The following is a 72,089-nucleotide window of genomic DNA, read 5'->3' on the forward strand; positions in this document are numbered from 1 at the left end:
AGTCGACAGGGTCAACGCAGTGGGACAGCACCCAAGAAATCGGGACAACATCAGGAAGAGGTGGAACGACCTACGGGGGAAGGTGCGTTCCATGGTCTCCAGGCACAACATTGCGGTACAGCGGACTGTCGGCAGACCCCCACCTCCTCACCCACAACTAACAACATGGGAGGAGCAGGTCTTGACTATTATGCATCCTGAGGGCCTCGGAGGAGTTGGTGGAGGAATGGACTCTGGTAAGTCAAACCTTAACTATCATATCCCCCATCCTACCTGCATGCTATCACAGACCCCCACCCTCACCCCCTCCCCTATCACTCCAACGCCTCACATATGTACTACTAACACAAACCACCCTTCCCAACACCAAGCCCTGCATGACACAACAAAGCATGGACACCCATCACTAAAGCATGCCCACTGCACATACCCATAACACCCCCCTCAACCATCACCACACAAGCCCCCACACATGAATGCTAGCACTGGGGTACACGCTCACCCACCCATTGCACACCATGACACACACAGATGCGATAATCATGCATTTATACCCCTGTAGGACCACTACCCAACGTCACCAGACAGGAGGGGCCAGACATCTCTACCCCACCCACAGAAGAGGCCCACAGTGATGACAGCAGCTCTGTCCAACTGGATCCAGATGACCAGCCCGGACCATCATGGGCCTCAGGACAGTTGGTTCCCCACACCCAGTCACAGGCCACCACAGACCTTCCACCCTCTGGTAACACCAGTACAGCACCCACCCAGCGGGCCCATACCTCCGTACCCAGGACACGTCAATCAGCTGTGTGTCCACCACTACAGGGAACCCAGGATAACCCACCACCCCAACAACAACAGGGAGCTGGGGGCAGTGGTAGTGGGCACACGGTCCAGGGGACGGAGGCCCAGGAACACAGGGGAACTGGGAGGGCTGCTGTGCGACAGGGGGCGCACAAGCCTAGGGAACCCACTCTCCAAGATGCCCTCTCCTCCATCATGGGAGCCTACCACCACTCCCAGGAGACGATGGCAATGGTACTGGCCAAGTTTCGGGAGACCCAACGCATGCAGGAGGAACAGTATTTGGGCTTCAGGGAGGAACTCAGAGCCATCAGCACCGCCCTGGGCACCATCGTAGGGGTGCTGAAGGAGATACCTAACACCAGGAGGGACACCGTGGCACTCCAAGAGGCCCCTGACACTAGCATTGACGAAGAACTGTCCACCACCTCTGCCGGTGCTAGTGGACAGGAGGCACCGCCACAGGACCACCACACCAGCACCCCACCCCCTGCAGATGGAGAACCACCCCGCAAGTGGTCCCTGAGATCCAGGAACAGGACAGAGCACGATGCCAAGACCCCCGCCAAGAAATGAGACCACCCTGATTGTCATCCCACTGTCCCACTTTGTAACCCTGTCCATATTGGAACTGCCCCAGCTCCACTTCCTATGCCCATATGGACAGTGCACCTGTGTGACTAATAGACTGGACTCTGCCATGGATATTCCTCCACCATCACCCATCACTATTTTACCACCCCCTCCAATATTTAGCACTTCAATAAACAGCGGTAATCCATGCACTCAACCTGTCTTTCTTCTGTCTCCCCCCCCTTTTTTGTGTTCTCCCTGTTCTTGTGTGCATCAGCATCATCAGGCGGAGGTACAGTGGCACCGGAGCACGAGGGAACTGCATCCCACATGGCCATGGAGGGCCACACCACGGACTCTGAATACACAAGTGGGACGGAGGGCGACACGGACTCGTCCTCCGATGGGAGCTCCCTTGTGGTGGGCGCAAAATGTGTGCCCCCCACTTCTACAGGTACAGCCACCACCCCCCCTACCAGCACCGCCCTCCCAGCAGCCCCTCAGCCTTCGCCCCATGCCCGCTCACCCAGGAGGGTGGGCATCACCTTCGCCCCAGGCACCTCAGCCCCTGCCCCTGTCAACTCTGCTGCCCTCAGTGAGGAGGCCATTGACCTCCTCAGGTCACTCACTGTTGGGCAGTCTACCATTTTGAATGCCATCCAGGGTGTAGAAAGGGAATTGCAACACACAAATGCATTCCTGGAGGGCATTCATTCTGGTCAGGCTGCCCTTCATCGAACCCTGCAAACTCTGGCCTCAGCACTGATGGCAACCATTGTCCCTGTCTCTAGCCTCCCCGTCCAACTTCCTCCACCCAGACCCAATCCCCTGTACCCCAGCCTATCCCAAGCACACCATCAGACCAGCATGCACACACGTCAACACACAAGAGAAGCTTAGGCAAACAAAAGCACCACACATCCCACAGGCACTCACGCAAGCATCACACACATACAGACACAGCAACATCCACTGCCTCCACTGTGTCCCCCTCCTCGTCATCTCCCTCCTCCCTCCCAGTCTCGTCTACACTCTCACCTGCATGCACTACCACTACAGCCACTAGGTCCCGCACCAGCACACCCACCACCACACCCCGCTCACCTGCACTCACCACCCCACTACCATTTACACGTCCCCTGTGTCCTCTCCCAGTGTGACTGTGACGCCCCCTCCCAAAGTACACAAACGCAGGCACACACCCACCCAACATACATCCACCTCACAACAGCCTCCAGCGCATGCACCTGCACCCAAAGCCACAAAAGTTACACCTCCTACAACCACCTCCTCTTCCTCCACTCCCAGACCCCCTCCAGCTACCCCTCCCAGTGTTCTTAAGAAACTTTTCCTGACCAAGCTTGACCTCTTTCCCACCCCCCCCTCCAATTTATAGGTCCCGTACTAGAACCTCAGCCAAAAAATCTCCGGGACCAGTGGTGCCTGTTATTAGAGGTATGTGGAGTGCACCGGGCACCAGGGCAGCCGGTGTGACACGGTGGCACAGCACAGCCAGTCCCCCCCCTGTGAAGCACCAGAAGTTGGACAGTGCCCGGCGGGAGTGGGGGAAGACTCCAGCCAGCAAAGCCGCTCACAAGGGTCCTGGGGGGAGTGTCCACTCAGCTGTGACTCCTCCCAAGGTGGGGAAGGGGCAGAAGAAATTGCCAAAGTCTGGGAGGAGCAGCACGGCGGAGAAGATCGCCATCATCCCCACTGCCCAGGAGGCCACCACCAGCCCGATCGTCAGTGGCCAGGAGGCCACCGCCAGAGTCAGTGCTCAGGAGGGCAGCCCGATCGTCAGTGGCCAGGAGGCAACCGCCAGAGTCAGTGCCCAGGAGGGCAGCCCGATCATCAGTGGCCAGGAGGCCACCGCCAGAGTCAGTACCCAGGAGGGCAGCCCGATTGTCACTGGCCAGTAGGCCACCGCCAGAGTCAGTGCCCAGGAGGGCAGCCCCATCGTCAGTGGCCAGGAGGCCACCGCCAGAGTCAGTGCCCAGGAGGGCAGCCCCATCGTCATTGGCCAGGAGGCCACCGCCAGCCACAACCCAGCTGCACAGGAGGGCCCCAGCAGCCACAGCCCTGCTGCCCAATGAAGGACCGCCAGCCCCAGCCCAGCTGGGCATTGAAGGACTGCCATGTCATGCACCGCTGAACAGGTCAGAAACTGCAAACTCAAGCACCGATGAACAGGGCAAAGACCGCCATGGCAAGCACCGCTGAACAGGGCAAGCACCGCTGAACAGGGCAAAGACCGCCATGGCAAGCACCGCTGAACAGGGCAAGCACCGCTGAACAGGGCAAAGACCGCCATGGTAAGCACCGCTGAACAGGGCAAGGACCGCCAACTCAAGCACCGCTAGCCCATGAGGGGCAGTGACGCAACTGGGAACGTCACGGGGAGAGTGATGCACTCTGGGCACAAGTCCCCCTCCAGACCCAGTGGAGACATGCATCCACTCCGTCTGTCCTTAACAGGATGAAGCACTCTGGGCACCAGTCCCCCTCCAGAACCAGTGGAGACATGCATCCACTCCGTCTGTCCTTAACAGGACCTGCACTACTAATTGTGATGTATATTTTGTTGAATGTGTATATATATCTGTATATATTAGGTTACTGTATTTTGATATATTACAATGGTTGAACTCATTTCCTTTTGTCTTTGCATTCTTCAGGGGGGGTTGGGGGTTGTTACTGTAATGTTTGGATATGCATTGGTGTATGTGTTGTAGTGGGTGAGGGTCGGGTGGGGGTGGGGGTGTTGCATGTGTGTGTCCCTGACTTTTGCCTCCCCCTCCCCTATGTCGTAGGTGCAGTACTCACCGTTGTCTTCGCCGCCGGCGTTGATGATGGACGAATAGGAGCAGGAAGACTATCGCAGGGAGAATTTGGAGTTCCGGTTCCATGGTGTCGTCTTTCCTCGTGGGGTGTGTAGAGGTGAGCGTTTTCCCTTTAAAATGGCTGTTTCCGCCGTGTTTTTATCCGTGGTGAATCCGCGCCAGAAAAGGTGGTGGATTGGTAGGTTGTGATACTGTGGACGGTACATTGTCTCCCGCCTGTCTGTTGGCGGTGACCGCCAAGCCGTTTGTCTGTACCGCCGTGGCGGTCAGAGTGTTAAAGTGGCTGTCTTTGTTGGCGGTTTCCGCCACGGTCATAATTCCCTTTTTTTTTTACCGCCGGCCTGTTGGCGGTTTTTCCGCCGCTTTAACACCATCCGCAAGGGTTGTAATGACCCCCTTGGTAATTACCATGGTAATAAAGTCCATAGCCTTCATTCAATTCCTGCAGCTCTCAAATGCTCCAATTTTAGAGGAGTAAAGTACAATTATTTACGATTACTTTAATTTAGTGTGGTAAGCGAGAAAAACCTGCGTAGTATGGCCCCAAAACGTGAAACAGGTACAATTTATTGCACTTGGTAATTATCCAACACCAGTGGATCGGATTTTATTGGGTAAAATAAATAGTATTTTTTCGCCAGGGGTAACTGTAACTAGGCCCATAGATGTATGTTGAATTTTAAGCATTAGTTTTCATTCATTTACAGTAATGAACACTGGCAGCAACTGATTTCATGTATGTTTTTAATCAGAACAGGGAGAATTGCACTGCTGAATGTATTTATTTTACAGAGCTGAAGGGTTATGCTGTGGGGACCACCAAGAGACTGTCAGAGGTCACAATGGGAAAGTCAGGGGTCATTGCTGTGGACCCTAATGACATCTATGCATGATGGAATGATGTTTTACTAAGATGACCCCGAAATGGCACCAATGCATGTTGGTTTGATCTCTTGCTTAAGAGATTCTGGGAACTCTGGGCCTGATTACGACCTTGGCGGACGTGATTACTCCGTCCCAAACATGACGAATATCTTGTCCGCCGTTTTACAAGTTCCATACAATAGAATGGAACTTGTAATACGGTGAGCGGGATATCCGTCACGTTTGGGAGGGAGCAACCCCCTCCACCAAACCCGTAATAAAGCCCTCTGTTTTCAGAAGTCGGTTCCTTAGAGCACCACATGCACATTATAGAAAATATAGGAGCATAGGGAAGCATACATTCTGTACAATCTGTCTACATTTCAGTGATATATACCATTTGGGTCTTAGTAGTTCTGCCAGCCCAGAACTAGCTTGCCACTAGATACAAAATTGTTCCAATGGATGCACCTTGCTGCAGATTTCACACCTTATGAATATCCTTAAAAATGACAGACTGATCAGTAAACTTTCCCTCAGCACAGCTCCCCAGCACCCCCAGTTAGGGTCATGCAGCTTCAGGTGAAATTTCATCCTCCAGCTGTGACAATGTCCAATACAGTAATCCAAACAGCACCCCTGCATTAATTAGTTCTTGTTTTAACACATCTCCTCGGCTCTGGCCTGGAGCTCTCTTGTTTTTTTTTCACATGGAATTCATCAGTACATTTACAGCTATCAGGTTAAATGCCTATTTGATTTTAGGGTTTAAGCCCTGTTGTTGAAACACAGGGGGGCATATTTATACTCCGTTTGCGCCGAATTTGCGTCGTTTTTTTCGACGCAAATTCGACGCAAAACTAACTCCATATTTATACTTTGGCGTTAGACGTGTCTAGCGCCAAAGTTCATGGAGTTAGCGTCATTTTTTTGCGTGAACACCTTCCTTGCGTTAATGATATGCAAGGTAGGCGTTCCCGTCTTAAAAAATGACTCCGATGCATATGCGTCGTATTTATACTCCCGGGCAAAAATGACGCCCGGGAGTGGGCGGGTCTAAAAAACCCGCATTAGCACCGGATTATAACGCCTGGGTCAGGGCAGGCGTTAAGGGACCTGTGGGCTCAGAATGAGCCCAGAGGTGCCCTCCCCTGCCCCCAGGGACACCCCCTGCCACCCTTGCCCACCCCAGGAGGACACCCAAGGATGGAGGGACCCACCCCAGGGACATTAAGGCAAGTTCAGGTAAGCATATATTTTTTTTTTTTTGTGGCATAGGGGGGCCTGATTTGTGCCCCCCTACATGCCACTATGCCCAATGACCATGCCCAGGGGACAGATGTCCCCTGGGCATGGCCATTGGGCAAGGGGGCATGACTCCTGTCTTTGCTAAGACAGGAGTCATTTAAATGGGGGTTGGGAGTGAAAAAAGAATGGCGCAAATCGGGTTGAGGCGATTTTTTTGCCTCATCCTGACTTGCACCATTTTTGGACGACCATACTCCATTTTCCCCCTACGCCGGCGCTGCCTGGTGTACGTCGTTTTTTTTAACGCACACCAGACGGCGCCGGCGGCTAACGCCGGCTAACGTCATTGAATAAATACGGCGCCCGCATGGCGCTTCAGAATGGCGTTAGCCGGCGCTAATTTCTTTGACGCAAAACTGCGTTAGCGCAGTTTTGCGTCAAAAAGTATAAATATGGGCCAGGGCCTTTTTTAACAATCCCCTTGCGCTGCTGGTGCATTACTTTTTCTATGGGGAAAAGTGACGCATCATCAGCGCAAGGGGCTTGTTAACAAGCCCTATAATATTACAGCTTGCGACTCCAGTCTCAAAGACACAAAAGTTCAAGTTGTTTTTGGCCCAGGCTGCGAGGGGTTCACCAAAGCATTCCCAATTCCGTTAGGAACTTTTCCTGAAAGGCATCAATGCCCAAAAAATGTTCCCACAAAAAGCACCTGAACAAGAACAAAGTCCACTTCTTTCTTAAGTAAACGACCCCAATCCGAGGACTCTTCAGAGAGTTCACACCCTTCTCCGACACCAACCTCTTCCTTGTCACCAGACAACATCTCGGCAATAAAAAAGATGAAACTCGCTCCATCTGCAAACCCTCCACTGACAAGGCCTTTTAGCTATTAATGGTGGACTTGCTCAGGACTGCTTCAGCACCTTCAGGGCCACTCCCCAAGAAAAAGCCCGATCCTCCGTACCTTTTGATTCCAATTGATAAGGCCTCCTTACCTAAGAAAAAGTGAAAGCCTACCAAGGCGCTGTCACCCAAGTGATTAGTACCTCGTTCGATGCAGAAACAAACAACATTGCCTTCAAAGTATGCTAAAAGCATTCAAGTGGTCAAGAAAAAGCTCACATCCTGTGTTCATGATGTCCTTCTGACAGAGCACCTTTCTAGGGCCAAAAAACATGCCAAGAATAAATTAGTCATCACCTGTGCAGGCCTTATCATTTAGTTTGGCATCCAAATGAACGTTGGTATGATATACTTCAACGGTGTGGTGCTTTATTGTAGTAATAATGAAGCTGAAAGCAGTAATGAAAAAATAACTTCATACTGGCAAAACAGAGGAACACTTAAAGTAATTTTCCCCGAGGATAAAAAAGGACCTAATTGCAAATATAATAATTTGGCAATATGCACACGCCTTCGTATTCTTTGTCTTTGCTATATTTTCCTTACTCCGCACTAAATGAGATTCAGACTTTGAACTGCTCTGAAGGGCTCAGTTAATGTATTGGCTGGTCAGAAGTTAAAACAAAGCCTTGATCAGAATTAAGCATTCTCCTGACTTAGATACAGAATATGAAGAGAAATCTGCATTGGCTGTTTAACTATCACCTCACTGACCAGCATGAACATACCTTTCTCACATGGACAGTGAGACACGGAGAGACCTTTTGCATCAGTCACACCATGGATTCTTTTTTATAGTCTTGAAGTGAAGACTACAGAGATATAGAAATAACTCAGAGATGTAGAAAAAGCTCACGTTATGTGAGCTTTTTGTCCACCACTTGAATGATTTCAGCTTAATTTGAATGCAACGTTGTCTGTGTCTGCGATAAGTCAGGAACACGACTCAGGCGAGAGCTTAAGCAAACCACAACTAATTTGCTATCTTGAAGTATCCCATTATGCTGTGCGAGTGAGAGGACCAATCAATGAGTTGCTTCTAAAAATTGTCAGTTGGGGTACAGGAGTGATGTGGCATCTTTGGACTGTGCAAACACCTAGATAATAGAACTCTGCACCTCAAACCCTGCACACGTGATAAACTCTGAGAGAAAAGGGAATTGCAGAGAAAGAAGTTATAATGACCTTATGTTGACAAACTCATGTCTGGAGTGGAGGGACACATTGGACTTGTAATTTCCTGGACTCAATTGGACTCTTGTATCCAGGGCTTCCAGTAGTGATATTCCCATACCTTCTGGTATAAGACAGAAAATGAACTTGGTGGGGACCTTGGAAGAGAGAGTCCTCTGAACATCTGAGGGCCAATTTCAGTTGGAGGTGCTTTAGTTAGGGAAATGTCTGACTGCTGCAAAACACACAGGTACCATGCAAGTTGCAGAGCGAGTGGGACCTGGAGAGTGCAGGCACGTAGTGTGGTCTGCTTGAGAGCTGTGAGGTGCTGTTACTTGTAGACCCCAGGCCACAAAAGACTGCTGAGGGACAGGGGGCAGAGGAAGAGGGGCAGGGCCCTGACTCCTATATCAGAGGTTTGAGAAATGTAAAAGAAGTTGAAAAGCTGAAAGTTTTCCAGAGTGTTAACTCCATCACCCAGACTCTAAATTTGACTCTTATATTTTTCTCCTTGTGTCATGAGATTGGAAGTATGCCTCTCAATGATACTGCATTTTTTACTTCATAAGGGGCTGTATGCATTTATTTCTATTTAAATAAGATGACCCTAAATATCATATAGCACATATCTCTGGGATCCAGCATTTCCAGTTTTGACCTTAGCTTTTACAAATCATTGTTTTCAGGTGTTTTAGTCAGGATCACTAGCTGATCGTGGTGGAAGTGCGAAGTTTTCAAGACCTTTGTGGCCAGGAGTCACATCTGCAAAAATCTGACGTGTCCCAGTGTTCTGCATGAGTAGCTCATCAACTACTGTTTTTAGGCATGCTGGTGTCACATAGCCTCTCATTATTCTAATGAGACCACTGGATTTTGAGCAGCAAGATTGTCCACGGTGTGGGAGACTGAGTCTGACCCATTGTCGCTCCAAATCCGGGTTTTGCTCTGGCTAACTAGCAGTGCCTCGTCTCCACCACAAGATAGAGATGATTGGGCAGCCGAGCGCATGACATATCATACTTCTCAGGGAAGTCGTGGTCACTCAGGACGCATCAGGTTCTCTCATTCACAATTCGGTCTCATATATAAATGACAATAAAAAGCAGTATGAGTTTTAAAGACTGGTTTAATAAAAACGACTGCATTTTAGATAGCAAAGCGTGAGCTGCAATAACCAGGATGACACATCAGCCCATCAACTGCTGGAAATGTGCCCGAAGAGTAAAAAAGTTCTGTTTTATAAGCTGTATGGGCGTCCACTACAAATGTGACTGGACCTCCCTGGGCCGTTAGGCCATTTGCTAGTAAATGTGCTGTTAGAGGTTGTCTCATATTAACAGCTATTTGAACCTGTTGGGGATTCGCCATTATAGTAACACTATGAGTTCAGAGAAGGCACACCAAAATGGGGTATCCTTTTAAAGTTCAAGCTTGAAAAACCGCCAGTTGTAGTAGGATTACCTACACAGCTGTGGTGGAAATCCTCAGTACCACGGACGTCTCCGCATACGGCATTGAGGTGTCATTATATATAATGAGACAGAGATACTCTGAAGGACCCGAAAATTAGAGCCTGACCAAACGTTGGCGGCGTCATGTCGCCTAGGCTCTCATTATTCTAATGAGACCACTGGATTTTGAACAGCAAGATCGTCCACTGTGTGGGAGACTGAGTCTGACCCACTGTGGGTGACACCTGTCAGTCAATCAATCAATCAATCAATCAGGGATTTGTAAAGCACACTACTCACCCGGAAGGTCTCAAGGCGCTGGGGGGAGGGAGGGAGCTACTGGTCGAAAAGCCAGGTCTTAAGGTGCTTCCTGAAAGATAGAGGGTCATCGGTCAGGCGGAGGTGGAGTGGGAGGGAGTTCCAGGTCATTGCGGCAAGGTAAGAGAATGATCTTCCTCCGGTGGTCGTGCGGCGGATGCGAGGAACGTAGGCGAGGGCGTGGTTGGCGGAGCGAAGGTTGTGGGTTGGGGCGTGAAAGGTGAGTCTGTCGTTGAGGTAGGTCAGACCCGTGTTGTGGAGGGCCCTGTGTGCGTGGATGAGGATTTTGAAAGTGATCCTCTTCGATACTGGTAGCCAATGTAGGTCCCTGAGATGAGGTGAGATGTGGTCTCAGCGTGGAATGTCCAGAATGAGGTGTGTGGATGCGTTCTGGATTCTTTGCAGTTTTGTCTGAAGTTTGTTTGTTATTCCTGCATATAGGGTGTTTCCCTAACCCAATCGGCTACTGACCAAGGCATGGGTGATGGTCTTCCTGGTTTCGATGGGAATCCACTTGAAGATTCTGCGAGCAGGTGGAGGGTGTAGTAACAGGAAGAGGAGATGGCATTGACCTGCTGAGTCATGCTGAGTGTGTAATCCAAGATAACGCCCAGGTTGCGAGCGTGGGTGGTGGGTGAGGGTGCGGATCCTAGGGTGGTGGGCCACCAGGAGTCATTCCAGGCTGAGGGGTTGGTGCCGGAGATGAGTATTTCTGTCTTGTCTGTGTTTAGCCTTAGGTGGCTAGCCTCCATCCAGCTGGCTATGGCGTGGAGTCCATTGTGGAGGTTGTCCTTTGCAGTGGTGGGATCTTTCGTGAGGGAGATGATGAGCTGAGTGTCATCGGCGTAGGAGACTATGTTGATGTGGTGTGTTCGTGTGATGTTGCCGAGGGGGGGCATGTATACGTTGAAAAGTGTGGGCTGAGTGAAGATCCTTGTGGGACGCCACAGGTGATATTGGAGGCTTCTGACAGGAACAGCGGGAGGTGAACTCTTTGGGTCCTGTCCTTGAGAAATGACGAGATCCAGTCCAGGGCTTTGTCGCGGATTCCAGCGTTATGGAGGTGTGTGCGGAGACTGTGATGGCATACCGTGTCAAAAGCTGCAGATAGGTCCAGGAGAATGAGTGCTGCTCTTTCTCCTTTGTCTAGCATGGTCCTGATGTCGTCTGTTGCAGCAATGAGTGCGGTCTCGGTGCTGTGGTTTTTGCGGATTCCGGATTGGGAGGTGTCAAGTGCCTTGTTGTCTTCTAGGAACCAGGATAGTTGATTATTCATGATTTTTTCGATTACCTTGGCTGGGTAGGGGAGGAGGGAGATAGGTCAGTAGTTCTTGGGGTCATCAGGGTCTGCCTTAGGTTTCTTTAGCAGGGCGTTGATTTCTGCGTGCTTCCATCTCTCTGGGAAGGTGGCTGATATGAAGGAGCTGTTGATGGTGTGGCAGAGATGGGGGGGATGATGGTGTTGGCTTTGTTGAAGATGTGGTGTGGACAGGGGTCTGATGGGGATCCAGAGTGTATGGTGGACATGGTGTTCTCTGTGTCTTCTGTGTTGACCGGGGTCCAGGTGTGGAGGAGGTGGGTGTTTCTTGGAGCGTGGGTTTCGAGGGTGTTCGTATTTAGCTGATAGGATTTGGAGTTGAGGCTGTTGTGGATTTCTTCTATCTTTCGACGGAAGTAGGATGCGAGTGAGTTGCAGAGCTCCTGTGATGGTGGGGATTCGTTGGAACATGCCTTCGGGGTGGTTAGATCTTGGAGGATGCTGAAGAGTTCTTTGGTGTTGTGAGCGTTGGTGTTGATGCGGTTTTTGAAGTGGGTTCTTTTGGTGGTGCGTATCAATTGGTGATGTCTGTGAAGGGCCTCCTTGAAGGTGCAGCGTTTCGAGGCGGTGGGGTCACGGCGCCAGTTCTTTTCCGTTCTGCGGCAATGTCCTGTAAATCTGGGTGAACCAGCTGCTGCCCTTGATTCTGTGCGGGGTGTTAGGGTGTTTTTTGAGCGGTGCGAGGGTGTTGCCGCAGTCTTCTATCCAGTGGTGCAGGTTGGTGGCGGCTGTGTTGGGGTCTGAGGTCCCGGGGGGGGGGTCTGGGCGAGGGTGGAGATCTGTTGGTCCGAGGATATTCTGCTCCAGTTGCGTCGGGGCTGCCGTGTGCGGTGGTGGTGAGTGACTGGTTTTTGGTAGGAAAAGTGGATACATCGGTGGTCTGTCCAGTAGAGTTCGGTGGTGTGGCTGAAGGCCACGTGTTTGCTGGTTGTGAAGATGGGATCGAGAGTGTGGCCTGCGGAGTGGGTCGGTGAGGTGACCAGTTGCTTAAGGCCGAGGTTGTTCATTAGGTTGGTGGTGTTAGTATTGTTGTTATTTTCCAGGTGGAAGTTCAGGTCGCCTAGGAGGCTGTAGTCTGTTGAGGAGAGGGCTTAGGAACTGATGGTGTCAGTGATATTGTCACAGAACTGTGGTCTCGGGCCGGGGGGGTTTGTAGACCAGTGTTCCTCTGAGTGTGTTGTTGGCGTTTAAGTAGATTGTGAAGTGGAGGTGCTCGGCAGACTTGATGATGTCGTCGGAGTTGGTGGAGACACTTATGGTGTTTTTATGGACAATGGAGATTCCTCCTCCTGGTTTGTTGTCGCGGTCTCTTTTAGTGATTTTGTAGTTATCCGGTATAGCTATTGCTATGTCTGGTTCCACGTTTCGGTGAGCAATGCGATGTCTCGCGAGTGAGTGGTCAGTAGGTCTCATAGTGCAATTGCGTGTTTGTGGATGGAGCGGGTGTTCAGTAGGATGCATTTTAGGTGGTAGTCTGGTTCGGTGTGGTGTTTGGGGTTTGCCTTGCAGGAGAAGTTGCAGGCACTGCAAGAGAATGGTCCTTTGGTGCACGTTGGTGTGACCTGGCAGCAGGTGGAGGAACGACCTGGGTTTAGGGCGTGGAGTTCATCAGCGGTGTAATGTTGTGAGGTAGTGCTGGCGTGTTGGCCAGGGGGTCTGGCGCTAGGCGCGGTCTTGGCGTGGACGGGTGCAGAGGGGCTTGCCTTTGGCGCGACTTCGGCGCACCAGAGCGTGGCTGCGCTGCGGCCAGCATAAGAGGGGTGGAGGGAGGGTGTGTCAGCTGGGAGGAGGGTAGCGGCAACCAATGGCAGGGTGGGGGGGCGTACTAGTGGAGGAGCAAGGGCGGGAAAGGCAGAAAAACGGGGAGGGAGGGGGGCGGGGCCACGGGGACGAAGCGGCTATGGTGAAAAAAGCAGAGAGCCCAACAGGAAATGAAATGCAGGAGGCTAGCGGCTGGCAGCAGCGAGGGCAAGGGGAGCGACCTCCCTGCTTGAAGCAGGGTCGAAGGTCACTGTCCTTGCCGCGCTACGGCTGGCATAAGAGGGGTGGAGGGAGGATGTGTCAGCTGGGAGGACGGTGGCGGCAACCAATGGCAGGGTGGGGGGTGGGCTACTGGAGGAGCAAGGGTGGGAAAGGCAGAATCACATGGAGGGAGGGGGGCAGGGCCGCAGGGACAAAGCGGCTACGGTGAAAAAAGCAGAGAGCCCAACAGGAAATGAAATGCAGGAGGCTAGCAGCTGGCAGCAGCGAGATTGAGGGGAGTTAACTACCTGCTTGAAGCAGGGTCGAAGGTCACTGTCCTTGCCACGCTGCAGCCGGCACAAGAGTGGTGGAGGGAGGGTGTGTTAGCTGGGAGGAGGATGGCGGCAACCAATGGCAGGGCGGGGGGATGGGCTAGTGGAGGAGCAAGGGTGGGAAAGGCAGAAAAATGGGGATGGAGGGGGGTGGGGCCACGGGGACGAAGCGGCTACGGTGAAAAAAGCAGAAAGACCAACAGGAAATGAAATACAGGAGGCTAGAGGCTGGCAGCAGCGAGAGCGAGGGGAGCGACCTACCTGCTTGAAGCAGGGTTGAAGGTCACTGTCCTTGCTGCGCTGCGGCTGTCATAAGAGGGGTGGAGGGAGGGTGTGTCAGCTGGGAGGAGGGTGGCGGCAACCAATGGCAGGGTGGGGGGGCGGGCTAGTGGAGGAGCAAAGGCGGGAAAGGCAGAAAAACAGGGAGAGAGGGGGGCGGGGCCACGGGGATGAAGCGGCTATGGTGAATAAAGCAGAGATCCCAACAGGAAATGAAATGCAGGAGGCTAGCGGCTGGCAGCAGCGAGGGCAAGGGGAGTGACCTCCCTGCTTGAAGCAGGGTCGAAGGTCACTGTCCTTGCCGCGCTGCGGCTGGCATAAGAGGGGTGGAGGGAGGATGTGTCAGCTGGGAGGATGGTGGCGGCAACCAATGGCAGGGTGGGGGGTGGGCTACTGGAGGAGCAAGGGTGGGAAAGGCAGAATCACATGGAGGGAGGGGGGCAGGGCCGCAGGGACAAAGCGGCTACAGTGAAAAAAGCAGAGAGCCCAACAGGAAATGAAATGCAGGAGGCTAGCAGCTGGCAGCAGCGAGATTGAGGGGAGTTACCTACCTGCTTGAAGCAGGGTCGAAGGTCACTGTCCTTGCCACGCTGCAGCCGGCACAAGAGGGGTGGAGGGAGGGTGTGTTAGCTGGGAGGAGGATGGCTGCAACCAATGGCAGGGCAGGGGATGGGCTAGTGGAGGAGCAAGGGTGGGAAAGGCAGAAAAATGGGGATGGTGGGGGGTGGGGCCACGGGGACGAAGCGGCTACGGTGAAAAAAGCAGAAAAACCAACAGGAAATGAAATACAGGAGGCTAGAGGCTGGCAGCAGCGAGGGCGAGGGGAGCGACCTACCTGCTTGAAGCAGGGTTGAAGGTCACTGTCCTTGCTGCGCTGCGGCTGTCATAAGAGGGGTGGAGGGAGGGTGTGTCAGCTGGGAGGAGGGTGGCGGCAACCAATGGCAGGGCGGGGGCAATCTAGTGGAGGAGCAAGGGTGGGAAAGGCAGAAAAACGGGGAGGGAGGGGGGTGAGGCCACGGGGATGAAGCGGCTACGGTGAAAAAAGCAGAGACCCCAACAGGAAATGAAATGCAGGAGGCTAGCGGCTGGCAGCAGCAAGGGCGAGGGGAGCGAACTACCTGCTTGAAGCAGGGTCGAAGGTCACTGTCCTTGCCACGCTGCTGCCGGCATAAGAGGGGAGGAAGGAGGGTGTGTCAGCTGGGAGGAGGGTGGCGGCAATCAATGGCACGGTGTGGGGGCAGGCTAGTGGAGGAGCAAGGGCGGGAAAGGCAGAAAAACGGGGAATGAAGGCGCGGGCCACGGGGACGAAGCAGCTACGGTGAAAAAAGCAGAAACCCCAACAGGAAATGAAATGCAGGAGGCTAGCGGCTGGCAGAACCAAGGGCGAGGGGAGCGACCTACCTGTTTGAAGCAGGGTCGAAGGTCACTGTCCTTGCCGCGCTGCGACCTGCATAAAAGGGGTGGAGGGAGGGTGTGTCAGCTGGAAGGAGGGTGGTGGCAACCAATGTCAGGGCGGGGGGCGGGCTAGTGGAGGAGCAAGGGCGGGAAATGCAGAAAAACGGGACGGGAGAGGGGTGGGGCCGCGGGGACGAAGCGGCTACGGTGAAAAAAGCAGGGAGACCAACAGGTAATGAAATGCAGGAGCCTAGCGGCTGGTAGCAGCGGGCGCGAGGGGAGCGACCTACCTGCTTGAAGCAGGGTCGAAGGTTACTGTTCCTGCCGCGCTGCGGCTGGCATAAGAGGGGTGGAGGGAGGGTGTGTTAGCTGGGAGGAGCGTGGCGGCAACCAATGGCAGGGCGGGGGCGGGCTAATGGAGGAGCAAGGGCGGGAAAGGCAGAAAAACGGGGAGGGAGGGGGGCGGGCCGCGGAGATGAAGTAGCTACGGTGAAAAAAGCAGAGCGCCCAACAGGAAATGAAAGGCAGGAGGCTACCCGCTGGCAGCAGCGAGGGCGAGGGGAGCGACCTCCCTGCTTGAAGCAGGGTCGAAGGTCACTGTCCTTGCCGCGCTACGGCTGGCATAAGAGGGGTGGAGGGAGGATGTGTCAGCTGGGAGGACGGTGGCGGCAACCAATGGCAGGGTGGGGGGTGGGCTACTGGAGGAGCAAGGGTGGGAAAGGCAGAATCACATGGAGGGAGGGGGGCAGGGCCGCAGGGACAAAGCGGCTACGGTGAAAAAAGCAGAGAGCCCAACAGGAAATGAAATGCAGGAGGCTAGCGGCTGGCAGCAGCGAGGGCGAGGGGAGCGACCTACCTGCTTGAAGAAGGGTCGAAGGTCACTGTCCTTGCCGCGCTGTGGCCGGCATAAGAGGGGTGGAGGGAGGGTGTGTCAGCTGGGAGGACGGTGGCGGCAACCAATGGCAGGGTGGGGGGCGGGCTAGTGGAGGAGCAAGGGCGGGAAAGGCAGAAAAACGGGGAGGGAGGGGTGCGACCTACCTGCTTGAAGAAGGGTCGAAGGTCACTGTCCTTGCCGCGCTGTGGCCGGCATAAGAGGGGTGGAGGGAGGGTGTGTCAGCTGGGAGGACAGTGGTGGCAACCAATGGCAGGGTGGGGGGTGTTCTAGTGGAGGAGCAAGGGTGGGAAAGGCAGAAAAACGGGGATGGGGGGTCGCAGGTATGAAGCGGCTACGGTGAAAAAAGCAGAGAGCCCAACAGGAAATGAAATGCAGGAGGCTAGCAGCTGGCAGCAGCGAGGTTGAGGGGAGTTACCTACCTGCTTGAAGCAGGGTCAAAGGTCACTGTCCTTGCTGCGCTGCGGCCGGCACAAGAGGGGTGGAGGGAGGGTGTGTCAGCTGGGAGGAGGCTGGCGGCAACCAATGGCAGGTCCGGGGGGATGGGCTAGTGGAGGAGCAAGGGCAGGAAAGGTAGAAAAATGGGGAGGGAGGGGGATGGGGCTGCGGGGACGAAGCGGCTACGGTGAAAAAAGCAGAAAGCCCAACAGGAAATTAAATACAGGAGGCTAGAGGCTGGCAGCAGCATGGGCGAGGGGAGCGACCTACCTGCTTGAAGCAGGGTCGAAGGTCACTGTCCTTGCCGCGCTGCGGCCTGCATAAGAGGGGTGGAGGGAGGGTGTGTCAGCTGGGAGGAGGGTGGCGGCAACCAATGGCAGGACGGGGGCGGGCTAGTGGAGGAGCAACGGTGGGAAAGGCAGAAAAATGGGGAGGGAGGGGGGTGGGACCGCAGGGATGAAGCGGCTACGGTGGAAAAAGCACAGAGCCCAACAGGAAATGAAATGCAGGAGGCTAGCGGCTGGCAGCAGCGAGGGCGAGGGGAGTGACCTACCCGCTTGAAGCAGGGTCGAAGGTCACTGTCCTTGCCGCTCTGCGGCTGCCATAAGAGGGGTGGAAGGAGGGTGTGTCATCTGGGAGGAGGGAGGCGGCAACCAATGGCAGGGCGTGGGGGCGGGCTAGTGGAGGAGCAAGGGCGGGAAAGGCAGAAAAACGGGGAGGGAGGCGGCGGGGCCACGGGGACAAAGCAGCTACGGTGAAAAAAGCAGAGCGCCAAACAGGAAATGAAAGGCAGGAGGCTACCGGCTGGCAGCAGCGAGGGCGAGGAGAGCGACCTACCTGCTTGAAGCAGGGTCGAAGGTCACTGTCCTAGCTGCATTGCGGCCGGCATAAGAGGAGTGGAGGGAGGGTGTGTCAGCTGGGAGGAGGGTGGCGGCAACCAATGGCAGGGTGGGCTAGTGGAGGAGCAAGGGCGGGAAAGGCAGAAAAACGGGGAGGGAGGGGGCGGGCCATGGGGACGAAGCTGCTGCAGTGAAAAAAGCAGACAGCCCAACATGAAATGAAATGCAGGAGGCTAGCAGCTGGCACCTGGCAGCAGCGAGGGCGAGAGGAGCGACCTACCTGCTTAAAGCAGGGTCGAAGGTCACTGTCCTTGCCACGCTGTGGCCGGCATAAGATGGGTGGAGGGAGGGTCTGTCAGCTGGGAGGAGGGTGGCGGAAACCAATGGCAGGGTGGGGGGGCGGGCTAGTGGAGGAGCAAGGGCGGGAAAGGCAGAAAAACTGGGAGGGAGAGGGGTGGGGTTGCGGGGACGAAGCGGCTACAGTGAAAAAATCAGAGAGACCAACAGGTAACGAAATGCAGGAGGCTAGCGGCTGGCAGCAGCGATGGCGAGTGGAGCGACCTCCCTGCTTGAAGCAGGGTCAAAGGTCACTGTCCTTGCCGCGCTGCGGCCGGCAGAAGAGGGGTGGAGGGAGGGTGTTTCAGCTGGAAGGAGGGTGGCGGCAACCAATGGCAGGGTGGGGGGGCGGGCTAGTGGAGGAGCAAGGGCGGGAAAGGCAGAAAAACAGGGAGGGAGGGGGGCGGGCCGCGGGGATGAAGTAGCTACGGTGAAAAAAGCTGATAGCCCAACAGGAAATGAAATACACGAGGCTAGCAGCTGGCAGCAGGGGGTGCAAGGGGAGCGACCTACCTGCTTGAAGCAGGGTCGAAGGTCACTGTCCTTGCCACGCTGCGGCTGTCATAAGAGGGGTGGAAGGAGGGTGTGTCATCTGGGAGGAGGGAGGTGGCAACCAATGGCAGGGCTTGGGGGCGGGATAGTGGAGGAGCAAGCGCGGGAAAGGCAGAAAAACGGGGAGTGAGGGGGGCGGGCCGCAGGGACGAAGCGGCTACGGTGAAAAAAGCAGAGAGCCCAACAGGAAATGAAATGCAGGAGGCTAACAGCTGGCAGCAGCGAGGTTGAGGGGAGTTACCTACCTGCTTGAAGCAGGGTCGAAGGTCACTGTCCTTGCCACGCTGCAGCCGGCACAAGAGGGGTGGAGGGAGGGTGTGTCAGCTGGGAGGAGGATGGCGGCAACCAATGGCAGGGTGGGGGGATGGGCTAGTGGAGGAGCAAGGGGGGGAAAGTCAGAAAAATGGGGAGGGAGGGGGCAGGGCCACGGGGACGAAGCGGCTACGGTGAAAAAAGCAGAGAGCCCAACAGGAAATGAAATGCAGGAGGCTAGAGGCTGGCAGCAGCAAGGGCGAGGGGAGCGACCTACCTGCTTGAAGAAGGGTCGAAGGTCACTTTCCTTGCCGCGCTGTGGCCTGCATAAGAGGGGTGGAGGGAGGGTGTGTCATCTGTGAGGACGGTGGCAGCAACCAATGGCAGGGCGGGGGTGGGCTGGTGGAGGAGCAAAGGTGGGAAAGGCAGAAAAACGGGGAGGGAGGGGGGTGGGGCCGCAGGGACGAAGCGGCTACGGTGAAAAAAGCAGAGAGCCCAACAGGAAATGAAATGCAGGAGGCTTGCAGCTGGCAGCAGCGAGGTTGAGGGGAGTTACCTACCTGCTTGAAGCAGGGCCAAAGGTCACTGTCCTTGCCAGGCTGTGGCCGGCACAAGAGTGGTGGAGGGAGGGTGTGTCAGCTGGGAGGAGGGTGGCAGCAACCAATGGCAGGGCGGGGGATGGGCTAGTGGAGGAGCAAGTGCGGGAAAGGTAGAAAAATGGCAAGGGAGGGGGGTGGGGCCGCGGGGACGTAGCAGCTACGGTGAAAAAAGCAGAAAGCCCAAACGGAAATGAAAACAGGAGGCTAGAGGCTGGCAGCAGCGAGGGCGAGGGGAGCGACCTACCTGCTTGAAGCAGGGTTGAAGGTCACTGTCCTTGCCGCGCTGCGGCCTGCATAAGATTGTTGGAGGGAGGGTGTGTCAGCTGGGAGGAGAGTGGCGGCAACCAATGGCAGGGCGGGGGCGGGTTAGTGGAGGAGCAAGGGTGGGAAAGGCAGAAAAACGGGGAGGGAGGGGGGGCCGGGCCGCGGGGATGAAGCAGCTAATGTGAAAAAAGCAGAGAGCCCAACAGGAAATTAAATGCAGGAGGCTAGCGGCTGGCAGCAGCGAGTGCGAGGGGAGCGACCTACCTGCTTGAAGCAGGGTCGAAGGTCATTGTTCTTGCCGCGCTGCGGCTGGCATAACAGGGGTGGAGGGAGGGTGTGTCATCTGGGAGGAGGGTGGTGGCAACCAATGGCAGGGTGGTGGGGTTAGTGGAGGAGCAAGGGTGGCAAAGGCAGAAAAACAGGGAGGGAGGGGTGCGGGCCTGCTGGGACAAAGAGGCTACAGTGAAAAAAGCAGAGATCCCAACAGGAAATGAAATGCAGGAGGCTAGCGCCTTGCAGCAGCGAGGGTGAGGGGAGCGACATACCTGCTTGAAGCAAGGTTGAAGGTCACTGTCCTTGCCGCGCTGCGGCCGGCATAAGAGGGGTGGAGGGAGGGTGTGTCAGCTGGGAGGGGGCTGGAGGCAACCAATGGCAGGGCGGGGGGCGTCCTAGTGGAGGAGCAAGGATGAGAAAGGCAGAAAAACGGGGAGGGAGGGGGGCGAGGCCACAGGGACGAAGCGGCTACAGTGAAAAAAGTAGAGAGCCCAACAGGAAATGAAATGCAGGAGGCTATCGGCTGGCAGCAGCGAGGGCAAGGGGAGTGACCTACCTGCTTGAAGCAGGCTCGAAGGTCACTGTCCTTGCCGCGCTGCGGCTGGCATAAGAGGGGTGGAGGAAGGGTGTGTCAGCTGGGAGGAGGGTGGTGGCAACCAATGCAGGGCGGGGGGCGGGCTAGTAGAGGAGCAAGGGTGGGAAAGGTGGAAAAACGGGGAGGGAGGGGGCGGGGCCACGGGGACGAAGCTGCTGCAGTGAAAAAAGCAGACAGCCCAACATGAAATGAAATGCAGGAGGCTAGCAGCTGGCACCTGGCAGCAGCGAGGGCGAGAGGAGCGACCTACCTGCTTAAAGCAGGGTCGAAGGTCACTGTCCTTGCCGCGCTGTGGCCGGCATAAGAGGGGTGGAGGGAGGGTGTGTCAGCTGGGAGGAGGGTGGCGGAAACCAATGGCAGGGTGGGGGGGCGGGCTAGTGGAGGAGCAAGGGCGGAAAAGGCAGAAAAACTGGGAGGGAGAGGGGTGGGGCTGCGGGGACGAAGCGGCTACAGTGAAAAAAGCAGAGAGACCAACAGGTAACGAAATGCAGGAGGCTAGCGGCTGGCAGCAGCGATGGCGAGTGGAGCGACCTACCTGCTTGAAGCAGGGTCAAAGGTCACTGTCCTTGCCGCGCTGCGCTGCGGCCGGCAGAAGAGGGGTGGAGGGAGGGTGTTTCAGCTGGAAGGAGGGTGGCGGCAACCAATGGCAGGGTGGGGGGGCGGGCTATTGGAGGACCAAGGGCGGGAAAGGCAGAAAAACAGGGAGGGAGGGGGCAGGGCAGCAGGGACGAAGCGGCTACGGTGAAAAAAGCAGAGAGCCCAACAGGAAATGAAATGCAGGAGGCTAACAGCTGGCAGCAGCGAGGTTGAGGGGAGTTAACTACCTGCTTGAAGCAGGGTCGAAGGTCACTGTCCTTGCCACTCTGCGGCTGTCATAAGAGGGGTGGAAGGAGGGTGTGTCATCTGGGAGGAGGGAGGTGGCAACCAATGGCAGGGCTTGGGGGCGGGATAGTGGAGGAGCAAGGGCGGGAAAGGCAGAAAAACGGGGAGTGAGGGGGCAGGGCCGCAGGGACGAAGCGGCTACGGTGAAAAAAGCAGAGAGCCCAACAGGAAATGAAATGCAGGAGGCTAACAGCTGGCAGCAGCGAGGTTGAGGGGAGTTACCTACCTGCTTGAAGCAGGGTCGAAGGTCACTGTCCTTGCCACGCTGCAGCCGGCACAAGAGGGGTGGAGGGAGGGTGTGTCAGCTGGGAGGAGGATGGCGGCAACCAATGGCAGGGCGGGGGATGGGCTAGTGGAGGAGCAAGGGGGGGAAAGTCAGAAAAACGGGGAGGGAGGGGGCAGGGCCACGGGGACGAAGCGGCTATGGTGAAAAAAGCAGAGAGCCCAACAGGAAATGAAATGCAGGAGGCTAGAGGCTGGCAGCAGCGAGGGGAGCGACCTACCTGCTTGAAGAAGGGTCGAAGGTCACTTTCCTTGCCGCGCTGTGGCCGGCATAAGAGGGGTGGAGGGAGGGTGTGTCATCTGTGAGGACGGTGGCAGCAACCAATGGCAGGGCGGGGGTGGGCTAGTGGAGGAGCAAGGGTGGGAAAGGCAGAAAAACGGGGAGGGAGAGGGGCGGGGCCGCAGGGACGAAGCGGCTACGGTGAAAAAAGCAGAGAGCCCAACAGGAAATGAAATGCAGGAGGCTTGCAGCTGGCAGCAGCGAGGTTAAGGGGAGTTACCTACCTGCTTGAAGCAGGGCCAAAGGTCACTGTCCTTGCCGGGCTGCGGCCGGCACAAGAGGGGTGGAGGGAGGGTGTGTCAGATGGGAGGAGGGTGGCAGCAACCAATGGCAGGGCGGGGATGGGCTAGTGGAGGAGCAAGGGCGGGAAAGGTAGAAAAATGGCAAGGGAGGGGGGTGGGGCCGCGGGGACGAAGCAGCTATGGTGAAAAAAGCAGAAAGCCCAACAGGAAATGAAAACAGGAGGCTAGAGGCTGGCAGCAGCGAGGGCGAGGGGAGCGACCTACCTGCTTGAAGCAGGGTTGAAGGTCACTGTCCTTGCCGCGCTGCGGCCTGCATAAGATTGGTGGAGGGAGGGTGTGTCAGCTGGGAGGAGAGTGGCGGCAACCAATGGCAGGGCGGGGGCAGGTTAGTGGAGGAGCAAGGGTGGGAAAGGCAGAAAAACGGGGAGGGAGGGGGGGTTGGGCCGCGGGGATGAAGCCGCTAACGTGAAAAAAGCAGAGAGCCCAACAGGAAATTAAATGCAGGAGGCTAGCGGCTGGCAGCAGCGAGTGCGAGGGGAGCGACCTACCTGCTTGAAGCAGGGTCGAAGGTCATTGTTCTTGCCGCGCTGCGGCTGGCATAACAGGGGTGGAGGGAGGGTGTGTCATCTGGGAGGAGGGTGGTGGCAACCAATGGCAGGGTGGTGGGGGCTAGTGGAGGAGCAAGGGTGGGAAAGGCAGAAAAACAGGGAGGGAGGGGTGCGGGCCTGCTGGGACAAAGAGGTTACAGTGAAAAAAGCAGAGATCCCAACAGGAAATGAAATGCAGGAGGCTAGCGCCTTGCAGTAGCGAGGGTGAGGGGAGCGACATACCTGCTTGAAGCAGGGTTGAAGGTCACTGTCCTTGCCGCGCTGCGGCCGGCATAAGAGGGGTGGAGGGAGGGTGTGTCAGCTGGGAGGGGGCTGGAGGCAACCAATGGCAGGGCGGGGGCGTCCTAGTGGAGGAGCAAGGATGAGAAAGGCAGAAAAACGGGAAAGGAGGGGGGCGGGCCGCGGGGACGAAGGGGCTCCGGTGAAAAAAGCAGAGAGCCCAACAGGAAATGAAATGCAGGAGGCTAGCGGCTGGCAGCAGCGAGGGCGGGGGGAGTGCCCTACCTGCTTGAAGCATGGTCGAAGGTCACTGTCCTTGCCGTGCTGCGGCCGTCATAAGAGGGGTGGAGGGAGGGTGTGTCAGCTGGGAGGAGGCTGGAGGCAACCAATGGCAGGGCGGGGGGCGTCCTAGTGGAGGAGCAAGGGTGGGAAAGGCAGAAAAATGGGGAGGGAGCGGGACGAGGCCACGGGGACGAAGCGGCGACGGTGAAAAATGTATAGAGCCCAACAGGAAATGAAATGCAGGAGGCTAGCGGCTGGCAGCAGCGAGGGCGAGGGGAGCGACCTACCTGCTTGAAGCAGGGTCGAAGGTCACTGTCCTTGCCGCGCTGTTGCCGGCATAAGAGGGGTGGAGGGAGGGTGCGTCAGCTGGGAGGAGGGTGGCGGCAACCAATGGCAGGGCGGGGGGCGGCTAGTGGAGGAGCACGGTCGGGAAAGGCAGAAGAACAGGGAGGGAGGGGTGCGGGCAGCGGGGACGAAGTGGCTCCGGTGAAAAAAGCAGAGAGCCCAACAGGAAATGAAATGTAGGAGGCCAGCAGCTGGCAGCAGCGAGGGCGAGGGGAGCGACCCACCTGCTTGAAGCAGGGCCGAAGGTCACTGTCCTTGCCGCGCTGCGGTTGGCATAAGAGGGGTGGATGGAGGGTGTGTCAGCTGGAAGAAGGGCAGCGGCAACCAATGGCAGGGCGGGGGGCGGGCTAGTGGAGGATCTAGGACGGAAAAGCAGAAAAATGGGGAGGGAGGTGGGCGGGGCGCAGGGACGAAGCGGCTCCGGTGAAAAAAGCAGAGAGCCCAACAGGAAATGAAATGCAGGAGGCTAGTGGCTGGCAGCAGCGAGGGCAAGGGGAGCGACCTATCTGCTTGAAGCAGGTGCTGCGGCCGGCATAAGAGGGGTGGAGGGAGGGTGTGTCAGCTTGGAGGTGGGTGGCGGCAACCAATGGCAGGGCGGGGGTGCGGGCTAGTGGAGGAGCAAGGGCGGGAAAGGCAGAAGAACAGGGAGGGAGGGGTGCGGGCAGCGGGGACGAAGCGGCTCCGGTGAAAAAAGCAGAGAGCCCAACAAGAAATGAAATGCAGGAGGCTAGCAGCTGGCAGCAGCGAGGGCGAGGGGAGCGACCTACCTGCTTGAAGCAGGGTCGAAGGCCACTGTCCTTGCCGCGCTGTAGCCAGCATAAGAGGGGTGGAGGGAGGGTGTGTCAGCTGGGAGGTGGGTGGCGCAACCAATGGCAGGGCTGGGGGCGGCTAGTGGAGGAGCAAGGGCGGGAAAGGCAGAAAAACAGGGAGGGAGGGGGCGGGGCTGCGGGGACGAAGCGGCTCCGGTGAAAAAAGCAGAGAGCCCAATAGAAAATGAAATGCTGGAGGCTAGCGGTTGGCAGCAGCGAGGGCGAGGGGAGCGATCTACCTGCTTGAAGCAGGGTCGAAGGTCACTGTCCTTGCCGCGCTGCGGTTGGCATAAGAGGGGTGGATGGAGGGTGTGTCAGCTGGAAGAAGGGCAGCGGCAACCAATGGCAGGGCGGGGGGCGGGCTAGTGGAGGATCTAGGACGGAAAAGCAGAAAAATGGGGAGGGAGGTGGGCGGGGCGCGGGGACGAAGCGGCTCCGGTGAAAAAAGCAGAGAGCCCAACAGGAAATGAAATGCAGGAGGCTAGTGGCTGGCAGCAGCGAGGGCAAGGGGAGCGACCTATCTGCTTGAAGCAGGTGCTGCGGCCGGCATAAGAGGGGTGGAGGGAGGGTGTGTCAGCTTGGAGGTGGGTGGCGGCAACCAATGGCAGGGCGGGGGTGCGGGCTAGTGGAGGAGCAAGGGCGGGAAAGGCAGAAGAACAGGGAGGGAGGGGTGCGGGCAGCGGGGACGAAGCGGCTCCGGTGAAAAAAGCAGAGAGCCCAACAAGAAATGAAATGCAGGAGGCTAGCAGCTGGCAGCAGCGAGGGCGAGGGGAGCGACCTACCTGCTTGAAGCAGGGTCGAAGGCCACTGTCCTTGCCGCGCTGTAGCCAGCATAAGAGGGGTGGAGGGAGGGTGTGTCAGCTGGGAGGTGGGTGGCGCAACCAATGGCAGGGCTGGGGGCGGCTAGTGGAGGAGCAAGGGCGGGAAAGGCAGAAAAACAGGGAGGGAGGGGGCGGGGCTGCGGGTACGAAGCGGCTCCGGTGAAAAAAGCAGAGAGCCCAATAGAAAATGAAATGCTGGAGGCTAGCGGTTGGCAGCAGCGAGGGCGAGGGGAGCGATCTACCTGCTTGAAGCAGGGTCGAAGGTCACTGTCCTTGCCGCGCTGCAGCCGGCATAAGAGTGGTGGAGGGAGGGTGTGTCAGCTGGGAGGAGGGTGGCGGCAACCAATGGCAGGGTTGGGGGCAGACTATTGGAGGAGCAAGGGTGGGAAAGGCAGAAAAACGGGGAGGGAGGGGGGCGGGCCGCGGGGACGAATCGGCTACGGTGAAAAAAGCAGCGAGCCCAACAGTAAATGAAATGCAGGAGGCTAGCGGCTGGCAGCACCGAGGGCGAGGGGAGCTATCTACCTGCTTGAAGAAGGGTCGAAGGTCACTGTCCTTGCCACGCTGCAGCCGGCATAAGAGTGGTGGAGGGAGGGTGTGTCATCTGGGAGGAGGGTGGCGACAACCAATGGCAGGGTGGGGGGCGGACTATTGGAGGAGCAAGGGTGGCAAAGGCAGAAAAACGGTTAGGGAGGGGGGGTTGGGCCGCGGGGATGAAGCAGCTACCGTGAAAAAAGCAGAGAGCCCAACAGGAAATTAAATGCAGGAGGCTAGCGGCTGGCAGCAGCGAGGGCGAGGGGAGCGACCTACCTGCTTGAAGCAGGGTCGAAGGTCATTGTCCTTGCCGCGCTGCGGCTGGCATAAGAGTGGTGGAGGGAGGGTGTGTCAGCTGGGAGGTGGGTGGCGGCAACCAATGGCAGGGCGGGGGCGGCTAGTGGAGGAGCAAGGGTGGGAAAGGCAGAAAAATGGGAAGGGAGTGGGCGGGCCGTGGGGACGAAGCGGCTCCGGTGAAAAAAGCAGAGAGCCCAACAGGAAATGAAATGCAGGAGGCTAGCGGCTGGCAGCAGCGAGGGGATCGTCCTACCTGCTTGAAGCATGGTCGAAAGTCACTGTCCTTGCCGTGCTGCGGGCGTCATAAGAGGGGTGGAGGTAGGGTGTATCAGCTGGGAGGAGGCTGGATGCAACCAATGGCAGGGCGGGGGGCGTCCTAGTGGAGGAGCAAGGATGAGAAAGGCAGAAAAACAGGGAGGGAGGGGGGCGAGGCCACGGGGACGAAGCGGTTACGGTGAAAAAAGTGGAGAGCCCAACAGGAAATGAAATGCAGGAGGCTATCAGCTGGCAGCAGTGAGGGCAAGGGGAGTGACCTACCTGCTTCAGGCAGGGTCGAAGGTCACTACCTTGCCGCGCTGTTGCCGTCATAAGAGGGGTGGAGGCTGTGTGTGTCGGCTGGGAGGAGGGTTGCGGCAACCAATGGCAGGGCGGGCGGGCTAGTGGAGGAGCAAGGGCGGGAAAGGCAGAAAAACAGGGGGAGAGGGGTGCGGGCCCGCTGGGACGAAGCGGCTACAGTGAAAAAAGCAGAGAGCCCAACAGAAAATGAAATGCAGGAGGCTAGCGGTTGGCAGCAGCGAGGGCGAGGGGAGCGACCTACCTGCTTGAAGCAGGGTCGAAGGTCACTGTCCTTGCCGTGCTGCGGCCGTCATAAGAGGGGTGGAGGTAGGGTGTATCAGCTGGGAGGAGGCTGGATGCAACCAATGGCAGGGCGGGGGGCGTCCTAGTGGAGGAGCATGGATGAGAAAGGCAGAAATACGGGGAGGGAGGGGGGCGAGGCCACGGGGACGAAGCGGCTACAGTGAAAAAAGTAGAGAGCCCAACAGGAAATGAAATGCAGGAGGCTATCGGCTGGCAGCAGTGAGGGCAAGGGGAGTGACCTACCTGCTTCAGGCAGGGTCGAAGGTCACTGTCCTTGCCGCGCTGTTGCCGGCATAAGAGGGGTGGAGGGAGTGTGTGTCGGCTGGGAGGAGGGTGGCGGCAACCAATGGCAGGGCGGGGGCGGGCTAGTGGAGGAGCAAGGGCGGGAAAGGCAGAAAAACAGGGAGGGAGGGGCGAGGCTGCCGGGACGAAGCGGCTCCAGTGAAAAAAGCAGAGAGCCCAACAGAAAATGAAATGCAGGGGGCTAGCGGTTGGCAGCAGCGAGGGCGAGGGGAGCGACCTACCTGCTTGAAGCAGGGTCGAAGGTCACTGTCCTTGCCGTGCTGCGGCCGTCATAAGAGGTGTGGAGGTAGGGTGTATCAGCTGGGAGGAGGCTGGATGCAACCAATGGCAGGGCGGGGGCGTCCTAGTGGAGGAGCAAGGGTGGGAAAGGCATAAAAATGGGGAGGGAGCGGGACGAGGCCACGGGGACGAAGCGGCAACGGTGAAAAATGTAGAGAGCCCAACAGGAAATGAAATGCAGGAGGCTAGCGGCTGGCAGCAGTGAGGACGAGGGGAGCGACCTACCTGCTTGAAGCAGGGTTGAAGGTCACTGTCCTTGCCGCGCTGTTGCCGGCATAAGAGGGGTGGAGGGAGTGTGTGTCGGCTGGGAGGAGGGTGGCGGCAACCAATGGCAGGGCGGGGGCGGGCTAGTGGAGGAGCAAGGGCGTGAAAGGCAGAAAAACAGGGAGGGAGGGGTGCGGGCCCGCTGGGACGAAGCGGCTACGGTGAAAAAAGCAGAGAGCCCAACAGGAAATGAAATGCAGGAGGCTAGCGGCTGGCAGCAGCGAGGGCGAGGGGAGCGACCTACCTGCTTGAAGCAGGGTCGAAGGTCATTGTCCTTGCCGCGCTGCGGCCGGCATAAGAGGGGTGGAGGGAGGGTGCGTGAGTTGGGAGGTGGGTGTTGGCAACCAATGGCAGGGCGGGGGGTGGCTAGTGGAGGAGCAAGGTCGGGAAAGGCAGAAGAACAGGGAGGGAGTGGTGCGGGGCAGCGGGGACGAAGCGGCTCCGGTGAAAAAAGCAGAGAGCCCAACAGGAAATGAAATGTAGGAGGCTAGCAGCTGGCAGCAGCGAGGGCGAGGGCGAGGGAGCGACCTACCTGCTTGAAGCAGGGCCGAAGGTCACTGTCCTTGCCGCGCTGCGGCCGGCATAAGAGGGGTGGATGGATGGTGTGTCAGCTGGAAGAAGGGCAGCGGCAACCAATGGCAGGGTGTGGGGCGGGCTGGTGGAGGATCTAGGATGGAAAAGCAGAAAAATGGGGAGGGAGGTGGGCGGGGGCGCGGGGACGAAGCAGCTCCGGTGAAAAAAGCAGAGAGCCCAACAGGAAATGAAATGCAGGAGGCTAGTGGCTGGCAGCAGCGAGGGCAAGGGGAGCGACCTATTTGCTTGAAGCAGGCGCTGCGGCCGGCATAAGAGGGGTGGAGGGAGGGTGTGTCAGCTTGGAGGTGGGTGGCGGCAACCAATGGCAGGGCGGGGGGTGCGGGCTAGTGGAGGAGCAAGGGTGGGAAAGGCAGAAAAACAGGGAGGGAGGGGGGTGGGGCTGCGGGGATGAAGCAGCTACAGTGAAAAAAGCAAAGAGCCCAACAGGAAATGAAATGCAGGAGGCTAGCGGCTGGCAGCAGCGACGGCGAGGGGAGCGACCTACCTGCTTGAAGCAGGGTCGAAGTTCACTGTCCTTGCCGCGCTGCGGCCGGCATAAGAGGGTGGAGGGAGGGTGTGTCAGCTGGGAGGAGGGTGGCGGCAACCAATGGCAGGCCGGGGGGGCGGCTAGTGGAGGAGCAAGGGCGGGAAAGGCAAAAAAATGGGGAAGGAGGGGGGCGGGCCCGTGGGGATGAAGCGGCTCTGGTTGAAAAAGCAGAGAGCCCAACAGGAAATGACATGCAGGAGGCTAGCGGCTGGCAGCAGCGAGGGCGAAGGGAGCGACCTACCTGCTTAAAGCAGGGTCAAATGTCACTGTCCTTGCCGCGCTGCGGCCTGCATAAGAGGGTGGAGGGAGGGTGTGTTTGCTGGGAGGAGGGTGGCGGCAACCAATAGCAGGGCGGGGGCGGCTAGTGGAGGGGCAAGGGTGGGAAAGGCAAAAAAACAGGGAGTGAGGGGAGCGGGCCGCGGGGATGAAGCGGCTCCGGTGAAAAAAGCAGAGAGCCCAACATGAACTGAAATGCAGGAGGCTAGCGGCTGGCAGCAGTGACGGCGAGGGGAGTGACCTACCTGCTTGAAGCAGGGTCGAAGGTCACTGTCCTTGCCGCCCTGCGGCCGGCATAAGAGGGGTTGAGGGGGGGGTTTGTCAGCTGGGAGGAGGGTGGCGGCAACCAGTGGCAGGGTGGGGGGCAGGCTAGTAAGGAGTACAGGCGCAAAAGGCAGAAAAACAAGGAGAGAAGGGACTGGGCCGCGGGGACGAAGAGGCTACGGTGAAAAAAGCAGAGAGCCCAACAGGAAATAAAATGCAGGAGGCTGGCAGCAGCGAGGGCGAGGGGAGCGACCTACCTGCTTGAAATAGGGTCGAAGGTCACTGTCCTTGCCACGCTGCCGCCGGCATAAGAGGGGTGGAGGGACGGTGTGTCAGCTGGGAGGAGGGTGGCGGCAACCAATGGTAGTGCAGGGGGGCGGGCTAGTGGAGGAGAAAGGGTGGGAGACCTGTTGCTCCATATCCGGGTTTTGCTCCGGCTAACTAGCAGTGCCTCCTCTCCACCATGAGATAGATATGATTAGGCAGCCGAGCGCATGACATATCATACTTCTCAGGGAAGTTGTGGTCACTCAGGTTGCATCCGGTTCTCTCATTCACAATTCGGTCTCATATATAAATGACAATAAACAACAATATTAGTTTTAAAGACTGGTTTAATAAAACAACTGCAGTTTAGATAGCAAAGCGTGAGCCAGGACGACACAACATAACAAAATTAAAATGGTGACGAGGAGAGTTAAGCATAAGCATAATTCTATCATATTGTCACTAGGATTTATAGACTACTTCCTATCTAAGTCATAATCTGAGCACAGCATGTCAAGCTCTAATTCTGCCTTTCAGGTTCCCCCGGGAGGACATCAACCCTCATACCTGAGCAAAGGCCTGTAGTCTGCGTTAGCATCTGCAGCGAAGCATTCAGCAATCAGCATACAGTCGTGGTTCCCTGGCAGGAATCTCCCTCTTAACGTGCAGTGGGACTTTTATGTGTTTTCATAATAACACAGCTGATGTTCTAAGAAAATGTCCCTAAGTAAGGCTGCGTATTTTCTACGAATGTTGGAGACTAAAGTTCTACCACGTTCACTGGCATTGTACCAAATTGTAGCCTTGACTGAAGCACAAAGTGATCAAGAACGTCTTGTTTGAGAACACAGTGCTGGGTTGAGCAAAACAGTTAGATAGATGAAAATGAAATAAGACCGTAAAACTAGTTATTGTAAAAATAACAATGCGAAGCCGAATAAAATATATACAGGTCAAAGTGCACAACGGCATAGTGTGTTAAACTAACTTGCATGGAGCTATAACTAAAATGGCTACACAACACTCTGATTTGTATTTAATGCATTATAAAACTAGGACTGCTATTCCCAGAATTCAAAACAATTTGGGCCTTGTAGTCTTGTTAATTCTATTACAAAACAGGACTACAGTCACAGAATTCAAAGTGGAAAAACCTCTACTGGGACAGCACATCATGAATGGACCTGAGAAACGTGGAATTTATGCAGATTCAGTGGCAGGGGTATGGAAGTGAGATGCAGCCAGGGGTAGAAGTCGCTGGTCCTGCCAATGCTCATATAATGCCCTTCAATCTGCTTCATCATGGTCACTGTTGTATATTGTAGGAAGTTGGCTCTGTATGCACTATTTCAAAGTAAGAAATAGCATGCACAGAGTCCAAGGGTTCCACTTAGAGGTAAGATAGTGGCAAAAAGAGATAATTTTAATGCTCTATTTTGTGGTAGTGTGGTCGAGCAGTAGGCTTATCAGAGGGTAGTGTTAAGCATTTGTTGTACACACACAGGCAATAAATGAGGAACACACACACTCAAAGACAATTCTAGGCCAATAGGTTTTATATAGAAAAATATATTTTCTTAGTTTATTTTAAGAACCACAGGTTCAAGATTTACAAACAGTAACATTGGGGGTTCAGAGCAACCCCAAAGTTACCACACCAGCAGCTCAGGGCCGGTCAGGTGCAGAGGTCAAAGTGGTGCCCAAAACACATAAGCTTCAATGGAGAAGGGGGTGCCCCGGTTCCAGTCTGCCAGCAGGTAAGTACCCGCGTCTTCGGAGGGCAGACCAGGGGGGTTTTGTAGGGCAAAGGGGGGGGACACAAGTCAGCACTAAAAGTACACCCTCAGTGGCACGGGCGGCCGGGTGGAGAGTGCAAACAGGCGTCGGGTTTGCAATGGAGTTCAATGGGAGACCCATGGGTCTCTTCAGCGAAGCAGGCAGGCAAGGGGGGGCTCCTTGGGGTAGCCACCACCTGGGCAAGGGAGATGGCCACCTGGGGGTCGCTTCTGCACTGGAGGTCGGATCCTTCAGGTCCTGGGGGCTGCAGGTGCAGTGTCTTTACCAGGCGTCGGGTTCTTTGAAGCAGGCAGTGGCGGTCAGGGGGAGCCTCTGGATTCCCTCTGCATGTGTCGCTGGGGGGGATCAGGGGGGTCAACTCTGGCTACTCACAGGGTCGTAGTCACCGGGGAGTCCTCCCTGTAGTGTTGTTTCTCCACAAGTCGAGCCGGGGGCATCGGGTGCAGAGTGCAAAGTCTCATGCTTCCGGCAGGAAACGTGTGTTTTTTAAAAGTTGCTTCTTTGTTGCAAAGATGTTTCTTCTTTGGAGCAGAGCCACTGTCCTCAGGAGTTCTTGGTTTAGATGCAGGGTAGTCCTCTGAGGCTTCAGAGGTCGCTGGACCCTGTGGAACACGTCGCTGTTGCAGTTTTTCTTGAAGTGGGGAGACAGGCCGGTAGAGCTGGGGCCAAAGCAGTTGGTGTCTCCGTCTTTTCTGCAGGGCTTTCAGGTCAGCAGTCCTTCTTCGTCTTAGGTTGCAGGAATCTAGTTTCCTAGGTTCTGGGGAGCCCCTAAATACTGAATTTAGGGGTGTGTTTAGGTCTGGGGGTTAGTAGCCAATGTCTACTAGCCCTGAGGGTGGCTACACCCTCTTTGTGCCTCCTCCCTGAGGGGAGGGGGGCACATCCCTATTCCTATTGGGGGAATCCTCCATCTGCAAGATGGAGGATTTCTAAAAGTCACAGTCACCTCAGCTCAGGACACCTTAGGGGCTGTCCTGACTGGCCAGTGACTCCTCCTTGTTTTTCTCATTATCTCCTCCGGCCTTGCTGCCAAAAGTGGGGCCGTAGCCGAAGGGGGCGGGCAACTCCACTAGCTGGAGTGCCCTGGGGTGCTGTAACAAAGGGGGTGAACCTTTAAGGCTCACCGCCAGGTGTTACAGTTCCTGCAGGGAGAGGTGAGAAGCACCTCCACCCAGTACAGGCTGTGTTACTAGCCACGGAGTGGCAAAGGCACTCTCCCCATGTGGCCAGCAACATGTCTGGTGTGTGGCAGGCTGCTAAAACTAGTCAGCCCACACTGGAAGATGGGTATGGTTTCAGGGGACATCTCTAAGATGCCCTTTGGGGTGTATTTTACAATAAAATGTACACTGGCATCAGTGTGTATTTATTGTGCTGAGAAGTTTGATGCCAAACTTCACAGTTTTCAGTGTAGCCATTATGGTGCTGTGGCGTTCGTGTATGGCAGACTCCCAGACCATATACTCTTATGGCTACCCTGCACTTACAATGTCTAAGGTTTTCCTTAGACACTGTAGGGGCATAGTGCTCATGCACCTATGCCCTCACCTATGGTATTGTACACCCTGCATTAGGGCTGTAAGGCCTGCTAGAGGGGTGACTTATCTATGCCTATAGGAAGTGTGAGGTTGACATGGCACCCTGAGGGGAGTGTCATGTCGACTTAGTCATTTTCTCCCCACCAGCACACACAAGCTGGCAAGCAGTGTGTCTGTGCTGATTGAGGGGTCTCCAGGGCGGCATAAGACATGCTACAGCCCTTAGAGACCTTCCCTGGCATCAGGGCCCTTTGGTACCAGGAGTACCAGTTACAAGGGACTTATCTGGATGCCAAATGTGGAAACAAAGGTACAGGTTAGGGAAAGAACACTGGTGCTGGGGCCTGGTTAGCAGGCCTCAGCACACTTTCAAATCATAACTTGGCATCAGCAAAGGCAAAAAGTCAGGGGGTAACCATGCCAAGGAGGCATTTCCTTACATATATGGTATATGAAGGTAAGGGAAGGGAAGGAAGTTTTGTTTACAGCTTTTGTTTCAAACGTAGTTCCATGAAGGCAGGTCCACGTTAGGTTTACTGCAAAAGTATTGACCATTTAAATGAGTTCCAACAGTGTTCTGCCACCCCCAGATACCTATATGTAAAAATAAGGTAGTTTAAGACTTTGGAACTACTTTTAATTCCAAAGTCGAATTTGCATGTAACTTTAAAAGCAGCCAGCAAGACAGGCATGCCTTTAAAATGACACTGGGCACCTCAGCAGTGCATCTATGGGGTCACTACCTAAGCTGAGGTCCCTAAGCCTACATGTCCTACCATATACTAGGGACTTATAGGTAGGTGTATTTTGCCACTTATAATTAGCCTAATTTGCTAATCCACTTTACACAGAGCACTGGCCCTGGGACTGGTAAGCAGTGCGTAGGGCACAGCCAAGAGTCAGTAACCACCATTACCTGTCCAAAAGGTTTGGGGGTGACCAGGGCAAAAAGGAGAATTTTCCTACAGGGTTGAAATCCAGCAGTAGTTGTGCTGGCGGACGGAGGCCCTGTCCCACCAGAAGGACACCGCCTAGCATATTATGTGCAATAATATAATGTGGTGGTGGCCTGATGGCGGGGGATTGCCAGAGGTGGAAGTGTCCGTTTCCTGGCAGGCAACCTTCTCTCTGGACCAGGTAAGTTGATCGTCTGACAGGAGAGGGGGGTGATAGGGTGGTTGGTGTTGTGTGTGCATGTATGTTTGCATGTTTGTATGGGTGTGTGTATGTGTGTTTGGATGGGTGTATTTATGTGTGTATGTATGGTTGTGTGTATGCATGCTTGGATGGGTGTGTGTATGTGTGTTTGGATTGGTGTGTGTATGTGTGTTTGGATGGGTGTGTGCATGCTTGGTTGAATGCGTGTATGAGAGCTGAGGTGAATGAGAGTGTGGATGCATGTGAGTGAATGCATGTATGTGAGTGTGGGTGAATGAGTGTATGTGTGGTGAATGTGGGTGTATATATGCATGTGCATGTATGCATGGAGTAGGATGCTGTACCTGTCGGGGGCTTGGGGTGTGGGGAGGGTGGGTGCTATACCTGGAGGGGCTGGGGGTGAGTCGTGTACCAGTGACAGGGAACAAATTCCCTGTCACCGATAGCCTTTCCGCCAGGGTTTTTGTGGTCATGCTATCACCACCTTTGCCCTAGCAGTCAGAAGACCGCCAGGGTCATAATGACCCCCATAGTCAGCAACATACTGACCAACTGCAGAAGAATCTGCACTCAGCCATACTTTTAAAACCCAGAAGCCTGGAAGCACTTGCAGATTATTCAGCGTTCCAATAGAGTACCAGTTAAAGCCCTCAAAAAGGAGGTGCCAACATGTTGCAATGTATGTTTGAGCAGTACAGACATATTAATGACTATGGGGGTCATTACAACCCTGGCGGACGGTGTTAAAGCGGCGGTAATACCGCAAACAGGCCGGCGGAAAAAAAAGAGAATTAGGACCGTGGCGGAAACTGCCAACAAAGACAGCCACTTTAACACTCCGACCGCCACGGCGGTACAGACAAGGAGCGCAGCGGTCACCGCCAACAGACAGGCGGAAGACAAAGTGCCGCCCACAGTATTACAACAGGCCAATCCGCCACCTTTTCCGGGGCGGATTCACCGTGGATAAAAACACGGCGGAAACATCCATTTCAATGGGAAAACGCTCACCTGAACAAACTCTACGAGGAAGGAGGGCACCATGGAGCCGGAACTCCAAATACTCCCTGCGCTTGTCTTCCTGCTCCTCTACGAACATCAGCAACGGCGGTGCCGAAGACAACGGTGAGTACTGCACCTACGACATAGGGGAGGGGGGAGGCAAAAGTCACGGACACACACATGCAACACCCCCACCCCAACCCAACCCTCACCCACTACAACACACACACCAATGCATTTCCGAACATCAAAGTAACAACCCCCAACCCCCTTGGAAGAATGCTAAGACAAAAGGAAATGAGTTCAACCATTGTAATGTATCAAAAATCAGTAAGCACATATATACATCAATATATACACATTCCAAATATATACATCACGATTAGTACTACAGGTATGCACATTTCAATGTCCGTGGACCACTGGGCCCAAAATGCATGGGCGAGACCCACACTAGATACCTGTCCTGGAACGGAGAGAACACTGCAGGGGCATCAGATAGAAATACAACAGGCACCTCAGGGGGAATGGAAGGTGGGGCACCTCAGCCGGATGACAGCACCACGCCATATCCACGACGGGGCTCCATGCCCATTGATGTATCCTGGGGAGTGCAAAGCCACAGTCTCTCAAGTCTCTGCAGTGGGTTGGTCGCCCACTGTACCATCCTGGGGAGTGCAAAGCCACAGTCTCTCAAGTCTCTGCAGTGGGTAGGTTGCCCACTGTACCATCCTGGAGAGTGCAAAGCCACAGTCTCACAAGTCTCTGCAGTGGGTGGGTTGCCCACTGTACCATCCTGGGGAGTGCAAGGCCACAGTCTCTCAAGTCTCTACAGTGGGTGGGTTGCCCACTGTACCATCCTGGGGAGTGCAAAGCCACAGTCTCTCAAGTCTCTGCAGTGGGTGGGTTGCCCACTGTACCATCCTGGGGAGTGCAAAGCCACAGTCTCTCAAGTCTCTCCAGTGGGTGATCTGCCCACTGTTCAATCCTGGGGAGTGCAAAGCCACAGTCTCTCAAGTCTCTACAGTGGGTGGGTTGCCCACTGTACCATCCTGGGGAGTGCAAAGCCACAGTCTCTCAAGTGGATAACAGTCTCCACTGGTTCTGGAGGGGGACTGGTGCCCAGAGTGCTTCATCCTGTTAAGGACTGAGGTAGTGGATGCTGTTCTCCACTGGTTCTGGAGGGGGACTGGTGCCCAGAGTGCTTCATCCTGTGAAGGATAGATGGAGTGGATGCTGTTCTCCACTGGTTCTGGAGGGGGACTGGTGCCCAGAGTGCTTCATCCTGTGAAGGATAGATGGAGTGGATGCTGTTCTCCACTGGTTCTGGAGGGGGGCTGGTGCCCAGAGTGCTTCAACCTGTGCAGGATAGATGGAGTGGATGCATGTCTCTACTGGTTCTGGAGGGGGACTGGTGCCCAGAGTGCTTCATCCTGTGAAGGATAGATGGAGTGGATGCTGTTCTCCACTGGTTCTGGAGGGGGACTGGTGCCAGAGTGCTTCAACCTGTGCAGGATAGATGGAGTGGATGCATGTCTCCACTGGTTCTGGAGGGGGACTGGTGCCCAGAGTGCTTCATCCTGTGAAGGATAGACGGAGTGGATGCATGTCTCCACTGGTTCTGGAGGGTGACTGGTGCCCAGAGTGCTTCATCCTGTGCAGGATAGATGGAGTGGATGCATGTCTCCACTGGTTCTGGAGGGGGACTGGTGCCCAGAGTGCTTCAACCTGTGCAGGATAGATGAAGTGGATGCATGTCTCCACTGGTTCTGGAGGGTGAGAGTGCATCACTCACCCGTGACGGTCCCTGTTGCGCCACTGCCCCTGCCGCTCATGGGCTAGCGGTGCTTGAGTTGGCGGTGCTTGCCCTGTTCAGCGGTGCTTGCCATGGCAGTCTTTGCCCTGTTCAGCGGTCTTTGCCCTGTTCAGCGGTGCTTGCCATGGCAGTCTTTGCCCTGTTCAGCGGTGCTTGCCCTGTTCAGCGGTGCTTGATTTTGCTCTCTCTGACCTGTTCAGCGGTGCTTGCCATGGCGGTCTTTGCCCTGTTCAGCAGTGCTTGCCCTGTTCAGCGGTGCTTGATTTTGCTCTCTCTGACCTGTTCAGCGGTGCTTGCCATGGCGGTCTTTGCCCTGTTCAGCAGTGCTTGCCCTGTTCAGCGGTGCTTGACTTTGCTGTCTCTGACCTGTTCAGCGGTGCTTGCCATGGCTGTGTTTGCCCTGTTCAGTGGTCTTTGCCCTGTTCAGCGGTGCTTGCCCTGTTCAGCGGTGCTTGCCATGGCGGTCTTTGCCCTGTTCAGCGGTCTTTGCCCTGTTCAGCGGTGCTTGCCCTCTTCAGCGGTGCTTGCCATGGCGGTCTTTGCCCTGTTCAGCAGTCTTTGCCCTATTCAGCGGTGCTTGCCCTGTTCAGCGGTGCTTGCCATGGCGGTCTTTGCCCTGTTCAGCGGTGCTTGATTTTGCTGTCTCTGACCTGTGCAGCGGTGTGTGCCATGACAGTCCCTCATTGCCCAGCGGGGCTGTGGCTGCCGGGGCCCTCCTGGGCACTGACTCCGGTGGTGGTCTCCTGACCAGTGACGATAGTGCTGCCCTCCTGGGCACTAACTCCGGCGCTGATCTCCTGACCAGTGACGATAGTGCTGCCCTCCTGGGCACTGACTCCAGCGGTGGTCTCCTGACCAGTGACGATATTGCTGCCTTCCTGGGCACTGACTCCGGCGGTGGTCTCCTGACCAGTGACGATGGGGCTGGCGGTGGCATCTTGGGCAGCGGGGAGGATGGTGGCCTTCTCCGCCGTGCTGCTCTTCCCAGACTTTGGAGACTTCTTCTGCCCCTTCACCACCTTGGGAGAAGTCACAGCTGACTCAACACCCCCCCGGGACCCTTGTGGGCGGCTTTGCCGGCAGTTGTCTTCCCCCTCCCCCGTCGGGCACTGTCCAACTTCTGGTGCTTCACAGGGGGTGGACTGGCAGTGCTTTGGCTCCGTGTCACACTAGCTGCCCTGGTGCTCCACATATCTCGAACAGGCACCACTGGTACCGGAATCTTTTTGGCTGAAGTGCTACTACGGGACCTATGAATTGGAGGAGGGGGTGATGGGACAGAGGTCAAGGTTGCTCAGGAAAAGTTTCTGATGAACACTGGGACGGGTAGCTGGAGGGGGTCTGGGAGTGGAGGAAGAGGAGGTGGTTGTAGGAGGTTTAACTTTTGGTGATTTGGGTGCAGGTGCATGTTCTGGAGGCTGTCGTGAGGTGGATGGATGTTGGGTGTGTATGTGCCCGCGTTTGTGTACTTTGGGAGGGGGCGTCACTGACACACTGGGAGAGGACACAGGGGACGTGTAAATGGTAGTGGGGGTGGTGAGTGCAGGTAAGCGGGTATGTTGCTGGGTGTTCTGGTGCAAGTCCTAGTGGCTGTTGTGGTAGTGCATGCAGGTGAGTGTGTAGACGACACTGGGAGGTAGGAGGGAGACGACGAGGAGGGGGACACAGTGGAGGCAGTGGATGTTGCTGTGTCTGTATGTGGGTGATGCTTTTGTGAGTGCCTGTGGGATGGGTGGTGCCTATGTTTGCCTGAGCTGCCCTTTTGTGTTGACATGTGTGCAGGCTGGTCTGATGGTGTGCTTGGGATAGGTTGAGGTACAGGGGATTGGGTCTGGGTGGAGGAAGTTGGAGGGAGGAGGGTAGACACAGGGACAATGGCTGCCATCAGTGCTGAGGCCAGAGATTGCAGGGTTCGATGACGGGCAGCCTGACCAGAATGAATGCCCTCCAGGAATGCATTGGTGTGTTGCAACTCCCTCTCTACACCCTGGATGGCATTCACAATGGTAGACTGCCCAACAGTGAGTGACCTGAGGAGGTCAATGGCCTCCGCACTGAGGGCAGCAGGGGTGACAGGGGCAGGGGCTGAGGTGCCTGGGGCGAAGGTGATGCCCACCCTCCTGGATGAGCGGGCATGGGGCGAAGGCTGAGGGGCTGCTGGGAGGGCGGTGCTGGTAGGGGGGGTGGCGGCTGTACCCGTGGAAGTGGGGGGCACAGATGGTGCCGCCACCACAAGGGAGGTCCCATCGGAGGACAGGTCCGTGTCGCTGTTTGCTGATCCCCTGACCGCCATGAAGCTCCCCTCGCCCTCTGTCCCACTGGTGTATTCGGAGTCCGTGTTGTGGCCCTCCATGGCCATGTGGGACGCAGCCCCCTCGTGCTCCGGTGCCCCTGTACCTCCGCCTGATGATGCTGATGCACAAAAGAACAGGGAGAGCACAAAAAGGGTTGGGGAAACAGAAGAAAGACAGGTTGAGTGCATGGCTTACCGCTACTGTTGGCGGACAATACAGACACAGCTGCCCCCTGCACTACGCCGTGCTCTTGGCCTCTACAGATGCAGTTCCTGGGATATGGCCTACTTGCCTATGAGTGTCATGTGCCCACATAAATAACACAGGGGCATGTATAGCTGTGTTTGGCACTCTACAGAGGTGGGGTGGAGTGGCACATTGCGTGCATTATGGAGGGGCCTAGCCTACGGAACTCGCCCTGGCCTAGGGAAACCCACAGCCCTCCTCCCCCACCCAGACCCCTCCACTGCGCGCAAAGTCATGAGAATGGGAGTGTACTCACCCCCTTGTGTCTGCTGTGATGCCCTCATGCGCCCATCCAACTCAGGGTAGGCCACCACCAGGATCCGGAACATCTGGGGGGTCGTGGTGCGACGGGCACCCCTCCCACGTTGGGAGTTCATCTCCAGCTGGGTCTCCGCCGTCTTCTTGCTCCAGCGGCGAATGTCCTCCCATCTTTTGCAGCAGTGGGTGCTCCGTCTCTGGTGGACCCCCAGGGTCCGGACGTCCTTGGTGATGGCACGCCAAATATCCTTCTTCTGGTGGGCGCTCACCTACATGACATGTACAGGGGAAGAAGAGAAGTCATTACCAACTGCACCATCAAAGTGAGTGGCCCACATCCCTACCCTTGCCATGTGGCACATGCATTCACAGTCCTTCATACTCGCATAACTCTGCCCCCTTCCTACTTACATCCATCCCTCTCCACCCAGGCATAGCCCATACAACTTGCACCCTATGTACTCACCTGTTGGTCTGGAGCACCGTAGAGTAGCGTGTACTGGGGGAGGACCCCGTTCATGAGCTTCTCCAACTCCTGTGCAGTGAAGGCAGGGGCCCTTTCCCCAGACGCACGTGCCATTGTCTCTTCCAGACCGAGGTCACAGCAGCACTTGCAGTGTAGGTCCTCTCCTGTCGAAGATCAGGTATTGAGTGATTGAACAGATAGAAAATGGCGGTCACGTCCACGGTGGTGACGTCCGCGGCGGTTCGTATCATCACCGCCGGCGCACTTCGTCATTGGCTCCTGGGACCCATAGGGTCCAATGTTAACCAATGCAGCATTGCGCCGCGGTCTTCGACCGCCTACCGCAACGGTGTACAACGCCAGCGCAGTTACCTCACATCCCATTGTCCCACTTTAAAAGTCAGGCATCCGCCATTTCAGGGGCCCACATGGCTTCATTTACAAATGCGTCACACATACCTAGGCCTGGACTCAACACACATACAGGAAGATTTTTGTATTTTGTGTCATGTTCTGTGTAGCTGTGGGTACATACCTCAGAATTGGTTGACTCTGTTGTCGCTGTTGTCCTTCCTAGGCACCGTCAGCTGGGACATGTGAGGAGATGGCGGAATCCTCCGGTGTACCAACCGCTGGTGGACCTGTTGACAATGTAGGAGCGACATTTAATCATCACCTATAGGTTTGACCGTGCCACAATCCAGGAACTGTGTACCCAGTTGGAGCCAGATCTGATGTCACCAATCCGCCATCCCCCCCCTCAAGTGCAGGTGCTGTCAGTACTCCATTTCCTAGCAAGTGGGTCATTTCAGACAACAGTGGCCATGGCATCAGGGATGTCCCAGCCTATGTTTTCTAACGTATTGTCTGCCCTGCTGAAATACGTGAGGAGCTACATCATTTTCCCTCAGGTGGAGGATTTGGCTACAGTGAAAGGTGACTTCTATGCCCTGTCCATATCCCTAACATCATAGGTGCCATTGATGGTACCCATGCGGCTTTGGTCCCCCCCCACAGGAGTGAACAGGTGTACAGGAACCGGAAGAGTCATCATTCGATGAATGTACAGATGGTATGTTTGGCAGACCAGTACATCTCCCAGGTAAATGCTATGTTCCCTGGCTCAGTGCATGATGCCTACATCCTGCGGAATAGCAGCATCCCTTATCAATCAATCAATCATTAAATTTATAAAGCGTGCTATGTACCCGTTAGGGTTTCGAGGCGCTTGGGGGGAAGGGGGGGGGGAAGCTGATATCGTTCGAAGAGCCATGTCTTGAGGAGTCTCCTGAAGGTGAGGAGGTCCTGGGTCTGGCGTAGTGAGGTCGGGAGTGAGTTCCAGGTCTTGGCGGCGAGGTAGGAGAAGGATCTGCCGCCAGAGGTCTTGCGCTGGATTCGGGGGACGATGGCGAGGGCAAGGTTGGCAGAGCGTAGTTGGCGGGAGGGAACGTAGAAGTTGAGTCTGGTGTTCAGATAAGTGGGTCCGGTGTTGTGTAGCGCCTTGTGTGCTTGGGTGAGGAGTTTAAAGGTGATCCTCTTGTCCACAGGGAGCCAGTGGAGGTCCTTCAGGTGGTGGGAGATGTGACATCGGCGGGGTATGTCGAGGATCAGGCGGGCGGATGCAGTCTGGATGCGTTGAAGTCGTTTCATGTCTTTTGTTGGGATGCCTGTGTAGAGTGCGTTGCCGTAGTCGAGTCTGCTACTGACGAGGGCTTGGGTCACCATTTTTCTGGTTCCTGTTGGAATCCACTCTATCCTGTCTGTCAATTTGAAGCAGTATTTGCTAACTGAGTGGTACATTTCCATTACGGTTTCTCAGATGTGGTTACCAACGTGTGTCATCTGCTTGCATCCTTCATGGGCTTGTGATGTGTTACATAGGTATGTTGACATTACATTTTCGAACGTATTTTGTCATTGTCATAGATAATACACATTTACAAAATCACAGACTGACTCCAGATTGTTTTGTGGTTCAAGGGTGTTTATTGAAGTGCTAATTATTGGAGGGGGTGGCAAAATGGTGATGGATGATGGTGGAGGAATGTCCATGGCAGAGTCCAGTTTATTAGTCTCACAGGTGCACTGCCCATATGGGCATAGGAAGTGGAGCTGGGGCAGTTCCAATCTGGACAGGGTAACAAAGTGGGACAATGGGATGACAATCAGGGTGGTCTCATTTCCTGGTGGGGGTCTTGCCATCTTGCTCTGCCCTGTTCCTGGATCTCAGGGACCACTTGCGGGGTGGTTCTCTGTCTGCAGGGGGTGGAGTGCTGGTGTGGTGGTCCTGTGGCGGGGCGTCCTGTCCACTAGCGCCGGCGGAGGTGGTGGGCAGTTCATCGTCCAGGCTAGTGTCAGGGGCCCCTTGGAGTGCCACGGTGTCCCTCATGGTGTTCTGTATGTCCTTCAGCACCCCTACGATGGTGCCCAGGGCGGAGCTGATGGTTCTGAGCTCCTCCATGAACCCCAAATACTGTTCGTCCTGCAGGCGCTGGGTCTCCTGAAACTTGACCAGGACCATAGCCATCGTCTCCTGGGAGTGGTGGTAGGCTCCCATGATGGAGGAGAGTGTCTCATGGAGAGTGGGTTCCCTAGGCCTGTCCACCCCCTGTCGCACAGCAGCCCTCCTAGTTCCCCTATGTTCCTGTGCCTCCGTCCCCTGGACCATGTGCCCACTGCCACTGCCCCCAGGTCCCTGTTGTTGTTGGGGTGGTGGGTTATCCTGGGTTCCCTGTAGTGGTGGACATACAGCTGATTGACGTGTCCTGGGTACGGAGGTATGGGCCCACTGGGTGGGTGCTGTGCTGGTGTTACAGAGGGTGGAGGGTCTGTGGTGGGCTGTGCCTGTGCGAGGGGAACCGACTGTCCCGAGGCCCAGGATGGTCCGGGCTGGTCATCTGGATCCAGTTGGCCAGAGCTGCTGTCATCACTGTGTGCCTCTTCTGTGGGTCGGGTGGAGATGTCTGGACCCTCCTGTCTGGTGACGTTAGGTAGTGGTCCTGCAGGGGTGTAAAAGCATGATTATTGCATCTGTGTGTGTCATGGTGTGCAATAAGTGGGTGAGCGTGTACCCCAGTGCTAGCATTCCTGTGTGGGGGCTTGTGTGATGATGGTTGGGGGGGTGTTATGGGTATGTGCAGTGGGAATGCTTTATTGAGGGATGTCCATGCTTTGTTGTGTCATCCAGGGCTTGGTGTTGGGATGGGTGGTTTGTGTTATTAGTACATTAGTGAGGAGTTGGAGTGATAGGGGAGGGGGTGAGGGTGGGGGTGTGTGATAGCATGCAGGTAGGGTGGGGATATGATAGTTAAGATTAGACTTACCAGTGTCCATTCCTCCACCGACTCCTCCGAGGCCCTCTGGATGCATAATGGTCAAGACCTGTTCCTCCCATGTTGTTAGTTGTGGGGGAGGAGGTGGGGGTCCGCCGCCAGGCCGCTGAATGCACCTTCCCCCGTAGGTCATTCCACCTCTTCCTGATGTCCTCCCGATTTCTTGGGTGCTGTCCCACTGCGTTGACCCTGTCGACGATTCTCCGCCATAGCTCCATCTTCCTAGCTATAGAGGTGTGCTGCACCTGTGATCCAAACAGCTGTGGCTCTACCCGTACGATTTCCTCCACCATAACCCTGAGCTCCTCCTCCGAAAACCTGGGGTGTCTTTGGCGTGCCATGGGGTGGTGTAGGTGATGTGTGTGGGGTGTATGTGGTGATGAGTGTGGTGATGTGTAGTGGTGTGTGGTATTTTGTGTGTGGATGTTGTGTGGGTGATGGTGTTGTGTGCCTCTGTGTGGTGGGGTTGCCTATTGCTGTGCTATCTCTCTGTCGCCTTCGTCTCTAATTTTTTGTCGTTGGGGTTTGTGGGTGATGTGGGTGTGTGGGAGTGGTGTTTGTATGTGTATCAGGTGTGTGTATTTGGAATTGTCCAATGTGGCGGTGTTTTGTAGATGTGTGTGTATTTTGAGCGCGGCGGTGTGTACCGCCAATGGAATACCGCGGTTGAAAGACCGCCGCGTGGATTCGTGTGTCGTGATAGCATGGGCGTGTTTCTGTTGGCGTGACGGTGGAGGATTTGTTTTTGCCAGTTTATCACTGACCTTTGGTGTGGCAGACTTGTGTGGGTGTCTGAGTTTCGTCGGATGCCGAGATGTGGGTCTTAATAGCTGTGGCGGAATTCCGCGGCCGCGGCGGTGTATTGGTGATCTTCTGCACGGCGGTAAGCGGCTTTTACTGCCAATGTTGTAATGACCCCCTATGTCAGGCTACTCCCTTTTGATGTTTTATATGGACAGTGAACAAGGAGGACAGTATGATGGGCCAAGCTCTCCCGGTGTTGCATCTGCTACATGACCAGCTAAAGAAGGTATCTGAAAGGTTCACAGTCATAGGTGTGAATGAAAACCCAGAAGTGCACGTCTTGATTGAGAGCTTAATCCTTCACTTGGTTTGCAATGCAAGGCTTCAAAATGACATAATCTCATCCACAGAGTACATCTGTACCCCCCGACTTGACCCACAGTATGAAAAAATTCTGCCTACTTTCATTCTTTTTTCTGAAGGTGTGTTTCAAAATAAAAGAAGTGGATTGCTGAACAAGTTGAAGACCTGGAAGAAGAATGGCTGCAAATCAGAGTCCAACTTCTTCTGAATTGCCACCTTCAACTTCTAGAGCGGGCAGTCCTGTCTCACTGCAGCGAACCCCAGCAACAAGAACACTGGCAACAACCGGAACAGAAAGATTGCCCCCAACCTCTGCATTGACTTGGTTTCAAGTGGCAGGTCTTAATTCTAGTGCAGAGGTGAAGGCAAAAGAGGTTGAGTAATTGGCAGCACCAATTACCATTCAGAGGATGTTCTAAGAGTATCTGGATGACTCAAAAGTGGTATGTGTGGATTGACAGTAAAGTATCTGGCCTGCTCTGTAGCCAGGGTGTCTGCTTAGCGTATGTTCAGTGCAGCTGGTGCAGTTGTCACAGTGAGAAGGATCGGCCTCTCACCTCAAAACATAGGGAGATTGAAAATGATCAAACTGAACCAACATTTCGTACCACACTTTTGCACCATTCCTGAAGCAGCACACAAGGAGGATGATAGGTCAGAATCAGGTGTGTTAGCTCATCAACTTCTGGGTGAACCACCTGAGTTTGAGGATGAACTCTGCTTCCCTGACTCAGTATGCCAGTGCCACCATAGACCTTTTTAATTATTTACCATTCTTTGCACAAAAAGTAGCTTGTGGAATATTGTTTGGGTCTTATTTATGCTGCCCCACCATTTTCTACCCACAGGTATGGCTAGATTGGAGTTGGAAAAGTGTGCAGTGAAGATGCCTCCACAAATCCTTCAGAACTTTTGAGGCAATGCCTGCCTCTCTCGCATGCATATCCTTTTTTTGCACCTCTTTGCAGGGCTGCTTCAGAAGATCATTGATTTTCAAGACTGCAAATACCACATTCCAATGTGTTCCTTGCATCACCTTCTTAGATTGAAAGAGGTAACTAAGACTATGCACCAATGAGTGATGATATATTATTGAGTGATTGTGAGTGATCAGTGATAATATATATGGTGGCAGACAGTGAGAGAGGGTGCTCAACTAATTAGTAAACTTGATTTTAATGAACTGCAATGTTTTGTGCCTGATGAATGCCAATTTTTCCTGAAGCTGAATGGCTCTTTCAAACTTAGTGAAAATGTACCTGCATGGTCCACTCATTTTTTCTGTTTCTTCAGAGACCAGACCAGTCACTTTCATTAACAAACACAAATCTTTACAAAATACTGCAATTCTGTTTCTCTACTTCTTCTTCAACAGCAGTGCACTACAGGTCTATCTCGATCGGGCTGGGACTGGGATGGACTTACTTGGAGTCACAAGGAGGATTGAAGAATTCAGGGTGGGACCACCTCAACAGCTAGAAGAAGGAAGTTATTGACTACAAAGTACTCAGCTATGTGGAATTGAGAGTTTCATTAATTTGGGAATTGCTGCTGTGTGTGTGTGCTGCACTGCTGGCAAGCCTGAGACTCCTTTTGTTTTTGCTCTGCCTCTGCGTCCTCTTGGTACACTCCTCATGAAGCTTACCTTCTTTCTGCATTTCTCCCTGACTCTACAATACAGTTTCTGTTTTGATATTTGAAAGCCTTCTCCTCTCCTGCATGAACAAAAGGTAAATGCTGAGCTCAAAACTCTTGCTTACCTACTAGACCGGTTCAGACAGGCACTAAGGAATGATGGACATTCCTGAGGTGAACGCAGATCCATTGCCCAATTTGGCAATACAGTATCATTTTTCCTTTAACAATCATATTTTTTGGAACTGGGTGGGTACAATTCCCTCCTCCATAATTTGATTTTACCAAACATAGAAGATAGTATATTTAGATATCTAAATACCTGGGTCTCTGGGGCAGAAGGACTGTATGCAATCCATTTAACTGAACTATGTCATGTCCATTCCTTTGTTTCCTTCCACAACAGATTGATGATGTTGTGCTTCTCATCACCCTGTTGAATATTGTTCTTGTGTTGTGTTTGTCTTTGTCACACCTTTCCACAAATTCCCTGTCCCATCCATTCTTCAAACCCCTAACCCTGGTTGTGCAATTTATTGAGGTGTGATTTAATTTACAGTAAATTGATAACACACTTTGTGGTGCAGATGTGGGTAAATGTGATGCCAACTCACTGCGGGATCTTCTATTACCTGAGTAAAGGCTCACACAGACCCACTTACCCAAGCACACATAAGAACATCATTCCTCAATGTCAACATCATCATTCAGTGTTTTGTTATACATAAACACTTAACCTTGTTGATTCCAGAATACAGACTCTGCGAACACTTGAGGATGACATTTCTTTGGCTTTAAATAAATTCCATGCTCACCATTGCTCAGAATAATTTACTATTGCTAGTCTTTTTTATAATATGTGGTATTCCTTGGTGTGCCATTGTGGTAGTAGGTTGTCTTCTGGCTTTCTAAGGCCATGATATATATGCATGTGTATAAGCCACTAAATCTGTGTTTTTCTTTCAATTTCGTTGCTTGTGATAGATAATCCTTTTAATTAATCCTACGATTGGAGGTCTCAAAAGGTGGGAGTTGGCCCTCACTTGTTGTGATGCCTTCCATGTTCACACACTACCACCATCATAAAGAAGAGACCTTTGGAAACGCTCCAGTGAGGTGTTGGAAGATTGACAGAGGAAGCAGCAGCCAGGCCTTACTTCATCTATTCAGGTAAGAGAACTATGGTGTGAAGAGTACTAGTTTAGTAAGTACGTAAGAAACATCTACTGAAGACAAAATAATTGTTTATCTAGGGGTCTGTAGGCAATACAGAGAATGGCACCATACCCTCCTAATGGGGAATATCATTACAAAGGGTAGTAGGACAAGGATATATCGAAATATAACTAACTGGCATACACTTTAAGAAGTAGATTTAAAAGACAGGCATCAGTGCAGAGTAAAAGTAAAACACAACAAATCCTTCAGACATAAAGTAGAATAGAACTTTTTGCCTTTACTAAAATAACAGCAAAAACTAAGCCAACTTTCTCCACCCACAACAGGCCCACCCCTCTCCCACAACTGTATCTCTCCCTAACCCCATACAATGTCCAAAATATTTATCAATGTCCAAGTCCAAAAATTGAATTCCCGCCCAAATCCCCAACTTCACCCACATCAAAACTCTCTCCCACCAAAACAAACAATTAGAAAAAGGGCTTTTAAAGAGGGCATTCACAATCAGGGTCTACAGGTGTTGTATCTAGGTTTTGAGGCGTTCAGTCCTTTGGCCAAAGTACCCCAGATCATGCAGCACTCTGCTGGGGTTCGGAGCAGGGGCATGTGTCTTGCCCTCCTAGTGGCCTCCAACCTCAGCCGCCAGAGCCAGGCTGCTATCTCCTGCTTGGTCAGTGGTAGTGTTGACCAGCAGGAGTAGCTACATCAAGGAAGGGAAAAAAAGGCAAGTTTTAAAGAATGCTGTGTACAAACACTTGTTCAAAATTTAAAATTATATAGTGGCACAGTATAACTACATTGCTGGTCCCCTAGGGCCATTGGAATTTTTTATGTTTTTAGGAAAATCAGTGACATGATTTTGCCAACACTTGCCTCACATAAAAACACTGACTGGCTAAAAGAAGACAGTATAACCCCACAATTAAAAATAAAAAATAAAAAAAAGAGTGATTTTTTTCTTGTAAATGATTTCCTTAAAAAAAAAAATATACACAATCACTTTCTGTGAAAAAAAGAAAAATAACTATAGTTAATGAATAAGGCATCATCAGCTATGGAGTACAAGTATTCTATACTTGGTTTGCTAAATGACTGGAGGCATGCTGGCTAGCACACCAGGTTCAAATTTGTACCTGGGGCAGCAGCATTGGACTTAACATTATATTTGATTTCACTGGCCCTGCTCTTCTCCAAATGCCTTTCAATTCTACCCTGACTCGAAAGAGACAGATGACTAATATGTCCCACACGTCGTGTATAACATACTGATAATAGATATCCTGCCTGATATAAGTAGATGGTGGAAAAAATGTTGCACTGCAGTACAGAGAAAGGAACAGCATATATAGGTTTTATTGAACATGTTTGTCACAGAGTATCCCGTCCACAAAACACAAAATCACAGATACTTAATCCCACTTTACTTCCTGGCCTCACCCTCAAACACAAGTGATTTCAATCAAATACATTTGCTTGACAGTAAGTGAAGGAAACTTGACTTAGGGCCTGATTTAGATGTTTGGCAGAGAGGTTATTCCATCACAAATGTAACAAATATTCCGTCCATCATATTACATGATCCACAGGCTATAATAGAAGTGCAATATGGCACACAGGATACCCATCATGGTTGTGACAGAGTAACATCTTCTGCCAAACTCTAAATCAGACCCTTAGTCTGCTGCAGCAGGGTAAGGTGTGGGTGAAAGCCCAGGTAGGTACGGTAGAGGTTTTGCTATAGAATAGTGGGGAGGGATTTACTGATGATGTGGCTAAGCTTAGGCTTAGTCAATCACTGTAGCTGAAACTGAAAGATGATAAATGTCAAAATTGAAAGATATGAACAGGCGTACATCCATTATAGAAGCCACATCATACACATGTCCTGTAACATATGGCACATGCCAAATAAAATTAAAAAAAATGGTAGGCTGGGACAAAACTTTGGGACAAATAAAGGAGTGCAGTACAAGGAGATGACTGAGTGTGCACTGGGAGGTAAGGGAAATACACCTTGTTTTCATTGCAGTTTGTAATCTATTGAAAAGTTTGTAATATTGCAAATGCTACCAAATTAACACAAGCAGATGCACATTGCTTAGCCAACACTGCAGTACTGATTTGAAGTAGTGAGCTGTGCAACAATTTTCCTTTTCAAAGGGTGAACAATTAATTAAATGCAAAATAAATAATCCATAATAACTAGTCACATACTTAAACTCCAGCCCATCCAACACTTGAAATCAAATATCATATAAAAGTAAAATGAAATACTGGTGCATGCCCAAACAAGCAAACACAACACCATTATACAATTGCTTTTTAACTTACTTGTGTGATTTCACAAAAATAAAGTCCTTATCCAAAGGTATATCCAGGAGACAAAGAGAGCAATCCTTCCACCTTGAAATCCAAGGTGAAAGTGACCAGGAAATGGACAAAGCACTAGGAAGAGCCTGCTGGACAGGAACAGGAAGTTGGAGTCTCTGACACACTTCCTTCCTGTTTGAAAACAAAGGCTTCCCAATCTGAATGGGTCCTCTGGAGAAGACAATCTAGTCAAAATAACTTTTTGATTAGATTTAGTCACTTCGGAAGTAGAAAATTCACTTCAGAAGTGAGTTCCCACCTGCAAGCGGCTGTGTTTTGACCTCCAGCATGCCTGGAAGCAACGCAAGCGAACGCAAAGTCTCATCCGTGGTCGTTAGTGGCCCAGGAGTATCGTTGGGCTTGCAGGAGAGCACCAAAACCCAATCTTGCAAGCCCATACAAACTCCGCTCCTTGCCGGAGTGTTGAATTCAGGAACTCCATGCTACTCCATGTAGCGCAAAGTGCCAGAAATCTGCAAGCTCTGCCAGTGGAGTGGAGTTCTACACCTAGGCATACTTATACAGAGCCAATGCAATGCTATTAAGTTTAGGGTTAACTGAGTCAACTTATTTTAGTTTGTACATCTTCCTAGCCTACCCACTTTAACTGTTTTATCTCTTTTGCTGGTATATCAATAAATATCTGGTTACAATAGGCTAATCCATACACCGCATAGGCATTTACAAACTGCACTTTTTGAGAGAGGAAGAATAGATGAAAGATTCTCCAGAACAAGCTTCCCTGAAAAAAAACACGAGCCAAATACTACTTTGGTTTGTTCATGCATATTTAACTGGGCATCAAATTTGACACCCCTGTTCTTATCACAGTGCACCATAGTAGGCTTGTTTCCCAAACAAGGTGGCAAAAAAGATCTGAGAGGGAAGGAGGCTTAAAGAGAGTTGTATTTTGGTTTGATTTCCATTCAAATTATTTTCTTCTCTTTCAGGGTTAAATCTCGAACAGAGCAGAGTGGTGTAGAGTGGAATGGAGTGGAGTGGAATAGAGTGGAGTAGCATGGTGTAGAGTAGTACATTTGTGGATGTAATAACTAATGTGTAAAAAAATATGGCACATACAGTGAAAACAAGTGTTAAAAGAAGAAAAGTACATTGCAGTCCAGGAATAATACAAATAGTGTTGCAAAAATACAAGAAATAACAAATGTACCTGGTCCATAATCATAGAGGGAACTAACAGTGAAAAGAAAGGGAAGTCCATGAAAGCTAGGCACTCCAAAAATTGTAATTGAAAGTAACAATGACAAAACTAATATTATGCTGTAAGTTAGTTGAAATCCCACTGAAATGTAAACAATGCCTCTTGCAGCATGAATCACCCAGCATACATATTGCTTTCTTTCTAATGGACCACAGGGACTCAATTTCCTACTAACTGAAGGAAGTGCCCTGTGAAATGACGATTAAGGAACTAGGGTGAACCACATCAATTATCCTCTCAGCTGACTGTTTACCTATATTTCCACCTCACAACAATTTAGGAAAAAAAATATCCTTGAAAAAGGCCTAGGCCTGCATGCTACATGAGAAGCAAAGCACATGTTGGAGGTGTATAAAAATGAAAATGCTTTGAATCAAGCTGAATAAATTAATCAGGTGAAATTATCACAGACCACAGATTTGCCTCAACTCCCTGCACCAAAATATACCAGCAGACGGTGGTAAAATGGAGAAAAGTACTGCCAACAGGCTGGCGGTACTTAACCTCATATTATGACATTGGCAGTTTGGTCCAAACCAACCGCCAATGTACCACACCGTCGGCCACAGCGGTAACGACCACCGGGTTGGAGACTTCAGTCTCCAGCCAGGCGGCCATAACTAGCCCGCCTGTGGGATTATGACCCAGCCTACCACCATGGTTTTCTTGGCATCCTTATCACCAAGAAATCCATGTCGGTAGGCACCATCAGTGGCAGGTAAATCCATCCCTGTCACTGATGGGGGGGAAATCCGGCTATGGTCATAATCCGGCTGATGGCTCATAGCCGCGGTGATGATCTTTTGGCGGCCGTCGCTGTGGTGGTAGGCGGTTATTACCACCAATGTCATAATGAGGGCCTAAGTGTTTGTTGGGCATGCTCCCAGCCACTGACAGATGTGTGGCAAGTTTTATAGTAGCTTCATTCCACTATATATCTTCAAACTAGACTTCAAAAGTGATGTATCCTAAAGTGCAGAATGTGAAAGGCGGCAAACTTCCACTTGTAAAACAGTGGAATACTAATGGGATACGAAAATAGAAGTGGCATCATCAGCAAACCAAATAATTATTAAAGTGGCCCACTTTTGTAAGTCAGGCCAGTTTTGAACTTGTAAAGATAGTTGTATGGGTATTTTGCAATGTATGGGAGAATGCATGCATTAGTGTTTGCTGGAGGCAGTGTTTGTGGCAGTATCAGGGAAATTAACATTAACAAAAAGGCAGACCTGGCCATAAATCAAGCCCACAAACTATTAAAAAACAATCCACATACAAATCTGTCGGGCAAGCCTATAGGGCACTGTCTTATTTCCCCATAGGACAACCATGTGTAAAAATAATTCAAATATAATTTCAATGCAATCAGTGTCAAAAGGTAATTTTGGCAGGTACAGCCACAAATGCACACATATACACTCACTCACAACAACTTCATACTTTTACATGTACACACATGCACACATCAAACATGAAAAAACATAAAATGTACCTTTTCTGCATCTCCTGGAGAGGTCACAGGAGAGTTGGGTCTGCTGCCTCCTCTCACTGTCTGACCTAAGTTCAGTCAATGAGGAGAGAGAAAACGGTCCTTACCTTGACACAGAGTGGGATGGAGTCAGTGAGACTGCTGACCCCATCCCACTCTGTGACGAGGTGTCAGTGATTAACACATGCTCGTGGCTTAAAACTGAAGTGCCTAGGTCCAAGGCAATCAGTGATGCTCCCTATCATGATGAGGGGAAGGGCCTTGTGGGACTTTTGCTAGACTGAGGAGGTCACATCCACAAGACTGTGAAATCCTCAGCCTTGCAAAGTTCTGCTGAGGCAATCAGGAGCCTGCACAATTAGGCCCATATTTATACTTTTTTGGCCCCGCATTTGCGCCGCTTTTTGATGCAAAAACTGCGCAAACGTACAAAATACAATTGCATTTTGCAAGTTTGCGTCACTTTTGCGTAAAAAAAATACGTAACTGCAGTACTAAAAGAGTATGATTATGGGCCTTAGTGTGTGTCTTGCTCCGGACTGCCTGACCTGAATAAAGGTAAGGGGGTAACGGGCCCCTTCCCCCAAATGGGCGGGCTACAGCTGGATGTAACACAACCAAATGCTTTTCAAGCAGTCCATTCAAATTCACTGTAAAATTCTGCACCAGCACACACGTTGACTAAATCTATATTTGTTAATCCCTTCATTTCTTACATCAGCATCCATGGGCAAGAAGAGGGCATCAGAGGGTTAGGCTGAGGAGGCTGCCATCAACACTGCCGCGGCAGGAGAAACTACCACCATCACCACCAGTGCAGCCGCTGATAGCTCTGTGGCCCCAGTAAGCTCTTGTTAATATTATTAATTTCTCAAACTTTTACTTCTCCCCATTAGAATTATTTTTCCTCCTTTATCTTATACTGTGACATATACTTTTCAAATCCTCTTCATTCTATTTCATGTTTGTTAATTCTTGTTATTCCTGCTTGCATTGTCCTATTGTCTATATTTCTTGTTTTTCTAGCTGACTTCCTCCTGTCTGTACTAATCTGTAGCTTTCGTTGGCTTGGTTATTAAGCTTTCCCTCTTCCCTAACTTATATACACTGTGGACTGGTACTGTAAGACTGAGACAATAGATCAGGTACTCTACTGTGAGGATTGCAGAGGTTTCAGACCCAAGCAAGCAATTCTATGCTTGTTTGTTGAGGAAGCTTTCTTTCTTCCACATGCTCAAATGACGAGAGAGAGACCATGGTTATGGTGACCTCCCAAATATTGTTGTGGTTTATGATTTATCCAGGATCCCAGAAGTTTCAATGACAGTGCAACATGGCAGGAAGGTAGCATGAGGACATTCCCATTGCATTTGCCAACCAAAATCATATGTCTTTCATTGACAAACGTATTCTACCACTTCATCATTCTTCAAATGACTCACAGTCATCATCATATCTCTGTCCCTCCATTACGGTTGGCTTGACTGCTGGCTTTTCTAACATTGTCAACCAACAAAATGCCCGAACTGATATTTTACTTGGGAGAGAAGACACTGCAAACTGAACTGTAGTCATGTATTGAAGTTGTATTTTGTTAAAAGTAATAAAACGGAGGAGGTATATCTGGCATCTGAAATGTGTAAAGTTATTTTTAGCTGCATGCGTCAGCAATGCCAGGGCCAGAACCAGTGCACCAGACAACACAGCAGCAGCAGTTGAATGGGGAGTCTCTGTGGTGGTAGGGTAGGGGAGGGGTAGGCACATTGTTTGGTAATTTACAACGACCAGTAATCCCATTGTATTTGTTAATCAAGGCAGTTCCCACCCATCATCATCAATGACCTCCATGCCCATGACATTTTGCAAACCATGGGCCATATCCTACCGAACTGCAGCATGGTTCAATTCAGTACTGCAGTGTTGGCTATGCAATGTGCATCTGCATTTGCTAACATTTGCAATCTTATTTTAGTATGTGTCAGAGATTTCCAATGGGCCATTAAGCCAGTTGACCCAGTACTAGTAGTCATCAGTGCATGAAATAAATGTTTCATTGATTTATGTTTTTAAAACTTAATTTAGGGTAGGGATGGCATTAGATTAAATTTAAAATGTTGGCTATTGTTTAAAAAAAAAAATCATATATATTGTGATGAGATAATATCAGATTGCATAGAAGGATGTCATTTGACCATGTGGCTGGCAGCCATTTTGTGCATGCAGCGAGTGTCCTTTGTTTGCCAACTTTAGCAACACAAAAGAATGATGGATGGAGTGCTGAATAATGCAAACACTCACCCCCAGTCACAGATCAGGGTTTAATTCATTGTTCTTTTGCTCACCATGCCACCCCAGTTTGGACTCAGCCATATGCATATCAGCCTTGACCATGTTCCTCATGGGAACAGTCCGGCCAAGCCAGGTCCTCATATTATCATAACTTTAGGAAGAATGAGACCAGACAGTCACAATGACATCATTTGACATACAGCAAGGAAGATCTGCTATGATAAAAAAAAAAATAGAAACATAAATTTCTTCTGAGCAATAGTGGGGAGCTATAAAACTAAACTTGAATCATGGAGTCAGGAGAAGTGGTCTCAGACTTGAGTGGTTAGCCAGGGTAAGTATTTATGGAACACACACACAAGGCATGAGTGATGATTTCATTGGGCCGGTGTGGGATATTGCTCAGGTAGTAGAAAGTTAGAAGGTCATGTAGCAGTTGGTGTCACATTCATCGCACCCACCCCAGCAAGTGTGTGGTTCATTTATGGTATAAAATTAAGTGACACCTCAATAAATCACACAGCCCAGGGTAAGAGGGTTAGGGGGCTCACTGAATGGATGGGAAAGTGATACTATATTGCCAAATTGGGTGATGCATTTCCATTCTTCTTGGAATGTCCATCACTCTTGTGCCTGTCTGAACCTGTCAGGTAAGTAAGCTGGAGTCTTGAGCTTTCCAAGTTTTGTTTGTGCAGGAGAGGACTAAGAGAATGCCTGTGTTTAAAAAAAAAACAGTAGCTGTATTATAGAGTAAAGGAAAAGGACAAAAGAAAGCAAGGTAAGCTTCATGAGGAGTCAGGAGTGTACCAAGAAGACTCAAAGACACGAGAAGTTTCACGTTTGAGCTAGCAATGCCTCAAAAACATACTCCGCAGCATTTCCAAATCAATGCACTCTCCCCAGTTCACAGAGCTGAGTGAGTACTACGCCTCAGAGTCTTCACCATCATCATGGGTTCTCTTTGAAGTCAAAAATGTTCTGCTTTCTAGCTAGTCCCATCCTGAGTCCTTCCATCTTCCTCCTCTAGATTCAGACTCTCTGTTTTACTTTTCTTTCAATCGAGTTGATAGAGATGGATAACTCTTTGAGTAATGCTGTACTTGGAGTTTGCATAGATGGGAGTTACACCTGTGAAGTTCTGTCTTCCCTGTTAGCACACTAGCCTGCCACTACTACTACCTACCACCCCCTTAGGATGCTATCTTCAGAAAAACCCTGCAGTAAGAAGAAGAAGACTCCCTGTCTTCATCTATTCAGGTAAGACAACAAAACATGTCTATTTGTATCTAGGCTTTTGTGGACAAAATTGACAGTGGAAATCATCGACTAGTGGTCAAAACAGTTCAGTTGTTGAGGGCAATAGAGCAAGGGTAACTGTATAAACAATGACATATGCCTTTTTAGCAGATTTAAAAAATAGGCTCCTCTAAAAGACAGCAGTGAAACGTAAATCACCAAAATAAACATTTGAGGCATGAATCAAGTGAAATAAATTATTTTACAAATAGAACACCTACCCTTACCCCCAGCCCTGTCGAAACTCCCTCCCTACCCTCTCCGCCCACAACAAGTGTCCCTCTCACTAAAACAAAAAAGGAAAAAAAGAGTCTGAAGAGGACGTGTCATGCACAGTCGGGTCCGCATATCACTGAATGTCACCTTAATACATGCCACCCGGCGGTGCATTTAAATATGCGGCCCTGGTTTGAGGATGTGGGTCAGTAGTGGTGGAACTGGGATGAGGTGATACCAGCTGCTGGCTGTGATGTGTGGTGCTGCGAGGAGGCAGGAGGCTCTGGTGGCTGGCTGGAGGAGTTAGGGCCAGCAGCCATGAGTGTTGCCTCGGTCTCCTCCTCCTCCTCCTGGAGAGCTGCCAGCTGCCAATATTCTTTTTTGGATACCCTCCAGCCTCTGCTGCCAGATCCAGGCTGCTATCTCCTGGCGAGATGGATGATGTTCACCAGGAGTAGCTATAGCAAAAAAGAAACAGAAAAATGACAAATTATGAACTGTGCTCTGTTCAAACAATTATTTAAAGAGTACAGTGGCACAGTAGCAGTAAATTGCTGGTGCCCTAGGGACTTTGGAATTTGATGTGACTCATTATAGGTCACAGGGCCATTTTTTACCCACACATGCCTCACTGTAGTTGACAAATGTCAAAAGGGTAACATTTGAACTGTCATGAATTCATTATGGAAGCCATGAAATCTTAAATTATACAAAAAATTGGTATATGCCAAAATGATTTTATTTATTTGTTTGGGTGGAACTGTGAAAAGAATAAAGGAGGGAAGTACTAGGAGGTGACAGAGAGGGCACTGGGGTGAAAAGGAAACACCTTTTTAAGTTTGCAATGCATGGACAACATTGTAAATGCTGCACTAACTGAAGCAGATGCACACATCGCACAGAAACCACTATTGTACACTGCACGCTGCAGTTATGTCATAGTAGCATTGGTGACTAATGGGGAGGGTGGTATGATGATGAGTGGAAAACATACATATCTGCCATGCTTCAACTACAGGGAGTTAAGGGAAAGGACAGAAAATTAAGATACCCCCGCTTTGAACCAAAGCTTTGATAAACATGCAAACCAAGCGCAACAGGTAAACAGCAGGCACATCCCTCTATACAACAGCTCCCTTATTTGTTCTTCATCCAATCAATTATACATTGATCTTTTCATTCATCTATTCTATTCACCCTTTGATACCCACCCTGTTATTTAGTCTCACACTGTCTAATTCAGTCTTTCAAAATTCCAATCCAGCCATTCATATTTATCCACCAGCCCATCCATAGACTCATCTTTCCAGTATACACCCTTTCAAACACACTGCTGTCACCTACCTAGCGATTTATCTATGTATCTCTCATCAACATCCACCCATTCCTCATCTGAGCATCAGATTTTACCCATCCACAGTGAGGCATCATTTTACCCCTTTCATCTATCTTTTCATCCACACATGCATCTCCTGTCACTCACATCCTTTCCTTTCACCCACACATCCTTTCCCTCATTTACCATTTCCCCTATTCTTTCTTTTATCTGTCCATTATTTGTTTGCTTTTCCATCAAACCATCATTTGTAGCACCCATTCAATCATTATGAGCTTTTTCCTGCTGATTTGAAGAGAGAAGAGGCTATTAAAATTGAGAACTCAATCCCCACTGCAGCTGTTAAACCAGGGTCTTCACAAACAAGTCCCTTACAGTGAGTATATTAGCAATTATCAATGAGCAGGAACAATATAACTTACCAGCACCCATCCCTGCTGTTGCTGGTTCTCCCCCTCTGCCGGCCTCTGCATCTGGCACGCTGCCCCTGGCCCCAGTACTGTGGGTCAGTGTGTGGCTAGAAAAAATATTATATAATTTAGTTCCAACAGAATAAATACAACCATAATACATCATTACAGCTCTATCTTCTTCTGTCATTCATGTTAGCAATTTTGTCAGTTGTTAGAAAATCAAGGTAGACAAGGTAGACAAATCAACTGCAAATGTAGTGGGTAGGCAGAGCTCAGCTAAGTCACTGAAGCACAATAAAGGTGTAGAATACTTTGATTGATCCAGAAGAATCTATGGTGAGGTCTCGGTCATGAGCAAGGCAAAGAAGTAGAAAATCTGACTTGGGCATGCAATCTTGTCAGTAGAGTACCTGTCCTAATAAGATATTCTATTAGTATTAGGTACTAGTTCAAAAGATATATAAGGGGAGAAGGGAACGTTAAGCTTAGTAACAAAGCAAAAGACTGCTAGTACAGACAAGAGTAAGTCAGGTACACAAGAAACATGTAAAATAGATAAATATAGGGATAACAAGAAAAAAACAAAGCCTACATAGAATGAAAATATGTTTAAAAAAACACAGTAAAACTAAAAGAAAAGTATTCTAAATGAGGAGTGGTGAAAAATAAAAATAAAATTAGGGAAATAAAAGTAATATAAAAGGAAGACTTACTGGGGCCATCAGATCCACCAGAATCCGTACTGGTGGTGGCACTATTACTTGCACCCTGTCCTGCTGGACCCACCGACGATGTTGCCCTATTCTTCACCTTGGATGTGGAGGTAAGAAATGAAGAAGAAAAAAAAAAGATTAGTGGTACAGTTAATCTTCCCCTAAAAACTGTTGTCAGGCATAGGCAAACACAGTAAAATTTTACTTTTCTAAATCAGATTGCTTAGTCTGATGAACTCAACTCGAGTTGACCTATTACTTTTACTTTCCTAATTCTTTCACCTAAGCCCTATTCCAAGTTTCCTGAACAACGGCCATATTTATAAACCTTTGATTCTGGGCAGCGCCGCACTCCTTCTTGCAGTGCTGGCCTGCATAAAAAGGAGAGAGCAGGAATGTTCTTTATCTACAACCGATATGATGCATTTCTGTCCTTTTCCTCTGCAGTCGCACACAATGGGCTGCCATGAGCCAATCCAGACACCCATGCACTATTCTGCGAGGGTGTCTGCATTGAGGGGATGATTGTTTTTGTGCAGGAAGGGGCACCATCCTGAAAAAAACAATCACAAGAGAAATAAAGGTATATCTCCTCATTGTGTCTCTCTTACACATAGGTGATGCATTCCCTGGTTTACAAAACCTTGTAAATCTGAGAATCTGTCAAATGCCATGGGTCTTATGTGCGAACACCCACTGTAACCCCCCTCGCACACCTCCCTGTCACAGGGTGAGTCAACGCTGTGACTCATTGTGGAACAACAGGACACATAACAATAAATAAATAAACAGCTATTACTCACCCAACCCCAACACCTCAACACCTTGCAGATTGAGCAGGTCCTGTTCCCAGTCGAAGATGTCCGCCCATTGGTGTATCAACTGCTGCTGGTTCCGCTGGCTCCATGTGTGCTGATAAACCAGCTGGTGCACCCTCCCCCAGAGCAATTGATGCTCCCGAATGGTGTAACCACTCCCAGTCCTGCCACCTTCCGCCAGCATGGAATGGAGGTGGTACTGCAAAAAAAAAAACTGTGCTGTCACCTCCTCCTCGCTAAAGATGGGGAGAGGCTGCACCCCTTGGTGGCACCGCCACCCACAAGCTGGGCTGCCGCTGCTACCCTGTCCCTGATCTGCCATGGTGGTGTGTGGGGTGGGGTGAAGAGGAGAAGAAAAAGAGAATAAAGGACAGATGAAATAAGGAAAAAAAATAAAAAAGCAAAAAGTCAAAAATAGGGAAAAAAAGAAAAAAAAAAAGGAAAAATAAAGATTCTGTAATAGAGACACTAATAAAATGAATAAAAGAGAGGGGTAGATTTCTTAGGGGGGTGGAGGATAAAAAGGGATGGAAAAAACAGGCCCAGCACCATGAAAACTGAAAAACAAGATGGCTGTGACCTTGCGAACCATGAGGTGCGATTCACTAGCACGTACTTTGCTTTGTGTTTTAAGTAAAACCCAATGTGAATGGGTAGCACAGAGAACTCCTCCCGCTCGTGGAACTCCATGTAATCCAGCAGCATTTTTTTACAACTTTGCAAAGGTCTGCAGAGTGGGACTCCATGCACTCCACCCACCCACAGGTATAAGCTGGGAATTATTTTTATATTGTTGTGACTGCTCAATAAGTACTTGCGTAGACACTGTTGGGCCTAACATCCTTTGTATGGTTCTCCCCTAACGTTTGCCTTAAACCCTTCTATTTTGCTGCCTTAATTTTTGCTGGCTTAGGTCTCTGCATGCTTTCACACTGCTAAACAGTTGGAAGTATTTATGGTCTCTCTCTAAAACGAGGTCCTATTCAATGTAGTTGTAAGACCCTTTTAAAGAGGTACTATCTGTACCCAGTGCCTTTAAATTAAATGTTGCTAGTGGACCTACAACATGCATTGTGCCACCCACTGAAATAGCCCTTTTAAACATGTCCTTGGCTTGAAATTGCAGCCTGTTTGTGCAGTTTTAAAATGACATTTTGACCTAGTAAAATAAACATTTTGCTAGGCGAAAACCTTGCTTTTTAATGCATATAGGTCACCCATAGAGTAGGCCCTAAACAGCCCTGAGGGCTGGGCACACTGTATTTAGAAGGTTGGACATGTACTTTTAATTTTTACCTGCCCTGGTAATAAAAAACTTTTAAATTCATTTCTCACTACTGCAAGGTCTGCCACTGTCACAGGATAACATTAGGTTATCTTAACACATTTAATAAGTGATAACTTTCAATTGGAAGCCAGTAGGAATGTCCAGTTTGGTCTCTAAGGAATTGTAATTTAAATCCCTCTTTAAAGGTAGAGTTGGTTTTTAGTCACAATTCTGAAAATGCACATTTAGAAAGTTGAGATTTGTTTCTCCTAACCATTTGGTGCCTGCAGCCTCAATTCTGTTTCACATGACTAGGTATAGCTGTCACTTGGTCTCTGTGTATTACTTGCAGGTAGTGAGACAAAGTGAGAATAGCTTTTGTCAGGCTGTATCATTTCTGATTTGATTAGGGGAATGAGCTGTCACCTACCTTAATTACACATTATAAAGACCCTGCCTCAGCAAGCTCACTAATGAGTTTCACACTAGTCTTTTGTGCCCCCAGACAAGCTGGGACCAGAGCAGGGAGGCAGGAAATTACAAACATCTCTGTAGGGGGAAGGCAGTAGAAGATTCTACACTTCAAGGCGGGTACCAGGATTAAAAATATGGACCTTCAGACCCAACACTTCAGATCACTTCTGGATCTGTAGACTCTGACAAGAAGAAGGACTGTTTGCTGTGAAATCTGCCCAGTTGACATGCTTGCTCATCAAGGGCTGTTTTGCTGCCAAGGTCTACTGTTAATGCACCAGGAACACTCTGCTGCTATGAGCTGCCCTGTCAAATCAATCCTGCCTGTCTGGACCAAGAATGTCAGAAATCTCCAACGGTTACTTGGCTGGCCCCTGTAATTTATCTGATTTATAAATATATATAACTTATATACTTTATTTAATTTATATGATTTATGATTTATATTTTATGTAATTGATATGATTCTTCAACGTCAAAGCAACCCACCCTCAACGGTGGCCCAGCATGACTCAGCTTGCCCTCAATGCCAAAGCTTCCCAGTTTAAGTCCTCAAAAACACCAGCAACTTCTCTCATGCAGCCCAATCGCAACAACATCCCAAGGCCAAGCACCTCATCTCCTGCGCCCATGCATCAAATGCAGGTCTCAATTGGCCCCACTGGCTTCCTTGATGAAGACACAGGACCCTGCATTACAGTTGTTCAACAATGGTCATTGACTCCGCTGCTATGCGTTGCATCTCTATGCTGGACATTGCATCACAGCTCCTCATCAACAGCTTCTCAAAACCTACCTGCACATCTCAATGCAATGACATCGCATCTCGATGCCCAAACCACAAGGTACCTTGGCAGTGGAGTGAACTCAGTCCTGTATTCAACCCGTGCTCCATCCTGGTTAGCCTGAACTTGTGACATCTAACTGGTATATCGTAACCCGATAACTATGCTTGATTTTAACAAAACCTTTCAAATTGCATAAGAACAGTTCTACTAATTGGACTTTTGACCTTTTGGTGTTAAATAACTTATCAAATTTTGCTCTATATTACTAAGTTGGTGTGGGATTCTTCATGTGTTTTGTTGACACTTTATTACTGTTTGTGACCTGCATAAATATTTTACACATTGCCTCTAAGGTAAGCTTGACTGCTTTTATGCCAAGATATCCGACAGTTTAGCAGCAGTTAATTTAGGGTTTGCTTGAGTTTCATCCTGACAAGAACTGTGGTTGCTGCTTGAGTAGGGTTTCACCTACCTCAAGCAATAACCCAATTTCCTACAGTCAACCTGTGAATTCTCCATCTGTAAAATGCTCTTGATATTTTCCTGCTCATAATTTAAGATCCCAATCTGTCTATTTGCTACTAAGTCCTAAATTCTGCCATATTAAAATATGAGGCTGTGTCTTCTCATTAGCAGGTGTGAAGTATTGGAATGATTTTTCACTTTCTCTCTGCTATTAACCTATCCTGGTGCATTTTAGAAAGGCCTTAAAAAGCCAATTGTTCTCCCAGGTATAAATATAGTGGCAAGTTGTATGCTCTCTTTACGTATTACCTAGTGCCAAGATACCTTCAGTTGGTAGGGCATTTTTAAGAATGTGCAAAATAAATAATCAAACTTTCTCTGTCGGTGTTGGTACCAGCCCATGGTATTATACAGATCAATAATCATCATTTTACAAGTGGTCAATCTGCATTTTTGCAAACATACTGATCATTTTTATCTGCTTACCAAACTCTCCTTACTGATAAACTCCTGTTTGCTCAACATCCCTTCTCGATTTAAACAATAAATACATAAATGTGAGAAAATTGATTATTACTTGATGTTGATGATAGTCAAAAATAGCACTATCCCTTACCAGGTCCAGTTAGGAGCAATAATTTAAACCTGAACTCATCCCTTGGTAGCTGTAGCACAGAGTAGCAAGGCATAACCTAGGAGAAATATATACAGCATTTATCATTACCAAAACAATTAAAAAGGGGAAAGCACTTAGCAATAAAATCTTACTCCATTTTATGAAAATAGAGACATTTGTATTGAACAAATAGACACCAAAATGATAAAAATCTGATGTTATATGTTTCTTGCACCAAAGCACTAACTGTTGGTAGCAGACTGTTAAAGTAAAAAGTTAAGACTACCCACGATGGAGCATGGATGGATTTACCTTCTGACTTAAGTGGTAATTATGACATTGGTGACAAAAACCGCCTACCACCGTGGTGACGACTAACAAACTACCGCTACCGTGGCTACCATCTGTCCACCATTTTATAAGCACTGCCAGACTTCCGCCACAAGAAGGGCGGAAATCCGGTAGTGTTCATGGTGGTGGATGGGGGTAAGGTGGTGCTGCTACCACCAGCACTGTCACACCAGTTGAATGCCGCCAGCTGTATAATGACAATTCATACAACCTGGTGGTGTTCTGCTGGTGGAAGGCTGATGTCGTACCAGCACCCCTTCCTGTTCAGTGCCGGAAGACCTCCTCGCTCAAGGTAAGTCGAGCTTCTAAAAGGGGGGGTGGGAGAGTGGGGGGTATTGTGTGTGTGCATGAATGTGTGAGTGTGTGAATGCGTCTGTGTATGTTGTGTTGTTTATGTGATTGTATGCTTGTTAGTGAATGCGCGTAAGAATGGTGAAGTGAGTGTGTGTCCACATGTCAGTGTGACCGTTGTAAGAATGTGTATGAGCATGTCAGGATGTATGCATGTATGAATGCATGTATGCCAGTATGTGTATGAATGTGTGTATGCCAGTGTGAGTGATTGGGTGTATGTGTGGTGCATGTCTGCAGGTGTGTGTGTTTATGGGAGGTGTGTTTGTGAGAGGGTTGGAGGGGGTTGGGGTGTCTGAGGATCAGAGGGGGTAGAGTGTGTGTGCGAGAATCAGAGGGGCTGGGGGTGTTTGGATGGAGGGGAGTGGGGGGTATCAAGTGAGCATTGGGAGGGAGCTGCTTACCGGTGACAGGGAAGGAATTCCCCGTCACCGGTTTTGGTCTACCACCATGGTTTTCTTGTCGTTGCTAACGCCAAGAAAACCATGGTGATAGGCGGGCTCATAATGCCACTGGCGGTACCATGCCAGCCACCAAGCTGGAGATACACCTCTCCAGCCCATGGCTCATACCGCCATGGCAGTATGAGTGGAGAAGTGGTGTGGCCGTATGTACCACCAGCCTGAGGGGGGTCATGCCACCACATTAACACTCACCGTGGATATCATAATGACCCCCTTAATCTTTTTCTTTATAAAATCCTCAACGCTAACTGCCCATCTGAAGTGGGACTTGTTGATGGCAGCCAGCTGCAGTGCAGGACCTCAGTGGGAGTCTCAACTATGATGGTAAGTTCAAGGCTCTCAACGTAGAGAGCAGGAAAATTCTGAGTGGGTGAAATCTGAAGAGCAAGCCCAGGAAGGCATAGTTGGCTGGGTGTTGTTTGACACCGGTGCCAATCAAGTCCTCTAAGTTTGAACTTAGACATTTTTCAGGATCTTTCCTACAGGGCAAACCAGCAAGTTGAGTGTAATCAGCAGTGCAATTTCAGCGATTGTGTCTCAGCGGCAATCCAGTGGTAGCCTAAGGTTCTTATTGTGAAAAGTTCAGAAAAGGTTTCTAAGTGTCCAGTCGTGCAATTTTTTATGGAAAAAGCGTACACTGTAACAAGCCAAGGGCCTTGGGAACCACAAGGGTGTTATAGCTAAATCACACAGAAGCCACTACTATGGTCCAGGGCATATCTAGTTGGAACTGTTGTTCAGCTAGGCTCAGCAGAGTCTTGGGCTTCTTGCAACTTTGTGGTCCTGGAGCTTAACAAAATGCTAGCCATTGAGCCCTTGCAGTCCACTTTTCAGTCCTAGATACAAGGGTGCATCTTCTATGCCCAGTGCTAGCCTGTGGGCAGGAGATGGCCCTGGCCACTCCCTAACCAATGTGGTATAAGTTCCCAAGGCTGCCCCTAGCCACTTTTTTATTATCTGTTGTGCCTTTTACTGTAAACTACAACACAGCGTCCATCTCTACCTAAAACCATAGGACATGACCCTTCTTCATTTGAGCATAGCTCTGGGCACGCCTCTAAAGAATTTCTAGGAAAAGAGAATACTGGCCCCACTGGGATTGGTGTGAATCTGGCTACATGGCAATTGTCTTTTGTGCCGCTGTAGTACTTTCTTGCCCACCTGCGAGCATCAGCAGTGATCATTGGCTATGGAAGGTGGGCCTCGCCTTCTGCAATTTGCGCACTGTGCCCCATCCGTTGCTTTCAGCTGGAGAAGCTTGCCACAGAAGAGGAACATAGCTTGCCCTGAGTTGTAGGAGCAAGAAATACTACTTAGGCATGTTTGTTGCTGTGACAAACTGACAGAAAGAGCCTTAATTAACTTGTCTTTCACTCAAGCACCCATTTTTACATCATAGAAATCCAACTCAGAAGTTTATAGTGGAGACTGATGTCTCTGAAAGTCCTATTAGTGCCATCCTGATGGAAATTCACGAGACAAAGAGTTAGAACATCCTATTTTTTATTTGTCCCTCATATTCTCAGATGCTGAAAGAAACTATTCAGTCCTAGAAAGGGAGTTCCTAGCATTCAGGTCTGCCTGCACTAAGTTGCGGCCTCTGCTGATAGGAGCGCAAGAGCTTTTTAAGATATGAACTGACCTCCTTAATCGACAATGTTTGAGGAATATAGGAATATAGCCATGTAGGAATAGCTGTCAAATTAGGTGGGCATATTTCTTTAATTAGTACAACTTCAACATTACCTATATTACTGATATTCAAAATGTTCTATCTTGTAGTCTCTCCCGAAATAACGCTTACCCATCTCCAGTTTTTTAAAACAATGTGCTTCCATCTCAAAAGATAATTGGGGTTGCACAATCCTTTAATGGTAAGATGCAGGTCAACTTACCCAGACGGACAAAAAAAGAATGGGACTCATTAAGTGGCTTTATCCAGAAATGCGGAAACCTTTTATTTAAGGCCAGGTATTTATTCATTCCATCCTAAGAGCTTAGATTTCAAGTTCTCAGAATGTGTCATTACTCTTCAGTTGCTGGTCACTGAGGAATAAAATCTACTCTGATTAATCGCTCCTTCTGGTGGCCTTCCATTCACAAGGATACAGAGAATTATGTACAACATGTGTTCAAAATTGGTCCCCCCATGCTCCACCTGCTAGGTATCTTCAGCCCCTCGCGGATCCTCCTGAACCTTGGCATATTGTCACCACTGAGTTCATTGTGCCCCTACCATGGTCTGAGGCAACACCATAGTTATGGACACCATTGATTCATTTTCTAAGATGGCCTATTTTCTTGCTCTAAAAAAAAGCTTCCTCCAGCACAAGAGTTGCGTCAAATCTTTAGAGTAATTTTTGGTTACATGGGTTACTTCACTTTATAACAGACAGAGGGCCCAAGTATATTTCTCACATTGTGGCCCTGGCTTCTAAATTCCATCGCCAGATGAATTGTCAATCTGAATGACTTAATCAAAGGCTAGAACACTATCTTTGTTGTTTTTGTAACTCAACTCAGACTAATTGACCTTGTTTTTTTAATTAGCTGAATTCTCTTACAATACTTTTGTACACACACATTACCATTTTATTGTCTTCATATTCGTCATCCAAGTTCATTCCCATCTTCGTCCATAGTTTTGGTGGCTGACAATGTTTTCTGACAGCCACGCATCATTAGACGAAAGGTTCTGATCAATCATCGAGTGTTGGAAAATGGATGATTGGTAAGGGCAGGTAAGTACCTACACGTAGCAACAGTCAACAATACTCCACTTAAATCTAGTTAGGTCTCAATAAATTAAACACAGGTCAGCCTTTGGTAGCTTGGCAATGAGCGACAAGGCTTAACTTAGGAGACAAGTGTGTAAAGCATGTAAAAATTACAAATAGTAAATAAGTAAAACACAAACCAGAATAAAAATCCAACACCAATTCATAACAATAGATTATGGCCCTCATTACAACATTGGTGGTAAATCCCGCATACTGCAGTGCAGAAGACCGCCAACACACCGCTGCGGCGGCAGAATACCGCTACAGCTATTACGACCCACAGCTCGGAATCCGTCAAAATCTAGACACTCACACAACATCCCTGCACCTCACAAAACACACACAAACACATCCCCTCACACATCACACATCACAACACACACCACCTCACACATCACCCACACCACCCCATGGCACCGCAAAGACACCCCAGGTTTTCTGAGGAGGAGCTCAGGGTCATGGTGGAGGAAATCATCCGGGTACAGCCATAGCTACTCGGATCACAGGTGCAGCACACCTCCATAGCTAGGAAGATGGAGCTCTGGTGCAGAATCATGGACAGGGTCAATGCAGTGGGACAGCATCCAAGAACACAGGATGACATCAGGAAGAGGTGGAATGACCTACGGGGGAAGGTGCGTTCCTTGGTCTCAAGACACCAGATTGCAGTTCAGAGGACTGGCGGCAGACCCCCACCTCCTCTCCCACCACTAACAACATGGGCGGAGCAGGTCTTGGCTATACTGCATCCAGAGGGCCTCGCAGGATTAGATGGAGGAATGGACTCTGGTAAGTCAATTCCTAAGTACCATATCCCCCCACCCTACCTGCATTCTATCACATACCCCCACCTTCACCGCATCACTCCAACACCTCACATATGTCCCACTATCACAAATCACCCATCCCAACACCAAGCCCTGCATGCAACAACAAAGCATGGACACCCATCGTCAAAGCATGTCCAGTACAGATACCCACACAGACCCCAAAACAATTATCACACAAGGTCCTACCCAAGAATGTAAGACTGGGGTACAGGATCACCCACCCATTGCACACTATGGCACACACAGATGCAATAATCATGCCTTTACTCCCCTGCAGGACCCCTACCCAACGTCACCATACAGGAGGTTCCAGACATGTCCACCCCCCACAGAAGAGGCCCACAGTGATGACATCAGCTCTTTCCAACTGGATCTAGATGACCAGCCTGGCCCATCTGGGACCTCAGGACAGTCGGTTCCCCTGACACTGGCACAAGCAACCACAGACCCTCCCCCCTCAGGGAACACCAGCACAGCACCCAGCCAACGGGCCCATCCCTCTGTCCCCAGGACACGTCAAGCAGCAGTGTGTCCACCCCTACAGGGAACCCAGGCAAACCCACCACCCCAAGAACAGCAGGGACCTGGGGGCAGTGGGCACACGGTTCAGGGGACAGAGGCACAGGATAACCGGGGAACTGGAAGGTCTGCTGTACAACAGGGGGAGGACAGGCCCAGGGAACCCACTCTCCACGAGGCCTTCTCTAACATCATGGGAGCGTACCATCATTCCCAGGAGACAATGGCAATGGTACTGGCCAAGTTTCAGGAGACCCAGCAGCTGCAGGAGGAACAGTATTTGGGGATCAGGGAGGAACTCAAGTCCATCAACACCACCCTGGTCACCATTGTATGGGTGCTGAAGGACCTTGTGAACACCAGGAGGGACACTGTGGCACAACAAGGGGCCCCTGACACTAGCCTGGACGATGAACTGCCCACCACCTCCACCGGTGCTAGTGGACAGGAGGCACTGCCACAGGACCACGACACCAGCACCACACACCCTGCAGATGGAGAACCACCCCGCAAACGGTCCCTGAGATCCAGGACAAAGACAGAGAGCAATGCCAAGACCCCTGCCAAGAAATGAGACCACCCTAAATGTCATCCTTCTGTCCCACTTTGTCACCCTGTCCATCCTTAAACTGCCCTAGCTCCACTTCCTATGCCCCTTTGGACAATGCACCTGTGAGACTAATAACTGGACTCTGCCATGGATATTCCTCCACCATCACCCCTGACCATTTTACAACCCCCTCCACTATTTTGCACTTAAGTAAACACCCTTGAATCACATAACAAGCTGGAGTCAGTCTGTGCTTTCACTAATGTGTATTTGCAATAACTCAGGAAAATAGCAATGTCCTTTGTATTGTCAACATTCCTATGTCACACAGCTTTAGTCTATGAGGTAACATAGGAGAGGTCACACAGTGGGACCCACATCTATGAAAAGAAAAGGCAAAGTGACCGGTCAGGGTCCATACACTGGGTGAAAGTGACAGACATATGATAGGTCTAACAATTTTATCAGATGTAGGAGGAAGTGATGTCTTCTTACCTGTGTCTCACTGGAATTATTGCTGGATCATGTTGTTTCTATTGTCGATATCCTCTTCATCTTCCACAAGACCTCCTTCTGGACCATCCTCCCTCAGAAAAGGCACCTGTTGTCGCAAAGGCAAGTTGTGCAGCATTCAGCAGGCCACGATGATCTTTGGTGAGTAATACAGAGAACCACCTGTCATATGGAGGCACTGGAACCTGGCCTTCAGGAGGCCGAAGGTCCTTTCTATCACTCTCTTAGTTCGCCCATGTGCCTCATTGTAGCATTCCTCTGCCCTTGTCATGGGATTTCTCACTGGGGTCAGTAGCCATGACAGTTTGGGGTAACCAGAGTCACCTGCAAATGTCGAGGGACAACTGTTAGACACACACTAACCCTTAGGGACAACCCCAGACCCAGACAACTATTCACATGGTATAGGGTCCTTGTCCTCACCTATTAGCCACACACGGTGCCTCTGGAGTTGCCCCATCACATAAAGGATGGTGCTATTCCTCAGAATGTAAGCGTCATGCACTGATCCAGGAAACTTAGCGTTCACATGGGAGATGTTGTGGTCAGTCAAACACACCATCTGCACATTCATTGAATGATGGCTCTTCCGGTTTCTGTACACTTGTTCACTCCTGCGGGGGGGACCAAGGCCACATGTGTCCCATCATTGGCACCTATGATGTTGGGGATATGTCCCAGGGCATAGAAATCACCTTTCACTGTGGGCAAATCCTCCACCTGAGGGAACACGATGTAGCTGCGCATGTATTTCAGCAGGGCAGACAACACTCTGGATAAAATGTTTGAGAACATAGGCTGGGACATCCCCAATGCTATGGCCAATGTTGTTTGAAAAGACCCATTTGCCAGGAAATGGAGTACTGACAGGACCTGCACTCCATTCCTGTGTGATGGCGGATAGCTGACATCAGGTCTGGCTCCAACTGGGCACACGGTTCCTGGATTGTGGCACAATCAAGTCTGTAGGTGACTATTACATGTCTCACTTCCATTGTCGACAGGTCCACCAGTGGTCTGTACAACAGAGGATGCCGCCATCTCCTCACCTGCCCCAGCAGACATGCCCTATGGATGAGACCAGCGAGCACAGAGTCAGCCAACACTGAGGTAGTAAAAAAATAATTTAATTGCTCACATTTGTCAATATGCTATGTGCCTGTCTATGTGTGTATGCAAGGCCTAGATATGTGTGACGCATTTAAAAATAATGCCATGTGGCCCCCTGTAATGGTAGCTGTCTGACCTGTAATGTGGGACAAGGGGATATGAGGTAACTGCGCTGGCGTTGTACACCGTAGCGGTAGGCGGTCGAAGACCGCAGCGCAATCCTGCATTGGTTAACATTGTACCCTATGGGTCCCAGGAGCCAATGACGATGTACGCCGGCGGTGACGGTACACACCGCCGTGGACGTGACCGCCATTTTCTGTCTGTTCACTCACTTGATGCCTGATCTTCGACAGGAGAGGACCTACACTGCAAGTGCTGCTGTGACCTCAGTCTGGAAGCGACAATGGCTCATGTGTCTGGGGAAAGGGCCCCTGCCTTCACATCGGAGGGGTTGGATAAACTAGTGGATGGGGTCCTCCCCCTCCAGAATCAGTGGAGTATCACATCCACTTACTCAGTCCTTGGCAGGATGAAGCACTCTGGGCACAAAGCCATCTCCAGAACCAGTGGAGAAAGACATCCACTACCTCAGTCCTTGGTAGGATGAAGCACTCTGGGCACAAAGCCCCTTCCAGAACCAGTGGAGTATCACATCCACTACCTCAGTCATTGGCAGGATCAAGCACTCTGGGCACAAAGCCCCCTCCAGAACCAGTGGAGTATCACATCCACTACCTCAGTCCTTGGCAGGATGAAGCACTCTGGGCACAAAGCCCCATCCAGAACCAGTGGAGAAAGACATCCACTACCTCAGTCCTTGGCAGGATGAAATACTCTGGGCACAAAGCCCCCTCCAGAACCAGTGGTGTATCACATCCACTACCTCAGTCCTTGGCAGTATGAAGCACTCTGGGCACAAAGCCCCCTCCAGAACCAGTGGAGAAAGACATCCAGTACCTCAGTCCTTGGCAGGATGAAATACTCTGGGCACAAAGCCCCCTCCAGAACAAGTGGAGAAAGACATCCACTACCTCAGTCCTTGGCAGGATAAAGCACTCTGGGCACAATGCCCCCTCCAGAACCAGTGGAGTATCACATCCACTACCTCAGTCCTTGACAGGATGAAGCACTCTGGGCACAAAGCCCCCTCCAGAACCAGTGGAGAAAGACATCCACTACCTCAGTCCTTGGCGGGATGAAGCACTCTTGGCACAAAGCCCCCTCCAGAACCAGTGAAGTATCACATCCACTACCTCAGTCCTTGGCAGGATCAAGCA

The sequence above is a fragment of the Pleurodeles waltl genome, chromosome 6 (genome assembly GCF_031143425.1).
Source record: "Pleurodeles waltl isolate 20211129_DDA chromosome 6, aPleWal1.hap1.20221129, whole genome shotgun sequence".
In the NCBI taxonomy this organism is placed as follows: domain Eukaryota; kingdom Metazoa; phylum Chordata; class Amphibia; order Caudata; family Salamandridae; genus Pleurodeles; species Pleurodeles waltl.